Consider the following 60,948-nt stretch of genomic DNA (forward strand, 5'->3'; position numbering starts at 1 on the left):
CTCAGATACGCATCAATAGTTGTCTTTTTCATAAAAATATCCTAATGTACTGAATATCATTTTCCAGGCTCATATTCCACAAACAATTGCAATTTATACTGTCCTAAAACCTAAATCATTAAGATAAATCCTCTGAAATCAAATTTCTATTTTGCCGTATCTTAATGTTTAAAAAAAAAATCGAAATTACAGTGAAATCATCCATCAGGATCTATTTTTAAGAATTAATTATCAAGAAAAACGAAATTCAACCAAATCAACTGCACACAATTACATAAATATAAGGGAAATAATCATCGAAAATCTGATTTAGGAGCTAATTGATGAAGAACATGTGTTCAGATCAGATCAACCATAAAGAAATTAAATGCTTAAAATCTTATAAGAATATTACCTTTTGTTAAGGAGTGATCTGACTTTCTTCTATGATTCTTTATTGAATCGATTCCCCTTTTCTTTTCTTTTTTTATGAATTTCAAAAACTTGGAGATAGCAGATCTTGTTGGAGATCTATAAGAACAACACCTTTTCTGCCATAGACTTGCCGGAGAAGATCGGAGAAGGAGGATCGAGAGTTAGGGTTAAGAATTTTTTTTTATAGCTCTGCTAGGGTTCGTATATTTCAAAACAAAAATGAAAAATAAGAAGATCAAACGATAACAGTAGGGTAGAACAAAGCCACAAGAGTATGCCGACGGTGAGGAAGTGACCGGAATCCGATTGGATTCTTGCCGGAGAAGATGAAAAAGGAGTTAGGGTTTCTAGATCTAAACTCTCTCTCTAAAAATCCTCACAGCTTCTCTCTCTAAAGAAAACGAACGAAAATGAAAAAGACTTTTAATGAGAGAGGTAACCTTCTATTTATAGGAAAAATGGTTAATTTTTAACCCTCTTTAGTTTGTTAAACAACCCTCATGTGTGTATTTTAAAATGATTCTTGCCAATATTAGGTGGTCCACAGAAAAATTAAAAAAAATAAATAATAGAATAAATTCGCGCCCCTTTAATTGCCCAGGGACACCTTCCTGCTGCTATTTAGACAACAAATTATTCTGACAAGACAGCCCTCAGACTGAATAAACTACCCTCCTTCTGCTACACTATTTTACACTAAGCTACCTACCTCGTTTGTTCGCTAGGCAAACCGCGACGGATTTTTCTGAAATTTTAGAGGTACCTAAATGGGATCCTAAATTACCCTAAGGCATAATTTGGGACAGTAGATCATTAATTTGAAAAGGTTTTTATTCAAACAAGGTTATTTGGGATCGGTCAAAATGGGGTGTCTACAGTTTTTTACTTGGAAAAAACTCAATTTAGGAATTTTTAAAAGTCCAAGAATTTCTAAAAACACTCCCACATTGTTTGGTTTCTATTTTGAAAAAAAGCCAACTAGCTTGTTTCCAAATTAGAGCTTCTAACTGTGGCTAGTTTCCATGTTTTGTAAGATTTCTCTAGAAACTTTGGATTGTGTATATGGAAATTGAGAACTCTATAAATATGAGACATATGGCTGGAGTTTTCAAGAGCTCTTCCATAATTCCATGTGTTGGAAATTGGTAGAGACATCCCAAAGTCTTTACCTTCTTCTTCAATTCCATCAACTAGTTTCGTCTTTTATAAGTTAAAGACAAACATCCAACAAAGTTTCATTGATCTAAATACATATTTCCACATTATAATCTGATTTAGATAAGGTTATAATGTAAACAAAGAGTTGTTTACAAGCTCCTTTGTGCAACGAAAGGAATCCATCGGTTCAACTTGCGGTTTCGCATCGATTAGATCGTTGGCGGTTTTTCGAGGAGTAGATCATGCAGACCTTTTTCTTCTCATCAGCAAAATAAGGTATTTATATTTATGTTTATTAAATAACATTAAAATCAATTAGTCCCTAGGAATTCTGGGTTAGAGCAAAAATTTTGTTCTACACGGTTTATTCTTTCGCAACGTGTAGCGATTTTGCTTGGGGTTTACAACCAATCTTTGATATGAATATGGAAGGTGCGCACACCATACAACCTTCAAAACTAAACTCCGGCAGGTCTAAGATCTGGAAGGTAACCACTCTATCGTGATAGTCCATTTACGCATGATTTGCAACCAGCCAATCCATACCTGAAGTGACATCAAAATCCCTCATATCTAGAATCACAAAATCCATAAGTAACCCCTTGACATTGATTTCTACCATGCAAGATCTACACACTCCATCTGTCAATAACATACCTCTGACTGGAGTGTCAACACACAACTCAACCTCCATCAGTTCGCAACTCAATCCATTCTCTCTTGCAAATCTAGCTCATATGAAGGAGTTTGAAGCACTAGAATCAAGCAATACAAATGCTGGGACAGAAGAAATCAAAATTGTACCTAGCAAAATTTGATAGATGCTACGAATAAGACATAACAAAATTAAAATACTCATAAGCAAGAGTTTAATGAGCTCAAAATGATACCTGCAAAGACTGAACTAGATGCCTGGGTGTCCTGGGCGTCAAGGCATAAACACGATTGGTGACCCTCTGCTTATGAGGTGCCCCTCTATCCTGACCTATAGGCAGGTTCTCCGCGGCCTGCTTTGCTTGAGGTCCCCTGGTGTTGTCCTTTGCTCCTGCTGCAGACACTCCATTGCTCTATGACTCTTCTGACCACAGTTGAAACACGCTCTAGTAGCGCACCAGAATCTTTGAGGGCGTGCGCTTTCCCACATCTCGGACATAATCATGCATCTCTTTGTGCACCACCTCTCTACTAGTCACCCTGCTAGTCCCTGCCTCCCTGGAGATGGAAATTTGACTTCTTGGCTTGCTCTCCAGATACCTGCCTCTCAGACTGGTCCCCTAGTCAAAACCTCTTCTTATGCTGCTCCTTCAGCTCCTGCACTCTAAGAAACCCTTCCTCAACTAGAAGCCCCATACTCAAAACATCTGCATAGGCGCAAAGTTGTCGATTTGTTGGTGCTGATGGCCGGGTCACTACCCCAACTAATGTCTTCATCATACGCTCTAACCGGGGTAATTTATGTAGGGCATGGCCTCCATCTAAATGGTTCAAGCATGAAGAGAAGGAAAGGGCTTGGCTTAGAGGTGAAGACCCAATGATTTAGCTTGGACATAGAAGCTATGGTGTGGTGTGGTAGCGGTGGATGTGTACTTACTGATGTAAATGTGTGAGCGGGCCGTAAGTGTAGTGTGTGGATCACTAATGTGAGAGCCACTTAAAGGGGCTGAAATGTCTATAAATAGTCGGGAGGGTAGGGTATAGTTTAGAGTTTTGAAAATGTAATTTTTAGAGATTTTGGAGTTTGTAGGTGGGTTGGAGGGTTCCAAGAGAGGAGATGGAAGTTTCATCTGTTAGGGTATATCTGGTTGATGCGGGTGGGTTGGAGAGTAGTAGAATAAGAAGTCAAAGGGGAGGAGACAAGCATTTTGATTTGTCTGGAATTACCTTCAAGAATAGTTTATGTAGTGTTTGGTTTTTGCGACATATACTCGGAGAGTAGGAGAGTAAGTCGGGGGTGTCATTACCAATATAGGGAGAGAGAGAGAGCATTATCCCCTAGAAAATTCAACTAAAATCCTTGCTTTTGGAAGAGTTTGGTTTAAAAGTCATAAGAAGGGGGCAGGTAATCTACGTTAGCAGACAAGCAATTATTACATAGGAGACATCCAAGGGAGTCAAAGGGAAGTCCAATGCTATTTTGGCAACCAAAGGAATGGAATGCCAAATCTAAGCCAAATCCCGACTGTTGTCGAGCTTTAGTGCAACTAAACACAATTGCACTATCATGAATTGATGTGAATTTCCTCTTCGGACCACCGGTTCATCTTGTCGAGTGCAAGATCCGGTAGTTTCATTGTGAGAAAATCTTGTCGAGTGCAAGTTCACACGGAGTATGTAATTTTCTTTTCCTATCTTGGGTATTCTATCAAATTTTCTCCGCATTATCCTTCTTTACCGTTCTTTAATTTCTGTTCATAGATCTCATTTTTTATTTGTAGTTTGCTGAGAATAAATCTCCAAATCCGTATTTTAGATATTTTCGTCACCAAATTTATTGAAAATCAACACTCCACGTTAGTAGCCCCCATTTTTAACACCAGCCACCATTCTCTCTTGGATACAAAACCCACTTCAAAACCCACTTTGATTCCCATCAATCTCTCTCACCCTTCCCAGATCTAAAGAGGGTTTTGATTTTCTCTCCCATTTGCAAACAAGAGGGGAATAAACCAGAACAAAAAAACGAGAGAGAGAGAGAGAGAGAGAGAGAGAGAGAGAGAGAGAGAGAGAGAGAGAGAGAGAGAGCTTACTTGCAAGTTCTGCAACTCCTCAACGAGGGGAGAGGCGAAGAGCGTCGGCGGCGTCGATGGAGGAGTAACGAGTTAAAAGAGAGAGAGCTTACGTTTCAGTTTTTTGTTCTTAGGGTTAGGGTTTTTTTAACCTCTTATGCTCTGTTTGGTTGCTGGGTTTTTTTTGTTCCCAGGATTTATGTGGGTAAAGGTTTAGTGGTCACATCAGCTTTTTCTTGCTGACATCAGCAAAATCTTGTCTTGAAAAGGGTGTTCTCTCTTTCTCTCTCTACCCTCTCTCTCCACTCATCATAATATCTTTCTCTAATTAATGCTTGTCCCCTCTTTTGTCTCCTACCTTTACCCACATAAATCCCAGGAAAAAAAAAAAACCCGGCATCCAAACAGAGCATTATACATATATGTTTTATTTTTAGGTAATTAGAAAATAGTAAAATAGTAAAATACGGGAAATATAGAAATTAGAAAATAGTTACGGGAAAGATGGGAGAAAATCTGGAAATTGGAATATTCACTCGTTTGCCGTTTTAAAATTTTATAAATATAAGAATTGGAAATCGGGTTTCGGGTCTGGTCGGGTTGCCCGACACTCCAACCCAACCCAACCCAATTTCCAATTCGGGTTGATTTTTCCCAACCCAACCCAGCCCGATTTTTAAAAAAACTTAACTTGACCCAACCCAAATTCGGGTTCAACCCGTCAGGTTCGGGTTGAACCAGACCCGAGTTGCACCCCTAGATTTAGATCAGATCTGAAATTTTTCGGTTTGCTTCCGCCGCAAGGATTTTTCAATCCCTGCAAATCTTGGGAAAGAGGAGCAAACAATTCAAGTTGCAAGAAATTATCTTTCTTTTTTTGATGGGTAAGCTAGGTTTAGATGGACCCCTACCAATATATTAAATAAAGAAAGATGATACAATACCAAAAACAAGACCACTGCCCAATCCCTAGAACAATGTCTAAGGAAGGCAGCCGAACAACCATGGTCATAATTGTAGGGAATTTAACCGGGTAGAACTCACCAATCTCCTCCTCCAATCAACTTTACCAATCTCCCCATAGAGGGAGGGTGCCCATTCCCTTATAACCCATCCCCATCCAATCAACTTTACCGATGTGGGACTATTTTGCTTTTGCATGGAACCCCAACAATCTCCCCCTCCATGCGGAAGCAACGTGGACCATCTCGCCCCTCCACGTGGCGGCAACGTGGGAACCACGAGATACTACATTGGGGTTACCGAGATCTTCCCTGAGGGACAATCTCGCTCTCGGAGGCAAACCGGGGTTACCAGGCCCTGAGCTCTGATACCATTTGTAGGGAATTTATTCGGGTAGAACTCACCCCTAAAAGCTAGCCATTAGAGGGAGGGTGCCCATTCCCTTATAACCCATCCCCATCCATCTCACTTTACCGATGTGGGACAATTTTGCTTTTGCGTGGAACCCCAACAATCTCCCCCTCCAAGTGGAAGCAATGTGGACAATCTCGCCCCTCCAAGCGGTGGCAACGTGGGAACCACGAGATACTACACCAGGGTTTCCGAGATCTTTCCAGAGGGACATTCCCGCCCTCATAGGCAAACCAAGGTTACCACGCCTTGAGAGTTGATATCATTTGTAGGGAGTAGAACTCACCCCTAAAAGCTAGCCTTTAGAAGGAGGGTGCCGATTCCTTATAACCCATCCCCATCCAATCCACTTTACCGATGTGGGACTATTTTGCTTTTGCGTGGAACCCCAACAATAATATCCTTGAAGACAAACTCAAAACAAGCCAGAGAAAAGAAAATACACGAGATGGAATTGAGCAGTTGGTGGGGCTTGGGAGGCACGTGCTAGAACCGGTCCCCATACTCAGGTGAAGCAAGAAATTATCTTGATGCAACTAAGGTCTTCCAGCTCAAAAATAGAAATTTAGTAGATTCCTTTGAGGTTTCTTTATGTAAAATCTAAAAGTTGTTACGAAGCCGATTTGGTTCCCAATGGATTTGATCTTCTTCGAGGGAAGATGAGCCTCTTCACCCGCCTCCTCGTGCAAAAACACAATTTTTGGATAAATTCCGCACGCATATTTTATTCATAAACCATCTTAAATACAACAAAACAGCCACAAAACAGTCACGATCACATCCCTATAAACTCTCAACTAATTATTTTCGTTACTTTATTTGGAATTATTATCACTATACTCCTAGACTTATCCTAAACTTACCTACCAATACAAGATAAAGACTCCAAGACTCCTAAACTTATGCATGCTTCAGCCACGTCACTATGCATATAACGCACGTACCAAAAATCCTCTAAGCAAATCCCATTATCTCCATTAATTTGTCCATCTTAGTGTTGATAGGTTGGCTCTACTTGAGAGTTTAGCTTGTTTTACATGAACTCTGAGATGAAGCCTTAAGGAAATACATGAGATCTACTCCTTTATTGAGTTAATTGGAAGCCTGCTGCAAATGAATACCAACAGATCTGTGTACGTCTCACTACACCTGCAAAATCGAGAAATTTGTTGAAAAATTCATGCTCCAAATCAGAGCTTGCATTGTAGAATCTCTTAAATCTGGTACTAAAGTCATCAACCGAGGTGCTTAAACCTAGCATTTGCCCAGATATAATTTTGTATTGGTGCTGCACACTTGGTGTTTCATTAAATTTATTAAAGAGGCAAGACTCTCAACATGATATTGCATGAAGTTCTTTGGGTGGAAAATTGCTGAAGTTCTTTCAGGCACCATGCATAATTTTAAGACTTCTGTGACTGATGAATGAATGCGTGTGCTACAGACGGTTTTTTGTGATCACAGTCCCACTCATTCTTAATTTAAAGAATGAAATTATCCAAAATTCACTTCATTCTTAATTTGATGAATGAAATTATCCAAAATTGAATCTGCGATGCAAGTTTACTTGAGCTGAAAGCTTTTGTTATATAGTTCATTGCAATTAAATGCTCTCATAAGAATAAAATTGGTGACCTTGAATGCCTAACAAAGTTGAAAGTAAGGGAATTCGTTTATGCTAAGGTGTGCATGTTGTGGTGTTACCATCTGTGCATACATGGTAGAGGGGTTAAGCCAACTCAAAGTTCCACTCAAGCTTCCAAAAAAAGGAAAGTTCTCGGGATCTACAAATTACTTGATGCAGCTACGTAAGTGTTCTGTTCAGCTGCATTCTGTCACAATGCATGTGAGCTCTATTGTTGCGGCTAGCGGTGGCAAAATTAGCCGAACTGAACCGAAACCGAGCCGAAACCGAACTGAAAATTCGGTTGAAAATTCGGTTTCGGTTTGGTTAAACCAAACCGATTCAAAATTCGGTTCGGTAGAACCAAACAGATGATTGGTTCGGTACGGTTTGGTTCAGTCTGAACAATGATAAATGCGCCCCTTTTCATAGGAAAATGATAAATGCACCCCTTTTCATCGGTTCAGTTTGGGTCGGTTTCGGTTCGGTTTGGACATATATATGTTCGGTTTGGTTCGGTTTTGGTTTGGAGTGTAAGCATGTTCGGTTTGGTTTGGGGTCAAACTGAACCGAAACCGAAACCGAACCGTTGCCACCCCTAGTTGCGGCCAAAACCCACCAGCAATAACACCGGTTAATCTTCCACCGGCAAACACATGGAAATATCCCAACATTTGTACAAACAAGATGGAGAAAATATATATACCAACAAACCACAACCACCAAGGGGAAGCAAAACAAATAACCACAATAAGACAAGAATAGGCATGGTTCACCACAATGGGCTACTACACAGACAAGGCAACACTCAATACACTCTTTAGAACCAAAATAGTATAATGTTACCTCCATCGGTAAAAGCCACCGATAAACCCTTCTCTCCAACCTTCTATGTAGCTACGAAATAACTTCCAAGTCTCTACACAAGTACAAGGAAAAGAACCCTCCTTCGAGAAGTAGTTGGAAAACCCTCCAACGCAACGCTTGTGCTACAATAGAGAAAATCCAATGGAGAAGAAGAATGGAAGAAGAATAATACACCTTGAATAAACAAGAAGATGAGGAAAAAATCCTTTTTGCTTCACCACAAAAAGCCTTCCAAGAGCCCAAGAGAAAACCCTCTTTTTTTGCCCTAAGCCTTCTCTTCAACCTTGAGTATAAGAAGAACCTTGCTTTTGCTTCACCACAAAAGCCCTCCTCTAGCCCCCAAGAGAAAACCCCTCTTTCCTGCCCTAGCTTTTCCTCAAGAAGAAGAACCTTGCTTTTGCTTCACCACAAAAGCCCTCCTAGGCCTCCCAAGAGAAAGGTGGCAAAGAGAATTGAAAAGCTGCAAAGAGACTTCCTATGGGAAGGGAAGGAGCGAAGCAAGAGGCTAAAACATCTATTGAGATGGAAGAAGGTTTGCAGGTTAAAGGTTCGAGGGGGTATAGGTATTGAAAGAATCCGATTAAGGAACAAAGCCCATCTAGGAAAATGGCTATGGAGATATGGAGAGGAGAAGGAAGCCCTTTGGCACAAAATTATAGAGGAACAAGTACAATAGGGATTGGAGAGGATTAGGAGAGTAAGAATGCAATCGTAGGAAAAGGTTTGGGTGCATGGAAGTTCATCTGTGGGTCCAAAACCTCATAGGAGTCGTTGATTAGGTTTAGAGAGGGGAGGGAGGGAACTCGGTTTTATGTAGACTTGTGGTTAAGGGAGTCCTTGTTGTGTCATGCATTCCTGAGCCTAAGCCTAAACTGTATAGCTACCGATATAGGGGCAAGAATTTGTGATTATATGGAGAAAAGGGGGATGGTGTGGTGTGGTGTGGTGTGGTGGTATGGATGGTTAGGCTTTGGAGAATCCCCCAAGGCGAAGAAATTGAGTCTGTATAGCTTGGTTGGCCTTCTTGAGTCCCAGTAGTTTTCCCAGTCTTGATACTTGTGCCTCAACCCCTAACCCTAATGGTTTGTTTTATGTTCTTTCCTTATTTCACATGTTAATTGGAGGCGGTGGATCAAGGTCCCAGTATTCCATCAATTGGCAATCCATGGACCCCCTCGGGTCACCACTCCACTTTTGTTTGGATGATGGCGGACCTGAAATCGTCTCACCACTCCCTAGCATTTTCTCATCTCCTTTCTACATTTTCCCTTCTTCTTCAAAACCCCCTCTTTCATATACCAACCGTATATAAAGAGAGAAAACACATCCCACTTAAGAGGGCCAAGTGGGACCCACTCCAAGAATGAAATAGAACTGGTGATTTTGTAGCAGTAACTCAACATCTACGTTGTCATTAGATTCGTAGATGTTTCCTCAATTCTTCAAATATGTAGATAGTTGTTAAATGCTGTGCCTTTTAAGCCCTGTCAAAGTTAGTTGAACCGAATTTGGCAATTACTGTGTTGCTTACATTGGATGTTCAACAGCTCCTTTCTTGGCTGAAATGAACTCTATGTATGAAAGAGAAGGTTATTGACATCTACCTAGAATTGATTGCTATGTATTAATGGCCTGAACATAAGTTGATCTTGACATGAGCTTTCAAATATGTGTTCTATCATGTTTTTTTTAATGATATGTTTGCTATCATGTTGCATGACTGTTTCATTGACAATTGTTTCATGGATGGCAAGGAATATTAGCAAGTTCCTCTATTTAGATAAACAATATGGGCCCCTTACCTTTAACAAAAATAACAAGATGGGCCCAATACCTCATCTTCCAAGTTTGATTCAGTCAGTCTTCAAAGAGACCCAAAATTGAGATGTCACAGAAATCCAAACTTGATCCTGTCCTGCTTAACAACATTCTTTATATCCAGTTCATGTCCACTCTTCCGAACTACAAAGGATGGCAAGTGGTAGTCAGAAGCCAAGCAGAATTTGTGGAGATCTTCGTGTGACAGTGTCTGCAGGAAAAATACTTCAGCCAACACAATTTTCAACAAGTTCCCATCTGATAGCCTTGTCAAGCGCTGAAAATTGGTTGCCAAGCTCCCTTACCTGTACTAACTGTCACTGCCAAGGATTTTACCTTGCCACTGATGGCTGGCCAGAGAGCAAAATTCCCGCAGTATTAATATGGTTCAGCTATAGTATGTTAAAAGGAAAGGAATGTGATAATTGTCTCAAATTCTAGAAGTCAGCAGGGTTTTGCAATTTGGGGATGCATTTCCACAATTGAAGGAGTGTCATTGGGCACTTTCAAATCCTCCATTCAGAGAAGTTTTGCCATGCAGCTCAACCCAAGCAAGTCACAGTTCTTCATTACAGTAGTTCAAATTATAGACTTGAGTGCCGAGAGCTTAACCTGTTAAACGACCAGTTACTCCAAAAGCTTAAGCTGTTGGAGAAGGCATTATTTATTCTTTTATGCTTTAACACTCTCCCTCACGTGTGGCCCCTCTTTCTTTGGGTTGGCCCACACATGGCACATGTGGACCCACTTTTGGGTTGACCATTGCATGTGGATTTTTGACATCAAGGAGGTTTGAACTCAGAACCTTTGCTCTGATACCATGTGGAACAACCAATTACTCCAAAAGCTTAAGCTGTTGGAGAAGGTGTTATTAAATCTTTTATACTTTTAACATAACCAATTCTACAATTAACAGTGGGTCAAGCGCTCTCCTGAGACAAGTGTCTGAGAGCTTAAATTACACCATAGAGCAGCAGTTGTTCCTAATTGAACTCCAGTTCAGCTGTTTTGGAGGTCCAATAAGAAACAGGTCATCCCAGCCAGTAATTGTCACTGGGTGTCTAATGTGAGTGGAACTCAAAATTGCCACAACATGTGCTGCATCAAACTTGCTATATTGGTCTTTCTGCTGGAATGAGTTGCATCTTCCACTCATTATTCGATCAACATTTATGGATTGGTTCTGGATTCCCCAAAGTTTAATGTTGAAGAATATAACATCAGAAGTTCTTGTTCTGAATTTTTGTGAAGCTTTGGAGTGAGGATCTTACCTGAAGAGTAAGAAGCGCTCCTGAACATTCAAGTTCAGAAGTGAAATTCATAACTGATCCAATCAACTTGCTGCCACACAAGTTGGACTTAGTTAACAGCCCGCTGTTTTCATTGAAATTGTGCTCATTTTTCTGCTATGCATAACTGACCTGTTGTTCGTTTGAACACTAAGGCCCTGTTTGTTTCAGATTGTGACAACTGATCGTAGGCCCCAAACCTATTATTGGGCTCAAAATTACTTTTAATTTTGAGCACAATAATAGGTTTTGGAGTTACAATCGGCTACCACAATCTGAAATGAACAGGGCCTTAGGAATTGGGATGAATTATTACGAACTACCTTTGAAAAGCTGTCCAGTAATTTTCAATTATTAAACTGATTTTCTGCTTGTAATCCAGGTTGAATCATGCTGCCCAATTGATGTTGTTCCTACACTAGAGAGATCAGTAACCTGCTGAACTTTTTTGGGGCAAGAAACTGAGAAGAAGAAGTGAAGAACAGTTAGTTCTTTGAATTTTAAGGTGCACCAACTGACGGACCAACATTCAGTTTGGCCTGAGACAAACCGAACTGAATATTGGTCTTGAAAATCAGTTCGTCCAACTTTCAGATCGTCTCAGGCCGAACTGAATATTGGTCTTGAAAATCAGTTCGTCCAACTTTCAGATCATCTAAAGCTGAGCTAGATATTGATTGTCAAAACATCCAAGTCATCCAGATTCTCAAGTCATAGGAGGATGACCTCATTCAAGGCCGGACTCAGTGAACCCCCAATTGCTCTGATCCTCTGAGTCATCTCTTATGTAACCTTCTAGCTTCCCCAAGTCACCAAAATGACTTGAGGAATCGGGGGGCAACTGATGGGGTGTAAAAAGAACACTCCAATCGCCAGTCGACACGTGGGATTAAGGCAAAAGTGAGATTATACACCAAAGCCAAGGGTAAACAGGTAAACATACCTCCAAAAGAAGGCCTTAAAGCAAACTCTACCCAATTGCAGGTTGACACATGTCCAAGGGTAGAAAGGTAATCTAATACCTTGGCTCCCTCTATAAATAGCCCTCATAAATTCAAAGGTAGAGGTCTTACTATTCACAGCTCTACTTTCCTTATCTGATACATTTTACTGACTTAAGTATCGGAGGACCTATCTGGAGTTACCACTCCGGGTCGGTCGTCTGACCGGGTGCTACCTTGCGCAGGACATGTTGGAATGAAACCAACTAGGTTGGAGGGAGAAGATGAGTTCCAAGAGAAGAAGATTGTTCTCTTGATGCCAAATACACAAAGAAAGTAGCTCAAGATGTTATACTACTCAAAACCCTTTTTCTTTCACATAAAGAACTTACATATGAAGAAGATACATAGTCTAAAACATAGTCTACATTCCAAATCCGAATTTAACAAGACTTAACTAATCTTAGCTTCCCTAAGTACCACTAACACATTAACATATGAAAAGTAAATGACTAGCACAATTCCAAAACAAAGAAATAAGTCCCTAGGCCATTAACTCCCACAAAGGAGATTTCCAATGTGGTCAAGTCAAGTAAAGTCAAAGTTGCATCTTGCTAACTTCCAAAATAGAGAGTTCCAAAATCATGGAGAATCCAAGCTAAGTAAATAGGTGGTGAAGCTTAAATTTCCAACAGGACATAATTATGTACTGAACTAGCCTCTACGGCACTTCAGATTAACTTTTACTTTCTCTCATCCCAGCGGGATCAGCTCATCTTCGACTGCCATATCGTGTTACAGATTTTTACCGTAACAAAAGCAACAATGCAAGTTGTTTTCCAGTCTCCCTATTGTCCTGCAGGTTTGCAAGGTAAAAAGAGAGAAAAGAATGTAAATAAAGCAGTAAGCAAAGAAGAGAACTAAATGAACGTCTCTCTCTCTCTCTCGACAATGATTGTGATTGTGAGTAATTTTTCTGACGACCGTTACAGAAAAGGCTGTTCTCTTACTTGGTTCTGTTATTTGGATTGATACCACATTGTGTTTTGGGAACAATTTAACAAGGAAAATGTTGGAAAAGTTCCAAACATAAAGGCTATGTTTGGCAACCATGAATTTTTTTTCATGATAAATTAGTTTCCCAAGTGGTGAGAGAGGGTGGGAGGAAAGAGACTTGAGTGGGTACGAATGAGTAGAGGATGAGAAGTGGCTAAAAGGCAAGGAAAAAATCCAATCATATTTTGGTTAGAGCTTTTGTTTAATTTTCCAGACTTTTCTTATCCTCTCCACACTCAGTCTTTCTATTGTGCGTGACTGTGAAGAATGTGGCCCAGGTAAGGCAACCCGCGGGGGGGGGGGGGGGGGGGGGTGGGTGGCATTCGCAATCCATGATTGACCATAGAAATAGTGGTCAATTAGATCAATGGCTATGATCATCTACATTCATCTCTTGCAATATTCCATGGTTAACCATAAATATTGTGTTCAACTAGATCAACAGCTATGATCAACTCTCTCTCTCTCTCTCTCTCTCTCTCTCTCTCCACCCTCCGGGTGCAAAATTCCTAAAACCCCTTTGTCTTCTCTAAACTCCCGGAAGTAAAAGATGTCTAATGTGTACCCAAACACTAGAAGCAGAATTGAAACTCTCTTTACCAGGGGAATTGAAATAGGAATGGAATTTGATGTCAATACCGATTCCTGATTCCTGTAATAAAAACGCACCCTAAAATGAAACCCGAAAGAGACTATACAATGCCTCGTAAAATTACCAAAAAATAAACCCAATAGCATAATAAATCAAGCGGTTAGTCTTCGTTGTTGATCTCTAAACGCATGTCAACCCCTTGCGGCCCGGGCTCCTCTAGTAGAGTAAGTGTATACTACTATAATACTATGCTGGGTCATCACCCCCCAGTAGAATACAACACATCTATCTCAATAAATTTGACATCCATAGCATCACAGGCACTTGCACTTCATGTGTGTGTCTCTTGTCAAAGGAAAAAGATAGAGATAATGAATAGTACTTATACTTCATATTTGCTTAATTTAATGCACACATACAAACATAACATGCAATGAGAGCAAAATATGGAAAGACAGACCCATTAAAGAGTCAAGGCTCTTTCCTATGCAACCATATACTTCTAGTTAGGGGTGTAAATGGATATTCGGAAATTCGATTACCGTTCGCATCCGAATCCGTTTAAAGCGAATATTATCCAAATCCGTTTCAAGCGGATATTATCCGAATCCGTTTATGAAATTTCCGGCTCTTAGCGGATGCGAATCTGGTAAATGGTATATCCGATCCGTTTAACATCCGAATCCGAGAAGTAAATCCTTTTTATTTATTATTAATAATATCATTAATATTTATTTTTAGTAATGACACACTATCTTTAGTTTCTAAAAGAAAAGTGAATTTTCTTTTTAGAAAAAAAAACAAAAACAAAAATAGCCCAAACCCGTTCCATCAAAATAGCCCAAACCCATTCCATCATATACAAAAAAAAGGAAAAAACCCAAAGACAATCCAACACTATCAACCATCCCCACCGCCTCCCTTTCTCTGCCTTTGTTTTAAAAGGAAGAAGAGGATCTCATATATTTTAGGGTTTGGGAGCTAATTTTGTGAAGAGAACGTAGAGGTCTAGTTTTAGGGTTTGGAAAATTCATTCGAGTAAGGAGAAAAAAGATAAAGTGCTGCAATAAAATGTTCGAATTTACCGGATAAACGGATACGGATAATATCCGAATTCGAACAATATCCGGCGGATACGAATTCGGTAATAGATATTAAATATCCGTCAAATCCGAATCCGAATCCGAATTCGGATAGTTTATACTGTAATCGAATTCGGATATAGCCATATCCGCTCCGAATTCGATCCGTTTACACCCCTATTTCTAGTCATGCATTTGTTTGTCCTTTTTTCTTCTTTTTTTCCAGTGGGAGTGCCAGTGCCAAACCAGAAAGAGATTAATGCACGTACCTTTCCAGTAAAATAATGCTCTTACACCATCTTTATGACCCCATTTTTTGTCATACTGTTATTTGTATGTTTTCCTTAATTCTTAGGAAAAATTGCCAATGGGGGACACAGTTTTGGAAAATTGTTAAAGCGCGTAGAAGTTTGATAACCCCATTTAGAGGGTTGATAACCACCTTTTAGAGACTTGATAACCCCATTTCGTCCCTCTTTAACAATTTTTCAAAAGTATGTCCCCCGTTGGCAATTCTCATATTTTGATGTCCCCAATTGGCAATTTTTCCTAATTCTTATTATGCTGACCTTCAAGTGAAGATGGGAGACAAAAAGAAAGCAATTTGCACCGTTGGTTTTTGTCAGAAAGAATCCCAAGTTAGTTATAAAGCAAGAAAAGTAGAACAAAAGAAAGAAAACTTCAACCTGATGGGGTGTGACAATTTCCCTGCTACATTCTCTCCCAATCCTCTGAAACCTTTTATAAAAATAAGTATGTTTTTTATTTGTAGCTTGTCATTCTAAAGCTTTATGGTTGGATCATTTGTGATGCAGGAGCATAAAGTCACATGCAGCCACATTTATTATTTTGGCCTTTGTCTTTAATACTAGTCTTTGGTCTTTAAAATTTAGTTTTTGGAAAGTTGTAGCTTTCTTAGTAAGTTGTGGTTTGTTTTAATTGCCTTGAAAGAGTGCTTTGACTAGCTAGTAACTTGTGTGTGTCTAAGAAATGTGTCTATGCATTTATGGAGTCTTGGACTACAAGTATTTTGTTGTAATCTCTATAAGAATGAATGAGAATGGAGGAAAAGGGACTTTTGATGGCTGTAAAAATATTCTATGCAACTTTCCTTGCTTTGGAGTAGAGTGATTCCTCCTACGAATCAAGCTTGTGGCTTGGTCGCGTCGAGTGACTTCCGCGATTAGCAACGTTGAGTGACGTCCGTTGCCTCCGGTTGAGGATTCCCGGAACTATCCTTTCCTCTTGGTTCAGATCATTTTGATCTTAGCCATCCCACGTGGGCTCCGGCCTGCGTCAAAGTGGTATCAGAGCATCAAGAACCTGTGGCGCACTTTGTTCACAATCCAGAATTTTGCAGTCCAGAAAGTTGGGGTCTGTTTCGTGCTATTTTTGAAGGGATTATCGGTGTCCGATCTAGGCAAGCCATATACCAATGGAACGTTCGTCGAGTCTGCTTTCCAACGCAACAAACGGATCGAAAATCAGAGTTTTCTACAAGGAGATATTAGCATTTTACTAAAGGCCGACGAGGAAACTGCAAATCCGAATTTCCTTCATTTTTCAAGCTTATAAAATGCGGCGTGGACGACGAGCCCGTGGACGACCTATTACTGAAATTTATGATGATGATGTGCGAGCTAAACTTGTCGAACTCCGTCAATCTAATCAAGAGCTTCGACAAATGGTGAATGAATTTTTAGAACGAGCACTGGCACCCTCTTCTCCCCGAAGTAGGAGGAGTGCATCATTTGGTCGTGAAAGGATGAATATGAATGAAGACGGTGGCTCATCTAGTTCTGTTGAAACTTCAGCAGCCCCACAAAATGATCGATGGAATATGGAACGCCTGGCTAGAGCTCTTGAAGGATCGGATAAAAGCATTCAAGTTAATGTTTCTGATTTTGAAGGAAAACTCAATCCGGATGAGTATTGTGATTGGATCGCCTCTTTGGAAGCATTCTTTGAGTAGAAGGATCTCTCTGACGAGAGGAAGGTGCAATTCGTGGCTACAAAATTGAAGGGACATGCTCTTGTTTGGTGGCAACAATACCAACGAAATCGAGATCGACGAGGTGTTCCAAGGATTAGGTCATGGGCAGAAATGAAATTAAAGTTAGATGAGAAGTTTCTTCCGCTGGACTACCCTCAAACACTTTACAGTAAGTTTCATCAATTGCATCAGCTTAATGATCAATCGGTAGCCGATTATACAGAGCAGTTCTACAAGTTAATGAGTCGAATCAATTTGAACGAAAGTGATGACCAACTTGTTGCTCGATATAGAAGTGGTTTGAAATTTAGTCTTCGTGGTGAACTAATGTTGCACTCTATTCAATCTCTTGAAGAGGCATATCAAATGGCACTCAAAGCAGAAGATAAGTGTAAATGGAGCTCCTTTAGAAGAGGTGAAAATTCTAAAGTTTTAAAAGAAAAGGCGATTGCGCGAGGACCGAGGAATTCTGCACTTACTTTTGAACGTCCAAACCCACGTGATGGGGGAGGAAACAAGGATCGTGGTAAGGGTGTCTCTTCCTCAAATAAATGTTTTAGATGTGGAGAACCGGGCCATCGATCTTATGAATGTCCAACAAAGAGGGCTGAAGTGAACCTTGCCGAAGAGGGATTTCTGGAAGAGGAGAAAGAACCAATTTATGATGAGGAACCCGATGGAGAAGTAGAAGAGGAGTATTGTGAACCAGATTGTGATGCTGAAAGTCTTGTAATTCGTCGGGTGATGACGGTTGTAGACACCCCATTTTGACCCGACCCTAAAGTCCCCCAAATCGAATAAGAACTTCGTAAATCCAATAAAATTCCCAAATTCCGAGTCCCAAAATATCCTAAAATTAATCTCAAAAGTTCTTAAAGGACTGGACCCAAATGAGAAGAAGGCTCAATTTTTGGGCATCTTGTTGTGCGCATTTGCGGGTACAAATTCCCCAGAAGATTGTTAGTGTTCTCGGGAATACCCCGGTAAAATTTCATGGCAATCAGGCGAAAAATGTAGAATAAGGCGAGCCGAGTTGGTGCCATTATCAAAGCTGGATGTGCTCATAGCATTTTCCTCGTTCAATACAAAAAGGGGGTGCATTACAGAGGCTAGAGATTGCCCATGTCGACCCGTGGGTCATTCAGTGTAAAGAAGATGAAACAGGTTAGTGCAGCTATCAAAGCAGGGTAGTGTTGATGTTATCTCTCTTTATTCCAGAAGAGGGGGGGTGAAACAATCAAGTGAGGGTGCTCATTAATGAAAAGAAAATCAAATAGGGCATAATGGCAATAGGGTAAAATCGCCTTATCCTTGGGACATTTAATAAGGTGGGCATTACTTTCCCTACAAGCAATGATCATGGGCCATTGGATAAGAAGGGTGAGATGTAGGTCTGAGATAATCCAGGGCATTAAAAAAAATAAAAAAAATAAAAGCAAGTGGAATTAATAAAAGAGGGGATCAATGGTTGAGAGCAGCCAAGGAAAGAGGATGCCACATAGATGGTTAGGATTAGACTTAGGAATTTAACCCTAAGTATAAAACCAAGAGAGCTCTTGCGTGAAACAAAGGAGAGGCTCATTTTTTTTGAGAAAAATCAAGAAGCAGAGTGAGGGAGAAAGAGCCGCCGACCATTTCCACCTCCACCGGCAAGCTGCCTCCATCTCCTCCCTCATCTCTTCACTTCCCAGTCACCCGCATACCTCTCCCACTTCATCTTCCCTAAACCCATTTTAAAACACCATCAAAACCACCAAGCCTCTCCTCAAGCCCATATCCACCAAACCCACCTTCTTCTCCGGCAAGCTTGCTGGAATCCGGCAAGCCTATTCCCTCCACCACCATTCAAACCCCATTTCTACCCAAAACCACTTCAAACCCTTACCTATAACCCATATTCACCTCCACTATCCCTATCAGCAAAGAGACCTTCTCGGCAGCATCCTTCTCTAGTAAAATCGCTCATCATTTTCGTTGCCTCTGCCTATCGTCAAGGTGAGATACAGAAGAGTGCTCAGAATTCTCATATTCAGGTAGTCTCTGCATTCTTTTCTAATAATAATCTAAGGCTAGTATGTTTGCTCTTGTTTAATTTCTTCCGTGACTGAATGGGGTTTGATGTGCGATTTGATTTCCATTCGATTTATTTTGACATGGCTTTACCCTGTGGTAACAGATTTCTCTTATCAGTTTCGGCTTTGCTTTGCATTTTGGTGGTCTATGATTTCCAAGTTTTTTTAATTTTTAACAATGCTCTGTGTTAGAAACTGTTACATGGTTTGGGTTTACTCAGCAGCTGTTCTTGATGGTTGTATGAGGCTAGTCCCCCCCTTGTTAAGGCAAACAATATGTTTCATGATGTGAAATGCCTGTTTAATTGGTAATGAGATTTGATAAAGGGGTTTTCAAAGACTAGTAGTGATATCAGCATGCCTATTGTTTTGTGTGTCTCTCGCATAGTATTAGTTTGGGTTCTCTCATTTTTCCTTGTGGTAGATGCAGTCGAGTGCAATTCAATACCTGATCATGTACATAGCTCCCATCCGAGCTCATGTGTTCCAACTCCATACATGTTTAAGTTTTTTCCCCAATCATTTCTTAGAAGGCTTCTCTTTTAAATTTTGATGTATTTGAATGGCAAAGGTATATGGAGTGAAAGGTAGGCCATCATATCATCCTTAACATGGGAATGTTGTTGGAGGATAAAAATGTAATCCCTGGACAGGAATGTGAGCCCATGGAGTAGCTGCTCTCGAAGCCGTATAGCCGAAATTTATCTTATCTATCAGCTTGTGTTCATCTCAATGAAAGGGCTGCATTTGGGAGACATTTCTAATGTCGTCGAGACATGGCAAAAAGGTTTAGAATGGGTCTCGCTGGTCAAAGTTCGTCCCCTTAAACCCATATTTGTTAAGGACTTTGCATCTTTCCTCCTTCATCAGTGGTATTTTGATCGCGATATAGATTTTCTGTCTTAATATGGCTCCAATAATTTTATCTGCATGAGAATGTGCAAATGAGAGCATGAAAGATCAGCCTGAGTAGATGAAGTAAAAGGATCCCTTGGATTCAAGTGAATATTCTTCTCGTGTAAACCCTCTTGGCAGTTGATTAAGTGACCAAGCGATCTAAATCCATGCCAAGTTACCAGTCGTTCCATCTGTCTTTTATCTTTCTTGTAGATAAAGGACATGGTTGTCGCTAGTGTAGTCTTACTGGCTTTAAGATCCGAAAAGTTCATTTTGGTCTTGGCCCTGCCGCATCATCCTATAATTTTCAATATGCGTATCTCAATCAATCCCAGAAACTGCCCTCGGGGTTCGAGCTATGATGGGATGTATCTTGAGCCAACCCCTTCCCTTTCTGCCTTAGAGTCTTCGCAGGTTAAGGGATTTTTTCTTCTTTAGAGTCAGTCATAGGGTTTGGGAGTCTGTCCTACCCTTGTAGAGTTTAGGATTCTGTCCTATCCCTTCATAAAGTTTAGGATTCCGTCCTTCCATCTTTCAGAGTCAGTCTTTAGCATAGGAGTCAGTCCTTCAGTCTTTCAGGAGTCTGTCCTATCATCATAGGGGTTAGGATTCTATCCAACCTCTCATCAAATCATGTGTTTTTCTATCCGCTCCTGAAAGGTATAGGATGCTGTCCATCCCTTGCAGAGTTGTTATTCTGTTCATTCCCCCGCAAAGCATAGGATGCTGTCCAACCTTTGCGGGATATCAGGAGTCGGTCTTCTTCTTATGATGATAGGATTCTGTCATCTTGTGTCAAAAACCATAAAAAACATCTGAAAAACCAAAAATCTCAAAAATCTCGAGTCATTAAGTGTAGTTAGGAAATTCTATTTCGAACTACGTTGGCTTGATCCTCTCCCACGAGGTACGTAGTGCAGCTTGGGATCCATATCCCAAGTCCAGCCAAACCTTTAAAAATAAACCTTTCAAACATTCAAAAAAATACAAAATTTCTTTAAAAACAATTTTCAAAAGATCTTCCCATAGAGTTAGGAGTCTATCCTAGACGTTTGGGGTGTCTTAGAGTGAGGAGTCTGTCCTGATTGTGTTGCTTTGTGTGTCTGGTCGTGTGAGTGTCCCTGGAGTTAGGAGGCCTCGAGTCGTGGTCGGTTAGACACTTAGTCGAGCCGATGGCTAGACTAGAATGCGCTTAGATAGCCCATGATTTTCCTTAGGACACACAGCCTAGTCACACACAGGGTGTAGGGTCCACCTGCATTAGTTAGGAAATATAGGGAGTCCTAAAAATTACAATTCACTTGAACTTAAGTAATAGCAAGAAGCTTTAAAAACTAGTCGAGTCTAGTTGGTCGAGTCTAGGATAGCATTCCTAAATGGTCAGACATTGTAGTTTAGAATAGGCCGTCGAACTACGTTGACTCTGATTCTTCCAGAAGTCGGGATACGTAGTGCAGCCAGGATGGATGGCCATCTTGGTCCGAGTCAAGTATCGCATTAGAGTCTAGGGTTTGTCATATTGTATGTTTTGCTGCGTTTTCTTACTTTCCTGTACAGACCTTATACCTTTAGTTGTAGTGTGCATGTGTTTGCCAATCGGAACTTAGACACCAATTAGGCATGACACTCATAACCTAGCTTTTCTTAGGTGGCATGTCTTTCATTTCTTTTTGTGTGTGCTTATGATTCATCTCTGAGACATGCATGATTAGATAGACGTTATCTCGGGGATATTCGTTCCCATTTCGCATGATTTTCGCCCAAAACTCTTCAAAGTTAATAATAAACGGCATAAAAGACCAGGTGCTTGCACTTGGGCGAATTGGGGGCGCCTAACCCCTTTCCCATTCGTCATCAGGCACGAACCCTTTGTATCTCTGGTTATCTGTTGCGACAGAGCACAGCATGGGATCCAGGGCCTACTTCCTTGGATGGCGACTCTTTCTTTGTTTAAGGTGCGTCTCGAATCCGGGCTAGTCCCCGAATCGAGAGGTATCTCATTTTATATCGCCGCTCATGCTGTGAGAGGCACTCTTTCGAGAGTTCCTTGGCGGAGCTCTCCTTCACGTGGATGATCCTGAGACTCGTCAGGGGGCACGTCCCCCCGCCTCTCTCGGATCGGGGTCCACAACGGTTCAAGAAGATGACCAGTGGCTAAGGTATAATATTTTATGAACTTATTGCTTGTCTTATGGGAAGAAATGTATTTTGATGATTGATTCCGGCAGTTATGAAAGCATGGCGTCAAAGACTATGATTGATAGGTTAAACCTCAAATGTGAATGTCACCCCAAGCCCTACTGTGGACCCTGATCCTGAGAGGACGAGTGCCGAGGGACGCGATATCCCTCCTGCAATCCTCTAAGATCTCCACAATGGAAGAGAGCTCTGCCAAGGAACTCTCGAAACGGATGCCACCCTCACAGCATAGCATGAGTGGCGATATAAAAAGAAAGAGATACATCCTGATCCGGAGCCAGGGCTCGAAACCAAGATATATCTGAAAAATAACTCAGAGTCGCCATCCATGGATGCGCCATGGAACCAAAACAAATGCTCTGTTTGCAATGGATAACCAGAGATACAAAAGGTTCGTGCCTGATGACGAATGGAGAAGGTCCGAAGAGCGCCCCCAATTCGCCCGAGTGTGAACACTTGGTCTCTTATGCCATTTATTTATTAACTTCGAAGAATTTTTAGGCGAAATCATGTGAAATGGGACCAAAATATCCCCGGGAAGACGTCTACCTAATCATACATGACCAGGGGATAAAATAATAAGCACACACAAAATAAAGTAAAAGATGTGTCACCTAAGCATAGCTAGGTTATGAGTGACATGCCTAATGGGTGTCTAAGTTCTGATGTGCAAACACATACAAGCTATAGCTAAAGGTATAGGATCAGTACAAGAAAGTAAGAAAACACATCAAAATATACAATATAACAACACAACAAATCCTAAGACTCTAAACGATTTAGCCCGAGTCCTCGGATGGTCTGGTATTCATCCAAAGAAGCCTACGTATCCCCGCCTCCACGAGAATCAAGGCAACATAGTTCTTCGTACTTATTCTAAACTATGATGCCTCAGACACCTAGACCTCTATCTTAGACTCGATCTAAAAGACCGGACTAGTTCTTAAAGCTTATTGTATGATTATTTAAATTCCAGTGAATTGTAGATTTTAGGACACCCTATATGCCCTAACTGAATGCAGGTTAGCCCTAAGCTAATGCAGGTGGTTCCTACAACCTATGTGTAACTAGGCTGTATTTCCTAAGGAAAACAATGGGATCACTAGCGCATTCTAGACCTAGTCATCAGTCGGCGATGTGAATCGCTAACTGACCGGACGGAGGCGCTCCTATAACTCTAGGACAAACCCCTAACTCTAAAACAAGCACACAATAACCACAACAAATCAAAGACAAATCCCTTAACTCTAAAAGAAACTCTATCTAGGACAAAGTCCTAACTCTAGAGGAAGATCTTTTCGAAAAATAATATTTTGGAAGATTTATATATTTTTTAAAAGGGTTAAAAGATTTATTTACAAAGGTTTGGCTGGACCTGGGATAAGAATCCCAAGCTGCACTACGTACCTCGTGGAAGAGGATCAAGCCAACGTAGTTCGAAACGAACTCTCCTAACTAAAACCTAACACTTCAAATGATTTAACGGTTTTAATGTTTTTCAAGTGTTTTTTGATATTTTTTAAAGTTTTCAAATGTTTTTGAATTTCAAATTTCTAATGTTTTTGGATTTTAAAGCTTTTCCAATGCTCTGAACCTTTAAATATTTTCAATCTTGAAGGGAACATGCAAGCAACACCACAAACTAGGGCAAAGCCCTAAATCTAAAGGGAAAACCCCGAACAAACAACAAGCAATTAGCGTCTCAAAGAGACGGACCACAACAAGAAAGATAGTGTCCCAAGAACAGAGAAAACAATCTAAGATCCTAAGCAGGGAAGGCTCTATATGACTGAGTTAGTCTCTAATGGAAAAACTCCAAACTAATAACACTAAGGAAGGAGTACAAATGAGTCAGAGACCCTCTAATAACACTACCAAGTCTAAGACTCGCTCTAAAAGAGGAGGCCACTCTAACATGAGGCTAGGTAAGCCTCCTAAAGGGGAAACTCTCTATATGAGACAAGGCTTGTCTCCGATACACAAATGACGCAAACAAGGGCTCTGATGAGACTGGGCAAGTCTCCTATATACAAAGGAGGAGACCGCTACTTAGACTGAGCCAGTCCCTAATGATGGGCTTGGGCTAGCGCGTTCATCGCCCCTGCGCGCACTTTATTATCAAAATCAATTCTTGGTCCCATTTCTTCCCCCCTTCTCTTTTTTTTTCCAAATTTCAATGTCTAAATAAAAGGAAGGACATTCTGCCAATAAAAATCCAATTTTCAAACAACTATCTTAGAGAAAATATATATCATAAGCATTCCAACTCCTTTAACCTCTTGTTCACTTAAGACATCCATTGTTCACTTTAACCTCTTGCATGCAGATATGCGATTTTATTAGCTATAGCCTTTAAACATTCTGGAATTCAGGATATGAATCTTCCCTTCAATGACTAACTACCTTAGCTACGGCCAATGACAAAGGATGCTCTTAATACACAATAATCATAGATCTAATAATTATAAACAGAACAAGAAATCAAAGTGTTAGGAATGCATTCATGATAGCTGCAACAATACAAAATATCTGAACTGAAATAAAACCAAACTGAACATATACACGATGATATGCACATAGCTAAAACCAAATTAAACATACTCATGGTAATAACGGCACAACTGAACTAAAGTGATTTTGCTTACAAAACCTACATGAGATCATATTCAAAGGTGATAGCATCGATTAACATAAACCATTAGAAATACAGAGATCACCAAAATCACACATCAACCAGAGAAATTTTGGATAAATTCTCAGAAAGCGGTTCAACCTTATTAAGAATAAAAAGTAATAGGTAATAACCTTTGCAAGGATAAATAAAAATAAATAAATAAATCTATAGCTACAGCGAAAAGATCTAACAGTAATTAGAAGCCTTGAAATAAATAAATAAATAAATAAATCAAAATGAAAATACCTGTAACTTAAGGTGATATGAGACTTGATAGAGGATTGGAGAAGAAAGATTGTGACCGGAGCTAATGGATATCCAATGGAAATTTCAGGGATGGCTGGAGGTTGCTGACTCGGTGGAGATGGATGGCCGGGGTGAAGGTGATTAAAAAGGTTTTAATGGGCAGGGGTTTTGAGGGAGGAGCTTATGAAGAGGGTTTGAAATAGTTCAGATCTATTTTAATGGGTATGAAAGAAAAGGGGTTTGAGAGATGCAGGAAGAAAATGGAGGTGGTGGTTAGAGGTTGAGGGTGGTTGGGTCGGAATGGGTGGGATGATCGGAAAAGAATGGGTTGAGGTTAGAGATTGCAGAGATGGTAAAGGGAAGAAAGAAGGTGGTGGTGGTTGACTGAGGTGGAGATGGAGTTTTTTCGAAATGGGTTTCAAAGATCAGAATAAATTTAGAGAGGGGTTTTTGGAAATGGGTTTGTAGTGAAGGTGGTAGTGGTGGTGGTGATGAAAGAGGTGGTGGCTGCGACGGGAATGGGTTTTGGAGGTGGGCGTGGGAAGAAATGTGGAGTTGCAGAGATAAAAATGAAGATGGGTTTGAGAGGTTGGGATGGGATTGTGAGGATGGGGGTTTGCTGGAGCTCCGGCTAAATGACCGGAGAAGGGGTTATTGGAGATGGTGGCTGGGTGGTAGGGATCGGAGAAGGGCTTGCCGGATTCCGGCCGAAAATGGAGCCGGAGAAGGAGATGGTGGGGAAAATGGTGGGTGTGTGTTTGGGATGTGGGTTTTGGATTTCCGATTGGGGGTGGAGGTAAAAGCTCTAACGGTCGGAGAAGATGGAGGTGGGTGAAAATGGGTTTGGGTAAGAAACGGTGGAAAGGGAGATTGAGATGGGTTTGGATGAAAAATCGATTGGAGGTTGTAGATGGGTTTGAGGTGGAAATGAGATGGGTTTTAGAGAGATGGTGGTGGCTGTGAGGACCTTGCCGGATTCCGGCAAACCCACCGGAGAAGATGGGGTGGCTGATTGGAAGAAAACGAGAAGAAGAAGAAGAAGAAGAAGAAGAAGGAGAAAAGAAGAAAAGGGGTGGTGGTGCTGACCAGTGGTGGGGATGAGGCTCGCCGGAGAAGGGAGAAGAGAGAAATGGCCGAGCCTCCCTCTCTCTGTTTCTCTGTGATTTTTTTTTTTACGAAAATCCCCTCCCCTCTCTGCTTCGATGGCTTTTTTTTTTTTATACAAAGGAAAAATATATATTTAAACCCGCCCCCTTTCTACCTGGACAGCCACTTCTAGTGTATTTTTAATACCCTTTAACCAGCAGGGGGTGCCCAAGAAGAAAAAGAGAAACGATATATTTGCTACCTCCAAACCTTCCAGGACAACCCCCTTGGCAAATTTAGGACAACTATTATTCCATAAGAGGCGGCCCAAGCAGAAAACAGGGGGAAAAAATTTGCAAAAAAAATATCTTCCTTTGAAAAATGATCTCAACCATTAAAATCACCTTTTCATTCAATGGTGAGGATCTAAGGGTTTTTAACCACCTAGGAAGCTTCCAAGGAAGCTTCCTAAGATGCTCTCATAACTAATCCTAACCATTAACCTCCCTTAAGCTAGATTAGGGTCTAATGATTACTTGAAAAAGAAGAAAGGAATCTTTCTTATTTACAGAAATGCCCAGCTTCTGGATAATGCACCCCTCAATTAAGTTGTACACTAATCTGTGCACCCACATATCCTCCTGGACAGCCCGCAATGGCTAATTTGAACTGGTTTTTTAGATTCCAGCACAACCCCTTTTCTGGCTAAATCGCCACCCTTCTGAACTTGCCCCACGACACTGTTTTAGCTCGTTTGCTAGGCAAACGGGTTCGGATCGCGATAAAATTTTACAGGGACCTTGGTGGGACCCTAAGCTAACCTAGGGCACAATTTGGGACCTTAGAACACTAGTTTATTAGGACAATTATTTAAAATAAAACATGAAAGGGTTCGGTCAAAATGGGGTGTCTACAGATGCCCCTCTTTGTCAGAGTGTGCTTGTCACACGAATGGCAAAGCCAATAAGACAACGCATTTTGGCTGACCTGGCTTTAAAAGATTAAATTTTGGATTTTTGGTTTTGAAAAAGGTTTACACAAAAGCAAATTGGCGAAACAGCTTCTCACCGGACTCTAACTCTGCAAATGTACTTGTGAGATAGTCCCTCACCGACTCTTAACTCGGTGTTCGCATCAAAGGTTGAAGATTTTGATTGATAAATTAAACCAGGAACCACTCGACTAATTATCGGGAGCTAAAACGGGTAAAGAACATTTGAGAAGACTCAAACTTTCAATACCGGCATACAAGACGGGTAGAGAACGTTTGAGAAAACTCAAACTTTCAATACCGGAATACAAGACGGGTAGAGAACGTTTGAGAAGACCCAAACTATCAATACCGGAATACAAGACGGGTAAAGAATGTTTGAGGAGACTCAAACTATCAATAGCGGAATACAAGACGGGTAGAGAACGTTTGAGGAGACTCAAACTATCAATACCGGAATGGATGATGACACATCGAGTTTTTATCCTGGAATCGAGAGCCAGATCATTCTAAACGGGTAAAGAATTATTTGAGAAGACTCAAACTTTCGATACCGGATTACAAAACGGGTAAAGAATGTTTGAGAAGACTCAAACTTTCAATACCGGATTACAAAACGGGTAAAGAATGTTTGAGAAGACTCAAACTTTCAATACCGGATTACAAGACGGGTAGAGAATATTTGAGAAGACTCAAATTTTCAATACCGGATTTCAAAACGGGTAAAGAATGTTTGAGAAAACTCAAACTTTCAATACCGGATTACAAGACGGGTAGAGAATATTTGAGAAGACTCAAATTTTCAATACCGGATTTTGAAACGGGTAAAGAATGTTTGAGAAGACTCAAACTTTCAATACTGGAGAGGATGATGATACATCGAGTTTTTATCCTGGAATCCAGAGCCAGATCATTCAAAACGGGTAAAGAATTGTTTGAGAAGACTCAAACTTTCGATACCGGATTACAAAACGGGTAAAGAATGTTTGAGAAGACTCAAATTTTCAATACCGGATTATAAGACGGGTAGAGAATATTTGAGAAGACTCAAATTTTCAATACCGGATTTCAAAACGGGTAAAGAATTGTTTGAGAAGACTCAAACTTTCGATACCGGATTACAAAACGGGTAAAGAATGTTTGAGAAGACTCAAACTTTCAATACTGGATTACAAGACGGGTAGAGAATATTTGAGAAGACTCAAATTTTCAATCCGGATTTCAAAACGGGTAAAGAATGTTTGAGAAGACTCAAACTTTCAATACCGGATTACAAGACGGGTAGAGAATATTTGAGAAGACTCAAATTTTCAATACCGGATTTCGAAACGGGTAAAGAATGTTTGAGAAGACTCAAACTTTCAATACCGGAGAGGATGATGATACATCGAGTTTTTATCCTGGAATCGAGAGCCAGATCATTCAAAATGGGTAAAGAATTGTTTGAGAAGACTCAAACTTTCGATACCGGATTGCAACACGGGTAAAGAATGTTTGAGAAGACTCAAACTTTCAATACCGGATTACAAGACAGGTAGAGAATATTTGAGAAGACTCAAATTTTCAATACCGGATTTTAAAACGGGTAAAGAATGTTTGAGAAGACTCAAACTTTCAATACCGGATTACAAGACGGGTAGAGAATATTTGAGATGACTCAAATTTTTAATACCGGATTTCAAAACGGGTAAAGAATGTTTGAGAAGACTCAAACTTTCAATACCGGATAGGAGGGATGATATCTCAAGATTTTTATTCTGAAAATGACGGTTAGGTCGCTCCTAACATAACCTCCTAGAGGTCAGAGAGGAGGAAAGATAGTTAAAACATAGCACAGCTGGAATAGATCTGGAAATCATAACCTTTACCACAGGATATAACCCAAAGGCAATTGATAAAATATCGCGGGCATTGGCCCCTTTAAACAAATAAACCAAAACTCTGCCTATATTTTGAAAAATGCAAAACTCAATTTTAAATTCCAACGAGGATTGGATTTTTCTGATCAAGGAGCCTAGCTCGAAAGGGGATGTTCGAGCTTCTCTTATCTTTATTTGACAAGAATAGCCATCTCAACCCTAAAGTTTTGTTCGACGTCTTTTATGACTTGGGAAACCAAGTCATAAAAGATGACCCTAGTATGATTTTATTTCCATTACAAGATTCATAAGAGAGCCAAACGCAAGGGTTCAACTAAAAGCTTTCATTTCAAAGGAATGTTTGAGGTTACAAAGCTTTTACAAATACAAGAAAATGGGTTCTGCTCAAAGCATTCTTCCTTCTGCACTTCGCGATAACATTCCAAATAAACTTGAAAAGTTGTCCCTTCTGAACTCTGCTCTGTTCGGCTCTGTCCGCAGGAGATGCAACTTCTTGCTTTTAAAGTTTATCACCTCAGCCTCAAGAGAAGTAAAGGCTAATCTTGACCTTAAAGCCCTGGCTTTGACCTGACAATGAAAGATTTTGACACACGATAAACGAGACTTTGACAAATGATAGACGAAAACTTTGACAAATGCACAACATAGACTCTAAAAGAGACTGAATCTGCTTCTTAATTTGATAAATGTTTAAGGTGGTAATAGTCTACCGCTCTTAGGATCTTTTGAATACCGCATCTAAAAGTGTTTCATTCCTCTTTTCGGTATTTCAGTCATGGTTATTACCTCCTTTGGATTACTTAGTTTTAACCACTTTAACTTGAAGAAGTATCGAAAGAAATTATGATGGCGCTTACTCAGACTCTGAAGTAATGCCCAAAATGGAAGCACAATCGGCTTTCAAAAGCCATCCTTTGTGAAATCCCTGCCATACTGAATTGCCCCTTTTAGGGTTTCGATTCAGCGGACCGCACGCCTTAATTTTTGCCTGGACTGTCTGCCCTTGCAGCTTTTTCCATCCAGCAGCCTCAGCACCCTGATTTTTGCCTAAGCCGCCCTTTCGGGTTTTCAATTTAGCGGGTGAATGACCCTAACTTTTGCCTAGATCGCCCTTGCGGATTTTCAGTCTAGCGGGTCCAAGACTCCATCATTTTATTTTTATTTTTATTTTTTATTTTTTTTTACAAACCTGGGCCAATAACACCAGAAGGACTTTTAGGTATGATCGGGTTCAAACAGGTTAACATTTGGTAGGTTTTGAGCAATTAGACCGAATCTGGACCCTCCAGACTGCCTACGTATCCCCAAAGAAATTGGGAATCAGGTCCCGCGTAGTTCGAGGTTAATATCTTTTATGACCCGTCATAAAAGATGCCCCTGGTTTAAGTTTGATAAAGAGGTTTTACTTTTGGCTCAAAGGAGTTTAGCAAAAAGGGTTTTCATTTTTGAAATCCGGGCTATTGGCTTAAAAAGCTCAAGTCGTCCAAAGATGGCCTTCTAGTGTTTTAGGCGTAATATTTCTTTAACTAATCCAGGTTTGTAGGTTCTGTTAATTTTTCTCCATTTTCATCGAGGAGTCTTACGGCTTTTCTCGGCAGGACTTCATCGACAATATAAGGACCAGACCAATTGGGACGAAACTTCCCTCTCGGATCAAATATCGGTGCCCTATAGGACTTCAAGACAAGATCCCCTGGTTTCAAATCTTGGACACGAACCTTCTTATTGAACGCCCTTTCAATCCGCCTTCGATACCCCTGGATATGATACAGAGCTCGTAGCCTCTTCTCATCTATCATCTGCAGTTCCTAATGTCTGGCCTTCGCCCATTTAGATTCTGGCAAGCTTGCCTCTATCATCACTCTTAGAGATGGAATTCTGAGTTCAACAGGCAAAACTGCTTCCATTCCATACACTAAAGAATACGGAGTGACACCTGTAGAAGATCTGATCGACGTCCTGTAAGCCCACAAAGCATAAGGAAGCTTGTTTGACCAGTCTTTGTAAGTTTCTGTCATCTTACTAATGATTACCTTGATGTTCTTGTTTGCTGCTTCAATGGCTCCATTCGTCTGCGGCCTATAAGGAGACGACTTGTGATGCTTTATTTTAAACTCTACACACAAGTGCGCTACTTCCTTCTTGAAGTGAGAACCATTATCTGAGATTAACTCATGAGGTACTCCATATCTGCAAATAATGTTGGCACGGATGAACTTCGCAACTGTATTCGAAGTAATGGAAGCATACGAAGCGGCTTCAATCCATTTCGTAAAGTAATCAATTGCGACCAGAATGTATTCATGCCCACTCGAAGACTTCGGATGAACCTTCCCAATTATGTCAATTCCCCATACTGAAAACGGCCATGGAGAAGTCATAGAGTGCAACTCCGAAGGAGGTACATGAATAAGATTTGCATAGACTTGACACTTATGGCATTTCTTCACAAATGCGAAGCAGTTTGCTTCCATTGTGGGCCAATAGAATCCAAGTCTCAAAATCTTTCTTGACAATATTTTCCCATTCATATGAGGTCCACAAACTCCCTCATGGGTCTGCTCAATAACCTCTGCAGCTTTGTCTTCATCAACACAAAGAAGTTGTATGCCATCAAATGACCTTCTGTATAGTTCTTCACCACAAATAATAAAGTTGGCAGCCAACTTCCGAAGAGTCTTCCTCTCTTTGCTTGAAGCTTCTGGAGGATGCCCTTTATCAGCAATAAGATTCTTGATATCCGTATACCATGGCTTCCCATCCAAGCATCTGGCTAAAATGTCTATTGCATTCACATGCGAAGGGGCCCACTGAAGTCTGACAACTAGCGGCTGAACCTCCATTGATACAGAAATGTCTAACATAGAAGCCAGTGTAGCCAAAGCATCAGCAAAATGATTCTTTGTTCTGTACAAGTGAGTAAATGTAATACTCCTGAACTTCTGGACCAAAGATTCGAGATATGCACTATACGGGATCAATCTATCTTCCCGAGTCTTCCATTTTCCATTAGTCTGGTAAATGATCAAGATGGAATCTCCAAACACACAATGTCTTGAATCTGCAAAGCTAAGGCTGCCTCCAGTCCGGCAATACAAGCTTCATACTCCGCCATGTTGTTGGTGCACTCAAACTGCAACTTGATAGATATAGGAATATACTCCTTCTGAGGGGATACGAGTACTGCTCCTATTCCCTGACCCTGGTTGTTGACTGCACCATCAAAGTACATTGTCCATCTAGTATTTGGAGTATCTTCTTCAATATCCATAATCTCTTCATCAGGAAATTCAGCCTTCAGGAATGCGTTCTCTTCCACAGGGGAATCAGCTAAATGTTCTACGATGACCCGCCCTTTAACAGACTTTTGAGTGACATAAGTAATGTCGAACTCAGATAACAATAATAACCACCTTGCGGTTCTTCCAGTAAGAGCAGGCTTCTCAAACAAATACTTCAACGGATCCATCCGTGAAAGCAGAAGTACCTTGCTTGATAACAAATAATGTCTGAACCTCTGAGTTGCCCAAACTAATGCTAGACAGGTCTTCTCCAAGATTGTATACTTCACCTCGTATTCTAGCATCTTCTTGCTGATGTAGTATACAGGCCTCTCCTTCTTAGACCCTGAATCTTGCTGAGCAAGCATACAACCCATCGCTGTATCCGTGATGGATAAATACAACAACAATGGCTGACCCAGGATGACAGGGGATAAAACAGGAGGTAAGGACAAACACTCTTGATCTTTTCAAAAGCCACCTGGCATTCTTCGGTCCATTTCTTCGATGAATTCTTCTTTAGAAGCTTGAAAATAGGCTCACAGGTCAAAGTCAGATGAGCTATAAACCGTCTCAGATACTGAACTTTTCCGAGAAAACCTCGGATCTACTTTTCGGTCTTCGGCGGTTCCATCTCCTGAATCGCTTTGATTTTCTGAGGATCTACTTCAATTCCCCTTTCGCTTACCATGAATCCCAGTAGCTTTCCTAAAGTAACCCCGAATACACACTTGCTGGGGTTCAGACGAAGCTGATACTGTCTGATTCTTTCAAAGAATTTTCTTAAAGAGACAGTATGCTCCGGCCGAGTCTTTCCCTTGACGATCATATCATCTACATAGACTTCGACTTCTTTGTAGATCATATCAGGAAGAAGAGTAGTCTCAGCTCTCTGATAAGTAGCACCTGCATTCTTCAGCCCAAAAGGCATTACTTTGTAACAGTAAGTTCCCCACTGAGTAGTAAACGCTGTCTTGATCATATCTTCCGGTGCCATCTTAATCTGATTGTATCCTGAAAACCCATCCATAAAAGATAACAGAGCATGACCAGCTGTATTGTCCACCAGAAGATCAATGTTCGGAAGCGGGAAATCGTCCTTCGGACTCTCCTTGTTGAGGTCCCTGAAGTCCACACACATCCTGACCTTTCCGTCCTTTTTGAGCACCGGCACTATATTCGCTAGCCATTCTGGATATTCAACAACTTGAATAAATTTTACTTCTAACAGCTTTTTAACTTCGTCATGAACTTTTAACTCCCATTCTGTTTTAAGTTTTCGGAGTTTTTACTTCTTTGGCTTCGCGCCAGGGATTAAAGGCAACCGATGCTGGACAATGTCTTCGCTCAATCCCGGCATGTCATCATAAGACCAAGCAAAAACCTCCTTGAACTCCTTAAGTAAAGCGATTAATTCCTAACGCTCTTCGGGAGATAAAGTTTTGCCAATTCGTATTTCCCGAATTTAGGTTTCGTCACCAATATTTACGGTTTCAATTTCCTCTTCAAGCGGTCTTGCTCGGCGACCCTCCTCTTGTTGAATCATATGTTTGATTTCAAGGGGAGTTTCGTCGGCATCTTCATCAGAGGGGGAATCTTGATTATCATTATTAATATTATCAGTTTTAAGAGCAGATTCAGTACTTGAAATAGAAACAGGAGAAACAGAAACAGGAATGTATGTAAAAGAGTCTTTCATTTCATTCATAGTATTTGTTACATCAAGAATGGAATAGCCCACAGCAGGCATTGTATTGGACTCTAACGATGTATTCACAGACTCAACAGACAACTCAACATTGAACTCAGCCAACTCTGGCATATGTGCAGTTGAAGAAATAAACTCATCATCTAAAGTACTCTTGGACTCGACCTTATTAGAAAGAGACTTGTCACCGACTCCAGAACCAGATCCAACTTCTACGGTACCTGCATCAAAAGAATCGTTAGAATAAACAAACTCAATATCAGACTGGGAAGTAGACGTATACTTAGAGACTACTGACTCTTTTGAGGAAACGGGACTATACTGAAAGACTACTCGAGGTAAAACCTAGGAGGTCCAGTTGGTCAAGGGTCCCTCGGCTGGGGTGATTAACTCTGCGGGGTTCAGAATGAATGCATCTCTGCCTATCACTGCCACCTCTGATGCTTCGGTCTCACTGCCAACCAGTGCGGCCACTGGATATTCAATTTGAAACATGCCATTCAGATAGCCCGGCTCTAAAACATCGGCCCAATCAGTTTCTGGTGCTTTCTCAGCAATCTGCGCACTCATTGGCTTTTCTGATAACTCTAGGTCAAAGAAAATTTCAAAGCCCGGAAACCTCTGCCCTGTCACATCATCGGTCCACGGTTCAGCAAACCCACAAAATGGAAAATCTGCCCCCTCTTTTCTGAAAACGCCGTTTCTGACCAGACTGATTGATCCCATAGGCAATTCTAGTCCCCGGCGGCGGCAGTCGGCCCATTTCAGCATGTATCTTTTCATTTCCTTGACCTCCTGCTCGGTCGGCTCATATCCCAGGCCAAAGAGACCATTGAAAGTTCTGAACACAGGCCACTCAGTAGGGCCTTGATGATATTTGCCCAGCCCTGCGCCCGGAATATAACCTTGTTTACGGATCATCCTGACTTCGAGTTGGTGCTAGTCAAGAAGAAAACTTCTTCTCCCATGGCTTCTTCCATGGATATGACCGACACCTCCAGTGAAAAACCTGTCAAACTGACATCGGCTTCCTTCCCAGCTACAAGCTCCTGCGAAATCTGTCTGATCTCTAAGTCCGGGTCACCCTTTACAGTCACTACCCTGCCGCTACGAATAAACTTCAATTCTGATGAAGGGTAGAGGGGATAACTCCGACCTTATGCAGCCAAGGTCGACCCAATAGCAACAAGAAAGAAGCTTTAATATCCAAAACTTGGAATTCTATGTCAAAGTCTTCTCCCCCAATCTGGATTTCAGTGGCCAGGGTTCCGATGACATCTCGCCGGGTGCCATCATATGCTAATATACCCTGCTCTGAGGGAATAAAATCTCCAGACCCAAAACCCAAAGTCGCAGCAGTACTCAGAGGACAGATATTCAGAGCGGACCCATTGTCGACTAGTACTTCGGGTACCCTTTTCTTGTTGCAGATCACGGTAATTTTGAGTGAACGAGCATGGTCACTCCCTTCAGGAGGTAAATCATCGTCTATGAAAGATATTACCTTGGAAGTCCTAGTTACAGCGACTAGGCTTACTAACTCATCGGGAGTGATCTCAGTTGGCACCTGAGCAGCATTCAACTCCTTGAGTACAACCTTCCTGTGCTTAGACGAAGACATAAGTAGACCCCAAATAGAAACGTTTGCTTGGGTCTTCTTCAGCTGCTTCAACAAATTATCATCTTCTTCATCTGCACTCGGCCTATTCTGCCCCTGATTCTCGGCTGCTCTTAGTGCTTCTGCAGGGTTTTCTGCTCTCAATTCCGCAGGCTTGAACACACGGCCACCCCGGGTAACATGACGAAGCTCGTCACACTGATCTTCTAACAGAAGCAAATCATCTGCATCCATTCTTAGAACATACGGAGCTTCAATTGCCTCCTCTTCTTCAAAATCACTCATCCTTAGAACATAAGGCGTTTCCTTTTCTGCCTCAACATCCTCACATCGAAGGACGCATGGAGAGGACGTCTCTGCCAAACTGGTGCTCCCCCTCCAGAGGGCATAAGACCTTTCCCTTTCCATCTCCTCGATCTCTTCAGGATCAAATCTTAGAATATAAGATTCATCAGGAGTGATGGCGCAAATGAGAATGGATGGATCAAGAACCGGCTCCTCGACAAAAATGGCATTCGTCGCAGGAGGAGGAATTGCACGATGATTGGGAAGGGGATTCCGAGTTACATTGGGCCTTTCCACCTCAAGCTTTCCGTTCTCTAACATAGTCTGGAGCGCATGCTTTAAGGCCAGACATCTTTCAGTGAGGTGACCTGAATTTCTGTGGTATTCACAATACTGGTCTGCTCTCCAATATGGGGGTAACGGGTTAGGTACTGGCCTAATATCAGGTAGTCTGATTTTCTTATCCCTTATCAACTTTTTCAGAATCAGAGGTAAAGGGTATGGTAGTGGATCAAAGTGCCTCTGAGGTTTCTGCTCTACCGGGGCTGGCGCTGATCTCGCCACCTCTGTTACAGTCCTGGCCGCTGGGCGAACATGGTTTACGTGGTCAACTTCTTTCTGTACGACCACGGGTCTCTTTCCTTCCCTGATGTCTGATGGAAGTCTGGCCCTCAGACCCTTAGCTATTGCATCCTCAGTCCTCGTCCCAGTCTTAATTAGATGGTCAAAATCGGTGTAATGCTGAGGGGACATAAAATGGAAATACTGCGGCGACAAACCCTTGATCACCAGCTTGATCTGATCTTCTTCTGATAGCCTCTCGCTTAGCTGGGCAGACTTTCGACGCCAACGACGGATGAAAAAGGTAAAGTTCTCCAGAGGACCTTGCTTCAACTGTTTGAGATCCCTCTTGGTAACCTCTATCCCTTCTTCCATAGAAAACCGCTCTACAAATTTGTTGGAGATGCTTTGTAAGGTCTTCACATCTTCGGGTTTCCGACGCAGAAACCACTTCTTCGCCACCCCAGTAAGAGACATTGGAAAGACCCTGGCCATTTGCTCAGGAGATAGCCCACACTGCTGCGACATCTCAATAAACCACCTCATATGATTCCGGGGACATCCAGTCCCATCATATTTGTCATAATCGGGGGTTTTGAATTTAGGGGGCAAGGTGACTCCCGGAGACATTATCAGCTCAGATATATCGAACTGCTTTGGGCCTTGATGCTTCAAGCTTTCAATTTCTTTTGTCAGCTTCTCCAATTGATCAGCTACCTATTTTTCCTTATTATACCGGGCCACATCTGGAATGCAATATTCTTCAGCGTACTGCCCTTCTTCTAGGTTGACGTCTACTGGTGAAATGAAAGGATGGTTCAAATTTGCAGGGCTCGGATTTGCCGGTATAGCGGGAGGGGGTTGAACCGCAGGTGCTCTAGAAGTAGAGACCTTTTCATTAGACTGGGCTTTCATTTGGGCCATCTCCTCTTTCATAAAGGCCATATCCCGGGTAAGATTCACCATCATCTCTTAAATTTTAGCTAGCGCATCATTGGGTTCAGCCATTTGGACAGATTCTAGGGATTCAGATGATTCAGATAAAGAAGATGCAGATTGCTCAGGTAAGGTTAGCGGTTCAAATTGACGAATGAGTCTAGACGTGGTTGACTGTCTAGACCACGCAGGTTGACTGACACTTGAGGGAGCGATGTTTGCTCAATTTTAGAATCCTGTGCTGAAAATTAACATACTGGATTAAAACGGTAACAATTGAGATAAAGTATTATGAACCAATAAAGATAAGAGAAAATCATGAATACTATTCCATTGATCAATAATCAAATTGTAGTTACAATCAAAACATTAATCTTTGTTAACAATTGGATGAAAGTAACTATTCACAATGAAATTTGAAGAAATTAAAATGGCAACTTTGTGAAAAGGAATCTTCAAAGCTCTCCAATTCGAGCTCTCCGGTTTGCAGGCTCCTCCAGTATTCCTCCCTTCCGAAGTTTAGATGCGAAAGCAGATCTCCTCTCCGTGATTTTGTCTCTCCAAGCAGCTACTATGGATGCAATGAGGTCAGGAGTAAGGTTTTCACAGCTAGGTGGTGTGATAACCTTAGGAGTACAAGAGTTTGCAATAATCTGACAAGGGAAGCACAAAGGTGCATAGAAAGATGATTTCTCTAAACCCATAAGATAAACAAATGAGTATGGGTAGGTGCTGGTGATAATTTGTGGACAGGATTGACTCACCCAATGAAATTGGTCTTCCCTTACATTCTGCAGCCAATGGTGCCATTCATTAAGCTGAGATTGCTTAACCTTTGTCTTCCAAGAATGAAAACTCTTAAGAGTGTACTCAATGCTGTTTTGTGGCTGAAGGATAGTGAGTTTCTCACATAGCCACACATATAACAGCTTAGCACATCCGAAAAAATTATCCTGCACCTTTTTACTAGCAATGAGGTCTAAGCCATAAAAGGTTTCGGCTAGCATTGTAGGGACAGGATTTCTCCCCTCATTTATCTGATCTACTATCGCCGACAAAGTGAAAGAGGCGGCACTAGAGTCTCTGCGAAGGACATGGCGTGCAAAGACAGCAAAGACTAAGGCATTATGTCGACATTCCTGAAAACGGATGTCAGTAGGATCGACGTTTTTGGAAAACAACTCAATGAGGGTCTGAAATGGCACATTTTTCTCTGTTAAGCAATACAGAGTTTTCACAACCTTATTTTCGAATAATCTGCGAAAAAGATCATGAGGGGAGTCTATGCTCGAAGGCCGGATCCAAAGTCCCTCAGGAGGAAGCTCTAGCAAGACACACCAATCTTCAAATACAGGACAAAGTTCAAAAGACCCAAATCGAAAGACATGGAAGACAGGGTCCCAAAATCCAGCAGCTGCTTGAAGAAACTGCCAATTTATACCGCGACTATTCAGATGGGTAAAAGAACTGATGAAACGCTCGGCCACACTCCTTTCTGCACATCTTAACGGAAAAGATTTAACAGTCTCAGCTATCCATTTGTCTAACAAATTATTCGCCATGATGAGACCTATAATTCAGATAGGACAAAGATCAGGAGAGAATGAGGATATCCTTGCATAGACAAATGACCAGGGTAATATGAAAATCAATTATATGAAAAAGGATAAAATCTGCGATAATGAATTTTTCATCAAAGATGAGAGGTAGCCAATAAATCAGAAAAATAGACCACGGCCATAAGATGACAGAAGTAGGTCATAAACCGGATCTAAATCTGGTGATGAATACCAACAATTGTACGATCGAGAAGATCAGAATAGTAGACCATGGCCATAAGGACAACGAATGAGCTATCGGCCAAATGTCAAGGCGAAACAGGTATATAGATAATCATATATCCTAATGAATAATAAATATACAAATTGAATCTATGACACAACAAAACAATAGATATACAATCAGAGGGTAACGAATAAATTGCGACCCCAAGAGTGACATGTACATGCCACTAGCCTAGTGAGACTAAAAGGATGTAAATACAACTGATCAAACCAGAAGTTCTCACTAAAAATGGGTTCTAAGCTAAATCGAGGCTATACATGGGAATCGGGACAAGGAAAATTGACTCCAAAGAATAGCCATTATGCTCAAAATGCTCCAGGTAAAATCCGGCAGCATAACGACTAGACAAGAAGGTCGAAGTAAGGTAAACTCATGGTCTAACGAACTCTAAAGGATAGCGGTCATGCTCAAAATATTCTGCGAAAAATTCGGCAGCTGTAGACACCCCATTTTGACCGTGCCCTAAACCTTCCAATTTTGTGCAAAACCCCATCAGATCAATGATCTAGGGTCCCAAACTTAACCCTAGGCTAGCTTTGGGTCCCAGCTAGGTCCCCGCAAAATTTCGTCAAAATCCGAGTACGTTTGCCTAGCGAACGAGCAGAGAAAGGACCGTAGTGTAAACCAGAAAAGGGGGGTGAATTATCCTGGAACGGTGCAGAGCAGATTTCGAATAAGACACGATTGGATGGTGCGCCCATCAATTTTTCCGCCAATAGTGCGCCCATCAATATTGGTAGTGCCAATATCACCACCCTGTTTTTATAAAATAAAAAAAAAAAAAAAAAAAAATCCGTTTTTTTAGAGAGAGAGAGAAGCGAATCGTCGGTTTCTTTTTTATATATATATATATATATATATAAAATATAAAATAAAAACCCATCATCATTGTCCCCCCTTTTTCTCTTTTCTTGGGCCCACACCTCCCATTTGACGAAAAAAAAAAAGAAAAAAAAAAAATCATGATGACTCATGATTGTTTTCTCTCTCGCGAGAAAAAATCGAAAGACCAGGGGAGAAAAAAAAGGAGGGAGAGAAGAAAAAACCAGAGAGAAAAAAAAAAAAGAAAGGAAAAACCAGAGGGGAGAGGGAGAGAGAGGGAGATCTGCAGAGGGGAGAGAGAGAGAGAGAGAGGAGAGATCTGTAGAGAGAGAGAGAGGGAGAGAGAGAGAGAGAGAGAGAGAGAGAGAGAGAGTCTTCTCCTCCGGCAATCCAGCCGGAATCCGGCGAGGCCAAACCCATCTCCGACCGGCCATCCACCGATCACCACCACCTTCTCCGGCATCCTCCCAACCAACCACTGGAGCTCCACCGGCATCCACATCTCCTCCACCCCACCTCCAGCGGATCCCACATCAGCGGGTCCTACATCAGAGGGTCCCACATCAGCGGGCCCCACACAAGCACGACTCTGTCAACACCTTCCTGGATCTCTTGTGGCGTAAGTTCATTTTTTTTATTTTTTAATTATTCATTCTTTGCACTACACGGGTCCCACAGCGGGTCCCACATCAGTAGGTCCTACAGCGGGTCCCATATCAGTGGGTCCCACAGCGGGTCCCACAAGCGGGTCCCACAAGCGGGTCCCACAGCGGGTCCCACATCCGCGGGTCCCACAGCGGGTCCCACAGCGGGTCCCACAAGCGGGTCCCACAGCGGGTCCCACAGCGGGTCCCACATCAGTGGGTCCCACAGCGGGTCCCACATCCGCGGGTCCCACATCAGGTCACACATCAGCGGGTCCCACAACAGCGGGTCCCACATCAGCGGGTCCTACTATGAATAGTAGTTTTGAATAGTACTTATAAATAGTAATTATGAATAGTAGTTTTGAATAGTACTTATAAATAGTAATTATGAATAGTAGTTTTGAATAGTACCTATAAATAGTAATTATGAATAGTATTTTTGAATAGTAATCTTGTATAGTAATTATAAATAGTAATTATAACAGTCTTCAGCACAGGAGTCAGTCCTTCAGTCAGTCCAGGAATTTTTCCTGTCATCATAGGGGTTAGGATTCTGTCCATCCTCCCATCAAGTTGTGATCTTTACCCGCTCCTGCAAGGTATAGGATGCTGTCCAACCCTTGCCGAGTTATTTTCCTGTTCGTTCCCCCGCAAAGTATAGGATGATGTCCAACCTTTGCGGGATTCCAGAAGTCTCCCTACCCTTATGATGATAGGATTTTATTCTCTGATGTCAAAAAACAACAAAAAAAAACATTTCAAAAATACTTGAAAACAACAAAAACATTCCAAAAACACTTGAAAATTCAAAAACATCTCAAAACAATTCAAAATCCAAAAACATTTTAAAAATCAAAAATCTCAAAAAATCTTGAGTTATTTGCAGAGTAGTTAGGAATTCAGTCCGAACTACGGATGGCTTGATCCCTAGCTGAGGGGTACGTAGGCAGCTCAGGCGTGCTGCTGGCACCCTGAGTTCAGTCACCATTTTTAGACACCATTTTTACACCCTTTCACCATTTTCAGTCACCATTTTTTGTAAATATTTCTCATAACTTTCACCATTTTTCATAACTTCAAAACCTCCAAAAAATACAAAAAACTTCAAAACCTTTTCAAAAAGATCTTCCCCTAGAGTTAGGAGTCTGTCCTAGATATTTAGGGTGTTTTAGAGTTAGGAGTCGGTCTTGATTTGTATTGATGTGGTGTGTCCTGTCGTGTGAGTGTCCCTAGAGTTAGGAGGCCTCGAGTCGATCGGTCAGACACTTAGTCGAACCGATGGCTAGACTAGGAAGCATATAGTCAGCCCATGGTTTTCTTTATGTTGCACAGCCTAGATACACATAGGATGTAGGGCCCACCTGCATTAGCTTAAGGCTAAACAACCTGCATTAGTTAGGACATATAGAGAGTCCTAAAAATCACAATCCACTTGAATTTAAGCAATCGCAGAAAAAGCTTTAAAAACTAGTCGAGTCTAGTTGATCGAGTCTAGGATAGCGGTCCTAGAGGTTTAGGCATTGTAGTTTAGCATAGGACACCGAACTACGTTGGCTCTGATTCTTCCCGAGGCCGGGATACGTAGTGCAGCTAGGATGGATGGCCATCCTGGTCCGAGTCAAGTCCTACATTAGAATTTTAGGATTTGTCTTGTTGAGTCGTGTGTTGCGTATTTTGCTGTGTTTTCTTATTTTCATGTACAGATCCTATACCTTTAGCTGTAGCATGCATGTGCTTGTCCACCAGAACTTAGACACCAATTAGGCATGTCACATATAATCTAACTATTCTTAGGCGACATATCTTTCATTTCTTTTGTGTGTGCTTCTTATTCATCTCCGAGACATGCATGATTAGCTAGACGTTATCTCGGAGATATTCGTTCCCATTTCACATGATTTTCTCCCAAAACTCTTCAAAATTAATAATAAATGGCATAAGAGACCAGGTGCTAGCACTTGGGCGAATTGGGGGCGCCTAATCCCTTCCCCATTCGTCATCAGGCACGAACCCTTTGTATCTCTGGTTATCTGTTGCGACAGAGCACAGCATGGGATCCAGGGCCCACTTCCTTGGATGGCGACTCTTTCTTTGCTTAAGGTGCGTCTCGAATCCGGGCTAGTTCCCGAATCGAGAGGTATCTCACTTTACATCGCCGCTCATGTTGTGAGGGGCACTCTTTCGAGGGTTCCTTGGTGGGGCTCTCCTTCACGTGGATGATCTAGAGACTCGCGCGGGGGCCCGTCCCCTCACGCCCGTCCCGGATCTGGTTCCACAGGCTGGCGACTCTGCTGGGGAGTTTTTGAAACATTGCCTAACTCCGTAAAAATGCCATTTTAATTAATTTTGAAGAAATTTGGGTCAAAATCAAGCTAAATGGGAACTTTATCGTTAGAAATCCAGGGGCACCAAGTAGGTGCGTAATTAAAACAAGGGATTCACACACTGCACAGTAGGCATTGTCATATTTTTTATTTCTTGATTTTCATTGTTTTTTTATTGGCTCCACGGGATAGATTCAATGCGTGCCCGACTGGGATGTTATTACACCCTGATGGTGCTGTTGAATCTATTTCCAAGCTATGCGCCAGCGCTGCAGCCGTAAACACTCGGTGCACTTGTGTTTACAGCAGCCGATGAGCAATGAAGCATACTATGTATAACACTCGGTGCACTTGAGTTATACATATTAAGTATGTTTCATACGCATAGTACCCGATAGATTGAGTCCGGAGCCCTACTTTGTTTTATATATTATGTATATACTTACTGACTTAGTGAAACTCAACTAGGAAGTACCCGTGTTTATATATGTATATATTGCATTCATATAAGGACGAACATGTGTTGCTTACACATGTGAAGCCTAGAGTTAGGAGCCTTGACCCATTTATAGACTAGGGTAGTTCACCTCATGTGGCTACAAATGCGGTCCTGGTACACTCACTTGTCTGTCATGAGTCGAGACTTTCTTGACTCCGCTAGATTAGACTAGGGTTGGTGCCCCTGGTTAGGGTGTATATGTATGTACATATATTTATTACTAGATTAGGGTTTGCTTCATAGCTAGGTTTTCTTTCCTAATCTAATCCGTTTTTCCCGTCCATCCGTCTTTTGGATTATGATCAGATCATTGGTTTCACATCATTATCTTTATAGCCATGATCTATCTTCCCTGAGCTTGATCCTTTGATCGATCATGATCAGATCGCTCTGCATGCCAATTATGAGTCTTCTTTGCCATTATCACTGCCAGAGTGTGTGTTCTTGCTGAGAGCCCTGCTTTATCTTGACCATGACGGCATACTCTTCATGTTTAGTTGCTGAGACCCTCCTAGTATAGCCGTCATGCTGCCAATTTTTTTTAGAACCCTTGAGCGTAATCATTATCCTTTTGGGTTCATTGACAAACCATGTGCTTACCTTACCACATCTCCTGGTATAGCCGTTATGCTGCCGAATTTTCTCTAAATACCTTGAGTGTGGTCATCATCCTTTTAGGCTTGTTGACAAACCATGTACTTGTCGTACCACATCTTCATGTACAACCATTAAGCTGTCGGATTTTGATCCAAGGGAAGGATGTGTTGGCGCTACCTTTTGTCTCAACTTGCGCATTACATTGTCATGCGATTAATTCTCATTGAGCCTAGTGTTTATGGTGTCCATGACAGGAGTCTTAGTCACTCGTCTACCATCAACCCCAAAAAAGCTTTCATCTCTAAACTCGCTTGGTCTAGCCCACTATACCTTTTTCCTCTCACATTGCCCAGATGGCTAAGTATGCTGAAAGTCTCGTCTTGAGAGAAATAAGAGAGATGGTGATGACATCCATGACCTGATAGACAGGGATCCCCTCATTCTTCTTGAACTCAAATGCTTCTGAGAACCCTGCACATAACCGTGTTGCACCTCCTACACCCACCATGGGAACCACTCTACCCTTTCAACCCTTCATAGATCTCACCACCTTTACCTGTACCACTTCTGGCCTGAAAAATGATTGGGAAGGGAAAAGAAAAATGTCAGGGCTTGAACTTCTTGAAAATATCATACCAAAGAAAGCCTTGCCATTGTCAGGTGCTAAAGAACAATTTGAGCTGGGTCAACAGAAACCAAAGAGGCCCTCCCTTCTGAGATTCTAACTCTAGGATTACTCTTTCCAATCATTATCGCCATTAATGAAGGCACGTTGTCCTTGAACTTTCAGCGCCAATCCGTTGCCTCCGATGAAGTGTCTCATCTTTGAAATTTGTTTTGAAGTGTGTATACCAACCCTCCTGTCAAAGTTGGTAAGTCTAACCATGTCAATATCAATTCTAAGTATGTTGTGTTTATTGGTCTCTCTCATTCTGAGCCAATGTCCAATTTTTGTTGAATTTGATGGAGAGCCTATCGTGGCGCGTCAAAAATCATTGTATGTACTTCAAACATTCAATGCAATGAACATTTGATTCCAGTGTCGTCAATATTCTTGCAAATGTTCACTCTTGGATCTAATGTTAATAAACAAATTAAGACACCCTCCTCGGACGAGGATGCCGATGAAATTCTCCTCGAGATTTGAAAGATGATCAAACGAGAGGAAGAGTGTTGAGCAAAGCCACTTGAAGATGAAATCGATACCGTGGATAGTGTTATCGAAATCCGAAACTCGGGAAATAAGGATTAGCAAAATCTCCCGAAGAGCACAAAGAGTCGATAAACCTATTTAGAGGGTTCAAGGAAGTGTTGCTTGGTCCTATGAGGATAAATCAGAAGCGTGCCTTGGCACTGTTCAACGTGAGTCACCCTCAGCTTCAGACATCAGGTCGAAAGAGCAAAAATTTTGAATGAAGGATACCCAACATCAAATGCAGTGAATGAAAAATTGAGAGAAGACTTTCGGACAACAAAGTCATGAGCATAGAGCATGAACCCCAAAAAGAATACTTGGGCTATACATTGCGATGGAATTTCAAGTTAAAGCATTCAAGGCGTAGGGGCATTCCCCACATCCAAAAAAAAAAAATCGGAATGAACAAAGAAAAAATAGAATCCAGAGAAGAAAGGAGAAGGGAGCATGCCCCGCGTCAACTTCTCAAGAAAGTTAAAATCGCAGGAAGCGGAGTCGATAAGTAGATTGAAAATTTCAAAATCTTCAGCATTCAGAGAAGACCCAGAGTCGTAGAATCCCGAATATCAGTGCAAGATCCTAAAGACAAAGTGGGAATTCAATCAGTCTAGCTTGCACAGTGCAGATGAAGTCTTGCCAGGAAATGCCGCCAGACTCCTAAAAAAAAAAAAAAAGTTCAAAGCCATTGAACCTTAGCCATTCAAGAAGCTTGTATGCCAAAACATCAGAAGGTCATCCTTGGACGCCTGAGCCTTAAACGCCAAAAATCCCAAGTTAAAAAAAAAAATCCTTTTGCGAACACCTTCGAGCCTCAACAAAATCAAACATTCTTTTCAAACACCCGCAAACCAGGGGCATTTCGACCCGAACTACGTCTGACCTGATCCCCAACTCTTCGGGGGTACGTAGGCAACCTGATCAATTCAGGTTCGGTCAACCTTTGGGATAAAAATCAAATTATTCCCTTTCAACCTTTGGGATAAAAGTCAAATTATTCCCTTTCAACCTTTGGAATAAAAGTCAAATTATTCCCTTTCAACCTTTGGAATAAAAATCAAATTATTCCCTTTCAACTTTTGAGCTTAAAGCCAAATCATTGTGTTCCAAACCCAAGCGAACTACGCGGATCTGATCCTCCATTTTTGGGGTACGTAGGTAGTCTGGCGAGACCAGATTCGATCCAAATCGTTTGAACTTCCGATATCTAACCCTTTTGAACCCAAGCCCGCCTAGAAAGTCCTTCTGGTGAACAAGCAGTGGTTCAAAGTCAAGAAGAAAAAATGATGGAGTTTGAAGACCCGCTAGGCTGAAAACCCGAGAGGGCGGTCTAGGCAAAATTTAGGGTCATTCACCCGCTAAGTTGACAACTGAAAAGTCGGGTTAGGCAAAAGTTAGGGTATCGAGCCCGCTGGATTGAAAACCCGAAAGGGCGAACCAGGCAAAAGTTAGGGCAAGCGGTCCGTCAGATTGAAAACCTGAAAAGGCAATCTGATCAATGGCAATGACTTCCAACAAAAAAGCGAATCATTGAGATGGAGAAACAGCCTTCAACCAGCGTAAAATCTCGGGGTCCAAGTAGTGCCAGCAAGCTTACTTTAACATTCCTCTAAACTGGGGCATTGAAACCGAGCAATCCGAAAGGGATAATAATCATGACATAAACACCGAAAAAGGAGAATAGTGCCTCTTGACACGGTCTTCGAAATACTCTAAGAGTGGCTAAGCCATACCCTTGAAAAATAACACATCAGATCCAAGAGTGAGTCGAAAGCGAGTCGAGTCCTCCGAACAACAAGAATCTTCTTTGACCGAGTCCTTGGAAATCTATTCCTCCTTCATATTTGTGTTCCCTTTCCTTGCAAAGTCCAAACTGTCGGGTGCTAGAAGAATGGGAGCGTGTCCTCCAAATTGCGAAGAAAATTCAGAGTAAATCCTGGTTTAGGTATCAGAAGGGGCGGGAGACATCTTGTTCAAACCTACCCGAGACCTTAAGCCTCCAAAAGTGAGCCATGCGAAAAAAGGGATTCTCAGACCCAGCCATCATGGTGATTGTCCTACTCTCTCCATACAAAAAAAAACTGTGCAACCTCAAGCCTTCATGAAACGAAGCATCTTTTCTTCAACCATCATTGTCCTGCCTCCTTAAAACTCCTGTCATGGAAACACAATATACTAGGGGCATCTTTTATGACTCGCGTCATAAAAGATGTCAAGCACACAAAGGCAATCAGTAATAAGGCCTCCAGCAAGTTAAGATAAGAGGGGTACGAGCACATCTCAAGCCAAACCTCTAAACTCCTCAGTTGATTCCACTCTTCAGAAGAGTCAATTCTCCAAGAAAATCAGTTTCCCAAGCGGAGTCTAGAATTTGCTCGCGCAGCCTTCAATCCCCGGCAAAATCAGAAAAAATGGTCAATATCCAAATCCCTGCAAGTTATCTGAGTCCAATTCTCAGCAAGGAACTCATACTCCCAATTTCCTCGGCAAGAGGCAATCAGTCTAAAAAAAAAAAATCATCATTCGAAATCAATCAATTCTCAGCAATATCACTGTCCTTCCAAGACTCTTCGTGGTTTGTCAGGCAGGCACATCATGGACCCATGCTCCCCGATTGGCTCTTCGTGATATGTCCTTCCAGAAATATCATGGACCCACTATTCATAGTCATTCCATTCATATCTTTTACATGTCATTTGTTTCTGCATGTTGGGCTCTTCATGGCTTATTGTCATGGACCCCAAATTCAATGTTTGGCTCTTCACGGAGTATTGCCGTGGACCCTTGATTCCTTTCTGCTGGGCTCTTCATGGTTTCTTGCCATGGACCTTAGATTCATTGCGTGGCTCTTCACGGTTTGTTGCCGTGGACCCTCGATTACTTCTTGGCTCTTCATGGTCTACCATTCAGGTATACTATGGACCCATGCTCCCCGATTGGCTCTTCGTGATATGTCCTTCCAGAAATATCATGGACCCACTATTCATAGTCATTCCATTCATATCTTTTACATATCATTTGTTTCTGCATGTTGGGCTCTTCATGGCTTATTGTCATGGACCCCAAATTCAATGTTTGGCTCTTCACGGAGTATTGCCGTGGACCCTAAATTCCTTTCTGCTGGGCTCTTCATGGTTTCTTGCCATGGACCCTAGATTCATTGCGTGGCTCTTCACGGAGTATTGCCGTGGACCCTAAATTCCTTTCTGCTGGGCTCTTCATGGTTTCTTGCCATGGACCCTAGATTCATTGCGTGGCTCTTCACGGCTGGTCACCGTGGACCCTCGATTACTTCTTGGCTCTTCATAGCTTATGGCTATGAACCCTTGATTCTCAGTTTTTCTAATCCGCTTATTGTCATGGACCCCAAATTCAATGTTTGGCTCTTCACGGAGTATTGCCGTGGACCCTTGATTCCTTTCTGCTGGGCTCTTCATGGTTTCTTGCCATGGACCTTAGATTCATTGCGTGGCTCTTCACGGTTTGTTGCCGTGGACCCTCGATTACTTCTTGGCTCTTCATGGTCTACCATTCAGGTATACTATGGACCCATGCTCCCCGATTGGCTCTTCGTGATATGTCCTTCCAGAAATATCATGGACCCACTATTCATAGTCATTCCATTCATATCTTTTACATGTCATTTGTTTCTGCATGTTGGGCTCTTCATGGCTTATTGTCATGGACCCCAAATTCAATGTTTGGCTCTTCACGGAGTATTGCCGTGGACCCTTGATTCCTTTCTGCTGGGCTCTTCATGGTTTCTTGCCATGGACCTTAGATTCATTGCGTGGCTCTTCACGGTTTGTTGCCGTGGACCCTCGATTACTTCTTGGCTCTTCATGGTCTACCATTCAGGTATACTATGGACCCATGCTCCCCGATTGGCTCTTCGTGATATGTCCTTCCAGAAATATCATGGACCCACTATTCATAGTCATTCCATTCATATCTTTTATATCATTTGTTTCTGCATGTTGGGCTCTTCATGGCTTATTGTCATGGACCCCAAATTCAATGTTTGGCTCTTCACGGAGTATTGCCGTGGACCCTAAATTCCTTTCTGCTGGGCTCTTCATGGTTTCTTGCCATGGACCCTAGATTCATTGCGTGGCTCTTCACGGCTGGTCACCGTGGACCCTCGATTACTTCTTGGCTCTTCATAGCTTATGGCTATGAACCCTTGATTCTCAGTTTTTCTAATCCATTAATCACTCAATATCTTTCTTGCAAGGTTCTTCGTGGCTTATTACCACGGACCCCGGATTATGGCTTGGCTCTTCGCGGTTTGTTGCCGTGGACCCTCGATTTCTAGTTTCCTAAAAATAAAAAAATATAAATAAATTTCGTTCCGCGAGGCTCTTCGTGGCTTACTACCATGGACCCTCGATTCCCGTTTGCTTGGCTCTTCACGGTTCACCACCGTGGACCCTCGTTTTCTGCAAGGCTCTTCATGGATTATTACCATGGACCCCTGATCAAAATTTTCATTCAACTGTTGTTCTTCCTTGTCTAATTTGGTGAAAAGCTGGACAACAACTCTCTCTAGTTATTTTGTTGTCAAGTCATGGTCCGTCGTTCCACAGTGTGCCGTCACCCAAGTGCGGAGTCAGGAATACCTGTGTGACCGATGTGTTACTCGAGTGTGACCGATGTGTTACTCGAGTTATTTCTCTGGTGGGAGGCTATCTCACCAATATGTTTTGAATGCTGAGTTATGTGTCCAGCATTTCACCAAATTAATATTAAGTCATGTTGAATGTGAAATTTTAAAACGAAAGTCTCTCTGAGAGCATCTTTGAGAGCATCAAGCCAATAATCAAAATCCTTTTCATTCAAAACCCCTGAGGCATCCCTTCCCTCCAATTCGAGTGAGACCCCTGAGACATCTGTTCCCTCCACGAGTTCAATCTTTGTAAAATAAATTTTGGGCCAGTCAAAATGTGTTGTCTGTTCAGCTTTGACATTCGCGCGACAAGCACACTCTGCCAAAGAGGGGCATCTGTAGACACCCCATTTTGACCGTGCCCTAAACCTTCCAATTTTGTGCAAAACCCCATCAGATCAATGATCTAGGGTCCCAAACTTAACCCTAGGCTAGCTTTGGGTCCCAGCTAGGTCCCCGCAAAATTTCGTCAAAATCCGAGTACGTTTGCCTAGCGAACGAGCAGAGAAAGGACCGTAGTGTAAACCAGAAAAGGGGGGTGAATTATCCTGGAACGGTGCAGAGCAGATTTCGAATAAGACACGATTGGATGGTGCGCCCATCAATTTTTCCGCCAATAGTGCGCCCATCAATATTGGTAGTGCCAATATCACCACCCTGTTTTTATAAAATAAAAAAAATAAAAAAAAAAAATCCGTTTTTTTAGAGAGAGAGAGAAGCGAATCGTCGGTTTCTTTTATATATATATATATATATATATAAAATATAAAATAAAAACCCATCATCATTGTCCCCCCTTTTTCTCTTTTCTTGGGCCCACACCTCCCATTTGACGAAAAAAAAAAAGAAAAAAAAAAATCATGATGACTCATGATTGTTTTCTCTCTCGCGAGAAAAAATCGAAAGACCAGGGGAGAAAAAAAAGGAGGGAGAGAAGAAAAAACCAGAGAGAAAAAAAAAAAGAAAGGAAAAACCAGAGGGGAGAGGGAGAGAGAGGGAGATCTGCAGAGGGGAGAGAGAGAGAGAGAGAGGAGAGATCTGTAGAGAGAGAGAGAGGGAGAGAGAGAGAGAGAGAGAGAGAGAGAGAGAGAGTCTTCTCCTCCGGCAATCCAGCCGGAATCCGGCGAGGCCAAACCCATCTCCGACCGGCCATCCACCGATCACCACCACCTTCTCCGGCATCCTCCCAACCAACCACTGGAGCTCCACCGGCATCCACATCTCCTCCACCCCACCTCCAGCGGATCCCACATCAGCGGGTCCTACATCAGAGGGTCCCACATCAGCGGGCCCCACACAAGCACGACTCTGTCAACACCTTCCTGGATCTCTTGTGGCGTAAGTTCATTTTTTTTATTTTTTAATTATTCATTCTTTGCACTACACGGGTCCCACAGCGGGTCCCACATCAGTAGGTCCTACAGCGGGTCCCATATCAGTGGGTCCCACAGCGGGTCCCACAGCGGGTCCCACAAGCGGGTCCCACAAGCGGGTCCCACATCCGCGGGTCCCACAGCGGGTCCCACAGCGGGTCCCACAAGCGGGTCCCACAGCGGGTCCCACAGCGGGTCCCACATCAGTGGGTCCCACATCAGTGGGTCCCACAGCGGGTCCCACATCCGCGGGTCCCACATCAGGTCACACATCAGCGGGTCCCACAACAGCGGGTCCCACATCAGCGGGTCCTACTATGAATAGTAGTTTTGAATAGTACTTATAAATAGTAATTATGAATAGTAGTTTTGAATAGTACTTATAAATAGTAATTATGAATAGTAGTTTTGAATAGTACCTATAAATAGTAATTATGAATAGTATTTTTGAATAGTAATCTTGTATAGTAATTATAAATAGTAATTATAACAGTCTTCAGCACAGGAGTCAGTCCTTCAGTCAGTCCAGGAATTTTTCCTGTCATCATAGGGGTTAGGATTCTGTCCATCCTCCCATCAAGTTGTGATCTTTACCCGCTCCTGCAAGGTATAGGATGCTGTCCAACCCTTGCCGAGTTATTTTCCTGTTCGTTCCCCCGCAAAGTATAGGATGATGTCCAACCTTTGCGGGATTCCAGAAGTCTCCCTACCCTTATGATGATAGGATTTTATTCTCTGATGTCAAAAAATAACAAAAAAAAACATTTCAAAAATACTTGAAAACAACAAAAACATTCCAAAAACACTTGAAAATTCAAAAACATCTCAAAACAATTCAAAATCCAAAAACATTTTAAAAATCAAAAATCTCAAAAAATCTTGAGTTATTTGCAGAGTAGTTAGGAATTCAGTCCGAACTACGGATGGCTTGATCCCTAGCTGAGGGGTACGTAGGCAGCTCAGGCGTGCTGCTGGCACCCTGAGTTCAGTCACCATTTTTAGACACCATTTTTACACCCTTTCACCATTTTCAGTCACCATTTTTTGTAAATATTTCTCATAACTTTCACCATTTTTCATAACTTCAAAACCTCCAAAAAATACAAAAAACTTCAAAACCTTTTCAAAAAGATCTTCCCCTAGAGTTAGGAGTCTGTCCTAGATATTTAGGGTGTTTTAGAGTTAGGAGTCGGTCTTGATTTGTATTGATGTGGTGTGTCCTGTCGTGTGAGTGTCCCTAGAGTTAGGAGGCCTCGAGTCGATCGGTCAGACACTTAGTCGAACCGATGGCTAGACTAGGAAGCATATAGTCAGCCCATGGTTTTCTTTATGTTGCACAGCCTAGATACACATAGGATGTAGGGCCCACCTGCATTAGCTTAAGGCTAAACAACCTGCATTAGTTAGGACATATAGAGAGTCCTAAAAATCACAATCCACTTGAATTTAAGCAATCGCAGAAAAAGCTTTAAAAACTAGTCGAGTCTAGTTGATCGAGTCTAGGATAGCGGTCCTAGAGGTTTAGGCATTGTAGTTTAGCATAGGACACCGAACTACGTTGGCTCTGATTCTTCCCGAGGCCGGGATACGTAGTGCAGCTAGGATGGATGGCCATCCTGGTCCGAGTCAAGTCCTACATTAGAATTTTAGGATTTGTCTTGTTGAGTCGTGTGTTGCGTATTTTGCTGTGTTTTCTTATTTTCATGTACAGATCCTATACCTTTAGCTGTAGCATGCATGTGCTTGTCCACCAGAACTTAGACACCAATTAGGCATGTCACATATAATCTAACTATTCTTAGGCGACATATCTTTCATTTCTTTTGTGTGTGCTTCTTATTCATCTCCGAGACATGCATGATTAGCTAGACGTTATCTCGGAGATATTCGTTCCCATTTCACATGATTTTCTCCCAAAACTCTTCAAAATTAATAATAAATGGCATAAGAGACCAGGTGCTAGCACTTGGGCGAATTGGGGGCGCCTAATCCCTTCCCCATTCGTCATCAGGCACGAACCCTTTGTATCTCTGGTTATCTGTTGCGACAGAGCACAGCATGGGATCCAGGGCCCACTTCCTTGGATGGCGACTCTTTCTTTGCTTAAGGTGCGTCTCGAATCCGGGCTAGTTCCCGAATCGAGAGGTATCTCACTTTACATCGCCGCTCATGCTGTGAGGGGCACTCTTTCGAGGGTTCCTTGGTGGGGCTCTCCTTCACGTGGATGATCTAGAGACTCGCGCGGGGGCCCGTCCCCTCACGCCCGTCCCGGATCTGGTTCCACAGCAGCATGACGACGCTAGGAAGGATTCCCATAACTCAACCAAAGGTATATGAATAATGGTGGTAAAATCAATTCATAATTGGTAAACTAAATAGGTTACCAAAGAAAGGTAAGCAAATGAAGGACTGACCAGAGGTGAGAACATATAACAGCGGGTCAAATCCTATAACCAACAGATCAAAGGACAGATCATGGCCAAGGTAATGACGATAAAAAAAACACTGACTAGATCCAAGATCTAAATAACGTATGGATATAACTGATTGAAAAGAATAAGAAACTCTAACTAGGAGGAAAACCCTAATATACATAATCAGTATATATATACACATATACATATATCCTAACCAGGGGCACCAGCCCTAATTCTAATCTAGCGGAGTCAAGGAAGCCTCGACTCAAGACAGACTGGTGAGTGTACAAGGACCGTGTTGTAGCCATATAAAATGAGCTACCCTAGTCTACAAATGGGACAAGGCTCCTAACTCTAAGCTTCACATGCGTAAGCAACACATGTTCAACCCTTATATGAATGCAAAATATACATATATAAACACGGGTACTTCCTAGTTGGATTTCACTAAGTCAGTAAGTATACATAATATATAAAACAAAGTAGAGCTCCGAACTCAATATATCGGGTACTATGCGTATGAACCATACTTAATATATATAACACAAGTACGCCCCATGTTATACATAGTATGCTTCATTGCTCATCGGCTGCTGTAGACAAAAGTACACCCAATGTCTACGGCTGCAGCACCGGCGCATAGCTTGGAAATAGATTCAACAGTACCATCAGGGTGTAATAATATCCCAGTCGGGCACGCATTAAATCTATCCCGTGGAGCCAATTATGAAAAACAATAAAAAACAATGAAAGAAATAAAAAATATGATAATGCATGATGTGTAGTGTGTGAATCCATTGTTTTAATTACGCACCTATCTGGTGCCCCTGGATTCTAAGCGAAAAGCTTCCCATTTAAAATGATTTTAACTCAAATTCCTCCAAAGTTAGTAAAAATGGCATTTTTATAGAGTTAGGCAATGTTTCAAGAACTCCCCAGCAGAGTCGCCAGCCTGTGGACCCCGATCCTGAGAGGACGAGTGCCGAGGGACGCGAGATCCCTCCTGCAATCCTCTAAGATCTCCACAATGGAAGAGAGCTCTACCAAGGAACTCTCGAAATGGATGCCACCCTCACAGCATAGCATGAGTGGCGATATAAAAAGAAAGAGATACATCCTGATCCGGAGCCAGGGCTCGAAACCAAGATATATCTGAAAAATAACTCAGAGTCGACATCCATGGATGCGCCATGGAACCAAAACAAATGCTCTGTTTGCAATGGATAACCCGAGATACAAAAGGTCCGTGCCTGATGACGAATGGAGAAGGTCCGAAGAGCGCCCCCAATTCGCCCGAGTGTGAACACTTGGTCTCATATGCCATTTATTTATTAACTTCGAAGAATTTTTAGGCGAAATCATGTGAAATGGGAACAAAATATCCCCGGGAAGACGTCTACCTAATCATGCATGACCAGGGGATAAAATAATAAGCACACACAAAATAAAGTAAAAGATGTGTCACCTAAGCATAGCTAGGTTATGAGTGACATGCCTAATGGGTGTCTAAGTTCTGATGTGCAAACACATACAAGCTATAGCTAAAGGTATAAGATCAGTACAAGCACATCAAAATATACAATATAACAACACAACAAATCCTAAGACTCTAAACGATTTAGCCCGAGTCCTCGGATGGTCTGGTATTCATCCAAAGAAGCCTACGTATCCCCGCCTCCACGAGAATCAAGGCAACGTAGTTCTTCGCACTTATTCTAAACTATGATGCCTAAGACACCCAGACCTCTATCTTAGACTCGATCTAAAAGACCGGACTAGTTCTTAAAGCTTATTGTATGATTATTTAAATTCGAGTGAATTGTAGATTTTAGGACACCCTATATGCCCTAACTGAATGCAGGTTAGCCCTAAGCTAATGCAGGTGGTTCCTACAACCTATGTGTAACTAGGCTATATTTCCTAAGGAAAACAATGGGATCACTAGCGCATTCTAGACCTAGTCATCAGTCGGCGATGTGAATCGTCAACTGACCGGACGGAGGCGCTCGTATAACTCTAGGACAAACCCCTAACTCTAAAACAAGCACACAATAACCTCAACAAATCAAAGACAAATCCCCTAACTCTAAAAGAAACTCTATCTAGGACAAAGTCCTAACTCTAGAGGAAGATCTTTTCGAAAAATAATATTTTGGAAGATTTATATTTTTTTTAAAAGGGTTAAAAGATTTATTTACAAAGGTTTGGCTGGACCTGGGATAAGAATCCCAAGCTGCACTACGTACCTCGTGGAAGAGGATCAAGCCAACGTAGTTCGAAACGAACTCTCCTAACTAAAACCTAACACTTTAAATGATTTAACGGTTTTAATGTTTTTTGATATTTTTAAAAGTTTTCAAATGTTTTTGAATTTCAAATTTCTAATGTTTTTGGATTTTAAAGCTTTTCCAATGCTCTGAACCTTTAAATATTTTCAATCTTGAAGGAAACACGCAAGCAACACCACAAACTAGGGCAAAGCCCTAAATCTAAAGGGGAAACCCCGAACAAACAACAAGCAATTAGCGTCTCAAAGAGACGGACCACAACAAGAAAGATAGTGTCCCAAGAACAGAGAAAACAATCTAAGATCCTAAGCAGGGAAGGCTCTATATGACTGAGTTAGTCTCTAATGGAAAAACTCCAAACTAATAACACTAAGGAAGGAGTACAAATGAGTCAGAGACTCTCTAATAACACTACCAAGTCTAAGACTCGCTCTAAAAGAGGAGGTCACTCTAACATGAGGCTAGGTAAGCCTCCTAAAGGGAAAACTCTCTATATGAGATAAGGCTTGTCTCCGAGACACAAATGACGCAAACAAGGGCTCTGATGAGACTGGGCAAGTCTCTTATATACAAAGGAGGAGACTGCTACTTAGACTGGGCCAGTCCCCTAATGATGGGCTTGGGCTAGCGCCTTCATCGCCCCTGCGCGCACTTTATTATCAAAATCAATTCTTGGTCCCATTTCTTCCCCCCTTCTCTTTTTTTTTTTCCAAATTTCAATGTCTAAATAAAAGTAAGGACATTCTGCCAATAAAAATCCAATTTTCAAACAACTATCTTAGAGAAAATATATATCATAAGCATTCCAACTCCTTTAACCTCTTGTTCACTTAAGACATCCATTGAAAACTAACAGAATACGAAAGGGAAAACACACAACTACCAATGTCACCTTATTATAGCCAAGCTGCATGCAGATATGCGATTTTATTAGCTATAGCCTTTAAACATTCTGGAATTCAGGATATGAATCTTCCCTTCAATGACTAACTACCTTAGCTACGGCCAATGACAAAGGATGCTCTTAATAGACAATAATCATAGATCTAATAATTATAAACAGAACAAGAAATCAAAGTGTCAGGAATGCATTCATGATAGCTGCAACAACACAAAATATCTGAACTGAAATAAAACCAAACTGAACATATACACGATGATATGCACATAGCTAAAACCAAATTAAACATACTCATGGTAATAACGCCACAACTGAACTAAAGTGATTTTGCTTACAAAACCTACATGAGATCATATTCAAAGGTGATAGCATCGATTAACATAAACCATTAGAAATACAGAGATCACCAAAATCCCACATCAACCAGAGAAATTTTGGATAAATTCTCAGAAAGCGGTTCAACCTTATTAAGAATAAAAAGTAATAGGTAATAACCTTTGCAAGGATAAATAAAAATAAATAAATAAATAAATCTATAGCTACAACGAAAAGATCTAACAGTAATTAGAAGCCCTGAAATAAATAAATAAATAAAAATGAAAATACCTGTAACTTAAGGTGATATGAGACTTGATAGAGGATTGGAGAAGAAAGATTGTGACCGGAGCTAATGGATATCCAATGGAAATTTTAGGGATGGCTGGAGGTTGCTGACTCGGTGGAGATGGACGGCCGGGGTGAAGGTGATTAAAAAGGTTTTAATGGGCAGGGGTTTTGAGGGAGGAGCTTATGAAGAGGGTTTGAAATAGTTCAGATCTATTTTAATGGGTATGAAAGAAAAGGGGTTTGAGAGATGCAGGAAGAAAATGGAGGTGGTGGTTAGAGGTTGAGGGTGGTTGGGTCGGAATGGGTGGGATGATCGGAAAAGAATGGGTTGAGGTTAGAGATTGCAGAGATGGTAAAGGGAAGAAAGAAGGTGGTGGTGGTTGACTGAGGTGGAGATGGAGTTTTTTCGAAATGGGTTTCAAAGATCAGAATAAATTTAGAGAGGGGTTTTTGGAAATGGGTTTGTAGTGAAGGTGGTAGTGGTGGTGGTGATGAAAGAGGTGGTGGCTGCGACGGGAATGGGTTTTGGAGGTGGGCGTGGGAAGAAATGTGGAGTTGCAGAGATAAAAATGAAGATGGGTTTGAGAGGTTGGGATGGGATTGTGAGGATGGGGGTTTGCCGGAGCTCCGGCTAAATGACCGGAGAAGGGGTTATTGGAGATGGTGGCTGGGTGGTAGGGATCGGAGAAGGGCTTGCCGGATTCCGGCTGAAAATGAAGCCGGAGAAGGAGATGGTGGGGAAAATGGTGGGTGTGGGTTTGGGATGTGGGTTTTGGATTTCCGATTGGGGGTGGAGGTAAAAGCTCTAACGGTCGGAGAAGATGGAGGTGGGTGAAAATGGGTTTGGGTAAGAAACGGTGGAAAGGGAGATTGAGATGGGTTTGGGTGAAAAATCGATTGGAGGTTGTAGATGGGTTTGAGGTGGAAATGAGATGGGTTTTAGAGAGATGGTGGTGGCTGTGAGGACCTTGCCAGATTCCGGCAAACCCACCGGAGAAGATGGGGTGGCGGATTGGAAGAAAACGAGAAGAAGAAGAAGAAGAAGAAGAAGAAAAGAAGAAGAAAAGGGGTGGTGGGGATGAGGCTCGCCGGAGAAGGGAGAAGAGAGAAATGGCCGAGCCTCCCTCTCTGTGTTTCTCTGTGATTTTTTTTATGAAAATCCCCTCCCCTCTCTGCTTCGATGGCTTTTTTTTTTTATACAAAGGAAAAATATATATTTAAACCCGCCCCCTTTCTACCTGGACAGCCACTTCTAGTGTATTTTTAATACCCTTTAACCAGCAGGGGGGTGCCCAAGAAGAAAAAGAGAAACAATATATTTGCTACCCCCAAACCTTCCAGGACAACCCCCTTGGCAAATTTAGGACAACTATTATTCCATAAGAGGCGGCCCAAGCAGAAAACAGGGGGAAAAAATTTGCAAAAAAAATATCTTCCTTTGAAAAATGATCTCAACCATTAAAATCACCTTTTCATTCAATGGTGAGGATCTAAGGGTTTTTAACCACCTAGGAAGCTTCCAAGGAAGCTTCCTAAGATGCTCTCATAACTAATCATAACCATTAACCTCCCTTAAGCTATATTAGGGTCTAATGATTACTTGAAAAAGAAGAAAGGAATCTTTCTTATTTACAGAAATGCCCAGCTTCTGGATAATGCACCCCTCAATTAAGTTGTACACTAATCTGTGCACCCACATATCCTCCTGGACAGCCCGCAATGGCTAATTTGAACTGGTTTTTTAGATTCCAGCACAACCCCTTTTATGGTTAAATCGCCACCCTTCTGAACTTGCCCCACGACACTGTCTTAGCTCGTTTGCTAGGCAAACAGACTCAGATCGCGATGAAATTTTACAGGGACCTTGGTGGGACCCTAAGCTAACCTAGGGCACAATTTGGGACCTTAGAACACTAGTTTATTAGGACAATTATTTAAAACAAAATATGAAAGGGTTCGGTCAAAATGGGGTGTCTACACCTACAAAGTGTCATGGTTCAAGAAAGGAGGTGAAATTATGATATCACAAAGGTGCCGAATCAAGTTTTCAATCGGAAAGTATGAAGATGAGATCTACTTTGATGTTCTTCCTATGGATGCTTGTCATCTACTTCTTGGGAGGCCGTGGCAATTTGATCGGAATGCTCAACATGATGGAAGGAAGAACACCTACTTTCTTGTTAAGCATGGGGTAAAGTATATGTTGAATCCGTTGAAAGATATTCCTACCACTGTGCAATCTGAAAATAAAGTAAGCTTGTTGTCTTATAAAGCTTTTGAGCATGCTTTTATGAAAGAAGATGTTGCTTATGCTTTGGTGGCTGTGGGAGAGAGCCAAGATGATGTTAAAGTGATTCCGGAAGAAATTTCAAAGTTGATGGACAGGTTTAAAGGCTTGGCTCCTGAAGAACTACTGGCTAGTTTGCCTCCACTCCGTGATATTCAACACCATATTGACCTCATTCCAGGTGCTACACTTCCTAACTTGCCTCATTATAGAATTTCTCCTAAAGAACATGCTGAATTACAAAGACAAGTTGAGAAATTGGTTAACAAGGGACTTATTAGAGAGCCACTTAGTCCTTGTGCAGTTCCGACTCTCTTAACTCCTAAGAAAGACGGAACTTGGAGGATGTGCATTGACAGTAGGGCAGTGAATAAAATAACTGTGAAGTATAGGTTTCCAATCCCTCGCCTTGATGATATGTTTGATATGCTTGCCGGTGCAAAAGTTTTTTCTTAAATTGACCTACGTAGTGGCTACCATCAAATTCGAGTCTGAATGGGTGATGAGTGGAAAACAGCCTTTAAAACAAAAGAAGGCCTCTATGAATGGCTTGTTATGCCATTTGGGTTGTCCAATGTGCCAAGTACTTTCATGAGGCTTATGACACAAGTCTTGAAGAAGTTTATGGGCAAATTTGCTGTTGTCTATTTTGACGACATCTTGATTTACAGTGAGGACAAAATTCAACACTTAGAGCATTTGGTGAATGTGTTTCAAGTCCTTCATGAGAACCAGTTGTATATCAACCTTAAAAAGTGTTGTTTTATGGTTGACAAAATTGTGTTTTTAGGCTATGTTGTGACTGCAGGAGGAATTCAAATGGATGAAGAGAAAGTTCAAGCAATTCTTGATTGGCTTACACCTAAAAGTCTTACTAATGTGCGAAGCTTTCATGGCCTAGCTTCATTTTATCGTCGGTTCATCAAAAGTTTCAGCACTATTATCGCTCCCATGATGGATGTTTTGAAAAGAAAGGAGTTCCATTGGACTGATGAAGCGGAAAAGAGTTTCCAACTTCTCAAATCAAAGCTTGTTAAAGCTCCAGTGTTAGCCTTGCCAGATTTCACAAAAACATTTCAAGTGGAATGTGATGCTTCTAATGTGGGCATAGGTGCC

At 41.7% G+C, this 60,948-nt stretch overlaps 1 protein-coding gene across 1 annotated transcript; it reads right to left on the reverse strand.

Annotated features, from left to right (window-relative positions):
• Positions 1–35,088: 35,088 nt before the first annotated feature.
• LOC143869964 (uncharacterized) lies at positions 35,089–37,062 on the reverse strand. Its single transcript, XM_077376504.1, has one exon. It carries the CDS (start codon positions 37,060–37,062, stop codon positions 35,089–35,091), a length of 1,974 nt encoding a protein of 657 aa, XP_077232619.1.
• Between the last annotated feature and the right edge of the window lie 23,886 nt (positions 37,063–60,948).

This window comes from Tasmannia lanceolata, unplaced genomic scaffold (genome assembly GCF_043159265.1).
Source record: "Tasmannia lanceolata isolate RefF3 unplaced genomic scaffold, GAP_Taslan_0.1 ptg000003l, whole genome shotgun sequence".
Taxonomy (NCBI): Eukaryota; Viridiplantae; Streptophyta; class Magnoliopsida; order Canellales; family Winteraceae; genus Tasmannia; species Tasmannia lanceolata.

Coding starts and splice junctions, on each gene's coding strand:
- LOC143869964 (XM_077376504.1), bottom strand. CDS start 37,062: ATGTCTCCGGGAGTCACCTTGCCCCCTAAATTCAAAACCCCCGATTAT.